The sequence below is a fragment of the Gossypium hirsutum genome, chromosome D02, assembly GCF_007990345.1.
Source record: "Gossypium hirsutum isolate 1008001.06 chromosome D02, Gossypium_hirsutum_v2.1, whole genome shotgun sequence".
In the NCBI taxonomy this organism is placed as follows: Eukaryota; Viridiplantae; Streptophyta; class Magnoliopsida; order Malvales; family Malvaceae; genus Gossypium; species Gossypium hirsutum.
Window position 1 is genome coordinate 65,761,630 of NC_053438.1, and position 72,089 is coordinate 65,833,718.

General features: G+C 32.5%; 2 protein-coding genes and 1 long non-coding RNA gene across 3 annotated transcripts; 2 read left to right on the plus strand and 1 right to left on the minus strand.

The window, feature by feature from the left end:
* Positions 1-8,496: 8,496 nt before the first annotated feature.
* LOC107909306 (xanthohumol 4-O-methyltransferase) lies at positions 8,497-11,533 on the plus strand. The gene is made up of 2 exons (XM_016836786.2): positions 8,497-9,329; positions 11,036-11,533. The coding sequence occupies exons 1-2, from the start codon at positions 8,565-8,567 to the stop codon at positions 11,336-11,338; spliced, it is 1,068 nt and encodes a 355-aa protein (XP_016692275.1). The 5' UTR covers positions 8,497-8,564; the 3' UTR covers positions 11,339-11,533.
* A 21,620-nt stretch (positions 11,534-33,153) lies between these two features.
* Positions 33,154-37,277, plus strand: LOC107909307 (xanthohumol 4-O-methyltransferase). Its single transcript, XM_016836787.2, has 2 exons — positions 33,154-33,986; positions 36,787-37,277. The coding sequence occupies exons 1-2, from the start codon at positions 33,222-33,224 to the stop codon at positions 37,087-37,089; spliced, it is 1,068 nt and encodes a 355-aa protein (XP_016692276.1). The 5' UTR covers positions 33,154-33,221; the 3' UTR covers positions 37,090-37,277.
* LOC107909308 (uncharacterized) lies at positions 37,240-38,005 on the minus strand. Its single transcript, XR_001687213.2, has 2 exons — positions 37,705-38,005; positions 37,240-37,455 (listed from the first exon to the last, which is right to left on the minus strand). It is a non-coding gene; the product is annotated as an uncharacterized lncRNA (long non-coding RNA).
* Positions 38,006-72,089: the final 34,084 nt, after the last annotated feature.

The following is a 72,089-nucleotide window of genomic DNA, read 5'->3' on the forward strand; positions in this document are numbered from 1 at the left end:
TGTGCCTTTGTAGCGCACTCGACCCTCGAAGCATGACGGACACCATCGGTTTTGCACCAAAATGGCCTGGGTTATCCTTCCAACACCCGTTGACCTTGCCCAAAATCTACAAACAAGACAAAACGATAGAAGAAAACATGGGCAAAAGAATAGTAGAATACAGTAGAAAAAAAAACATAATCGGCTATAAAGGCTGGACAAAATGTAATTCAAAAGGAGGATTTTTTTTTCTCTGGAATATTTTGAGAACAAGAAAGCAGAAATCAAAAAGGTTTACATTTACCCGTTTACACTCCATCTTTGATCTATTTTTGTTCTTTTTTGTGTTTATTATTTACATACAAAAGCAGAAACGAAAAGAAATGGGGGATTTTTGTATCAAAAAGAGTGTTTGAAACAAAGAAATAAAAAAAATCGAATCCTGAGAAGGTTTTTAGGTTCGAATCTGTTGTCTTTTTTTCGTTATTTGGTTTTTATTTTATTTTATATACATATTTTATAAATCAAAAATAAAAAGGGAAAAGACGAAGAGTTCTTACCTTGGCGCCGTCAGAGCTCTTTTTCACTCCGTCCAAATCGGAGTTGAGGAAGAGTGGCTCCTAGTTTCTGAAGCGACGGAGAGAAAAAGAGGGGGGCTATGGTTTCATATTTTTGCTTTGTTTTCTTAAAGAATGGCAGATTAAGGTAATTTGTAAGTTTTATTTTATTTTATTTTATTTCTTTTTTAAAATACAAAACTGTGCCGTTTGAGGTAAGGCCTTAAGGTGTTAAAACAACACCATTTAATGGCCAATACCCGCGCGGTGACCCGACCCAGGGAAGGATCCGCGCGTTTTGTGTTATTAGGTAATTTTCGAGTAAGGTCCCTTTGCTTTCGCACCGTCGTGCAATGGGGTCCTTTTTGATTTTTTAAATTCGACCGCGTAATTTTCTGCACTTTTCATTTTAGCCTGCGCCAAAACGCTGCGCATAAGGATGGGAACATTTGCTCAATCAGCCCTCCGTTCTTTGGGCGTATTATACTTTGATTCCTGGGGATCTTATTTTTTTTATTTACTTTTTGAACCCCGCATTTTGTTCCAAGATTCGATTTAGCGTGCTTGTTTTATTATATTAGTTATTTTGTAAGCAAATTAGATTTTATTATTATTATTATTATTATTTTGTTTATTCCCTTTTAATTCTTATTATATATATACATATAAACGCATAGTTTCTATAATATATATATGTGTATATATTTTAATCTTTATAAATACATTCATTTTTCTAAAATACATACACGTACATTCTTAAAGTTATTATAAATATCTTTTTATATTTCATTTTTCATACATACATATACCTATATCTATACCTACATATTTTAATACATATAGATATACATATACATACTTATAAATATTTTCCATGTTTTATAATTCTAATATATATATACATGCATTTATATATTTTTATTTCTTTTATGGTTTCGCGCGGTGTTCACTTTCTTTTTATTTATTAATGCCCATTTTTATTCGAATAGTTTACCTGCTTATTCTCTTGCATGATTAATTCATTTTTATTTATCTTTTATTTTTTGTTGCTTGTATTATTCATACTTACATTATCGAATTCATTATTGTTTTGTCACGAGCATTAACATCGTGTATTATTTTTACTATTTCGTGTTAGATTATTTTTATTCAACGCATAAATTATGATTTTTGAATAAGTAAAATCTTGTGTTTAGATTTGAGAAGGTTGTACCCTAACTTACTGGGTTTCGATTTTCATAATAAATCTAAATACACGTATCTTTTCAAACTTAAGCTTTAAACGATCTCGAAAATTAAGAAAAGATCAAGTCCTAACTTACTGGGCCTGACCTTTTTTTTAAAAAATCCGAAATAGCTAAATATCTTTTAAATAAGCAAACTTTTAGCATTCATTCGCGTATCGAGAATTCGAGACATTGTGTCCTAACTTGCTGGATATGATTCTCTTTCTCAATTAACGCGAGATATGCCTCTTTTTCCCTAAAATTTTCAATATTCCAATAAAGGATCGTATTTTAAAACTCTTTAAAGTTTTTAATCTTCGACACTAAGACATTAATTAATCAACTAGGTACCAATTTTGGGCGTGTCGAGGGTGCTAGCCCTTCCTCGTACGTAACCGACTCTCGAACCCATTTTTCTAAACTTCGTGGACCAAAATTGTTGTTTTAATAAAATTAAATTGTTTATTAAAAACAACCACATTTCAAGGTGGCCCGATCACACCTTATCAAAAAAAGATTGGTGGCGACTCCCATTTTCGTTTTCTTTTTCAAAATCCAAGTCGACCCCGTTTTATCAAAAAAATGGTGTCAACAAACCTATAATAGGTGAAAATCGAGGAATCTGTTGGTTCAGGTACCCTTAATTTAGAACAAAATCGCATATAATAAGCCCTAAGAGCCTACCCTATGTAGAACTATACCGAACCTCTAGTGGTCACCTGATTAGGTGCTCTATTTATTATTTCTTGCATTGAATTCTAGATTTGTATGAAATGTATTGACTTGTTTTGTTTTGTTTTGGCTATGATTGCATTACACTTTCATCTTTAAAAAAAGAGTGTAGATTCGTGTTCGGTTGCTAAATAGAGAGCTTGTCATGGAAAAAGGGTTTCTTGATAAAGTGAAAGACAACATGTCCGTGCGAATATGGTCCGAGAAAAGGCAACAAGAGAAAGGTTACATCCTGTGAAAGGGGTAGGTTAGAAATATGGACCACGTTATGTGTGAAGCTTTGTCTGAGTACGAGAGGTGGCTGACCACTTGTAGACCTCAACCGTTCAAAGCATGAAATATGAACCAGAGTCGGATTGGGGCCAAGAATTAGCTTTGTTTCTTGTGAAAGTTAAGGTTTTGAGTGTGAAGGTGATGCCGTATATGTATCCATTTTATGTAAAGAAACTTGTTTTCTAGTAAAGTTGTTCTAATGGAATTGAACTAGAATCAAAACCTTTTTGCATACATCTTTTCCATTCATTAACATTACATTTAATTGCATGTAATAAGTTTCATGAAATCCAAAAGTGCGTCGAGTTCAGAACTCTAGTACAGAGCCTGATGGATAACAAAGAGTTGGAATTCTTTGAAAATATCGAAGGTTTGGAAAGGGAACTAAAAAATACCTATCAAGAATTTTTTTTCTTACATCCTTGGGAGTGTTTTTGAACAACTGGACTATATAGGAGATCCCTATAGTTTTAAGGACTATTTCAGAGATTGCTCTAAGTCTGGGAGCATTAAGCATCCTTTTGTGAACAAGGCATATGTCCATTATTTTTATTTCAATAAAATGCATCTTTGTGTCTCTTTTTGGCAAAAATTCTTTTATTCTTTCAATTCATTCATACTCGTACCACACAGATAATTATTCTTAGATTCATTTGTTCTTTAGGTATTCCTTTATTCTTATAACAGGTCTCCATATATCAATGATATGAGCGACACTGATACTAACTCAGAATCTCCTTTTAAGCAAGATATGTGTCTAGAGGAACCTCAGCACTTTGAAGATGATTGAGATTGTAACCTATCTCCTAATTTGTTCAGAATGGTATAATAAAAGGAGAAACAGATTCTACCTCACAAATATCCAGTAGAAATTGTGAGCTTAGGAGACGAACAAGAAAAGAAAGAGGTGAAGATCAGAGCTTGCATGACCACAGAGACAAAGCAAGACCTCATTGAGTTACTCCAAGAATTCAAAGATGTCTTCGCATGGTCATATCAAGACATGCCTGGGCTAAGTACTGATATCGTGGTACACTGGCTCCCCATAAAAGAAAAATGTAAGCCTGTTTAACAGAAACTCCGAAAGATTAGGCCTGATGTCTTGTTAAAAATAAAAGAAGAGGTCAAGAAGAAATTTGACGCTTGTTTCCTACAAGTGGTTAAATACTCAGAGTGGGTAGCTAATATAGTCCCCATCACTAAGAAAGATGGGAAAGTCCTAATGTGTGTAGACTATAGGGATTTAAACAAAGCCAGCCTAAAGGACAATTTCACGTAGCCTCATATCGACACTTTAGTGGACAACAATGCAGGTTATTTACTGTTCTCCTTCATGGATGGCTTCTCTAGATACAACCAGATTAAGATGCATCCTGAAGATATGGAAAAGACCACATTCATAACCATGTGGGGAACATTTTGCTATAAAGTGATGTCATTCGGATTGAAAAATGTAGGAGTGACGTATCAAAGAGCCATGATAACTTTGTTTCATGATATGATGCCTAAAGAAGTCGAGGTTTATGTCGATGATATGATTGTGGAATCTAGAAAAATGTACCTTCGAGGCTAGTTCGGGAAAATTTCTTGGTTTTGCAGTCAGCAAAAAGAGGATCGAAATCGATCCAAACAAAGTCAAGGCTATACAAGAGTTGCCTCCACTGCGTACCCAAAAGGAGGTCTAGGGTTTCTTTGGGAGATTAAATTACATCGCCCAGTTTATTTCACAATTAACCGAGAAATGCGACTCCATATTACGTCTCCTTAAGAAACACAATCCAGGCGTATGGAATGAAGAATGCCAAAAGACTTTCGAAAATGCGAAACATTACTTTTCCAATGCCCCTGTGCTAATGCCACCAAGCCTAGATAAGCCGCTAATACTGTACTTGGCAGTATTTGGGAATTCTATGGGATGCGTGCTTGACCAACATAATGAATCAGGAAGGAAAGAAAGAACGATATACTAACGCAGTAAGAAATTCACTGAATGTGAGACAAGATACTTGCCAATTGAGAAGTTATGTTGCGCCTTAATCTAGACAACCGGAAGACTGAGACAGTACATGTTGTACAATACAACTTGACTAATCTAAAAAATGGATCCTCTAAAGTACATAATGGAGTTGACTGCTCTGAATGAAAGGATGGCCCGATGGCAAATTTTGCTTTCTGAATTTGATATAGTCTATGTGAATCAGAAGGTAATAAAAAGGAGTGCAATAGCATATTTTCTAGCCAATAGAGCTTTAGAAGATTATGAGCCTTTGAACTTTGATTTCCCAAATGAAGATCTAATGTATGTTACAACCATTGAAGAATATGCTTAGGAAGGACATCCTTGGAAACTAAATTTTGATAGAGCATCAAACGCTATGGGTAACGGAATTGGGGCAATCCTAGTATCCTTAAATGGAGATCATTATCCCTTTACTAGTAAATTAGATTTTGCTTGCACAAACAATATGACTGATTACGAAGCATGCATCATTGGTAATACTGGAGGTATATGGGGATTTTGCACTAGTGATTTATCAACTCAAAGTAGAATGGGAGATAAGAGATCCCAAGTTGATCGAGTATAGAACGCTGGTCTTGGAGTTAATTAAAGACTTTGATGACATCATCTTCTGCTACCTTCCACGAGATGAAAATCTGATGGCTGATGCCGTAGCCACTTTAGCTTCCATGGTCAAAATGAACAAACAAGAGGATGTAAAACTTATTTAGATGAGTATTTATGAACAAACAAGTAGAAAAATAAAATGATGGTCCTGAGCCTAAATTTATTGATGAATTTAAAAATAGAAAAGATTGGCCAAAATGGAAAGATGCAATTCAAGCATAATTGAATTCACTTTCTAAACGTGAGGTTTTTGGACCTGTAGTCCAAACACCTAAAAGTGTAAAGCCGATAGGATATAAATGGGTATTTGTGCAAAAACAAAATGAAAAAAATGAAGTCGTAAGATATAAAGCACGACTTGCAGTAGAAGGATTTTCGCAAAGGCCCGGTATTGATTATGAAGAGACATATTCTCCTGTGGTGGATGCAATCAAGTTTAGATATCTTATTAGTCTGGTCGTACGTGAAAAACTTGACATGCATCTAATAGATGTTGTTACAGCCTATTTGTATGGCACACTTGATAGTGAAATTTATATGAAAATCCCTGAAGGATTTAAAATCCCTGAAGGATATAGAGTTTTTCGAGAAAATTGTTCAATTAGATTAAAGAAAAGTTTATATGGATTAAAACAATCTGGACGTATGTGGTACAATCGTCTTAGTGATTACTTGTTAAAAGAAGCTTACAAAAACGATCAAATTTGTATGTGTCTTTATAAAAAGGTTTGGATCAAATTTTGTGATAATTGTTGTTTATGTTGATGATCTAAATATTATTGGAACTTCTAAAGAGCGCCAAAATACAGTAAATTGTTTAAAGAAAGAATTTGAGATGAAAGATCCTGGAAAAACAAAGTTTTGTCTTGGCTTACAAGTCGAGCATTTAAAAGATGGAATTCATGTTCATCAATCAACTTATACGGAAAAGATATTAAAGAAATTTTACATGGATAAAGCACACCCATTATGTACTCCGATGATTGTACGATTGTTAGATGTGAATAAAGATCAATATCGTCCGTACGATGATGGTGAAGAGTTTCTTGGTCCTGAAGTACCATATTTAAGTGCTACAGAGGGCATTGATGTATCTTACGAACAACACAAGACCTGATATAGCTTTCGCTGTAAACTTGTTAGCAAGATTCAGTTCTTCTCTAACACGTAGACATTGTAATAGAATTAAACATGTATTTAGATATCTTAGAGGGACTACTGATATGGGGTCATTTTATTTAAATGATTCAAAATCCCAATTAGTCGGCTATGTTGATGCTGAATGCTTATCGGATCTGCATAAAGGTCGATCTCAAACAGGATATTTATTAACATGTGGGGATACTGCAATATCATGTCGTTCAACAAAGCAAACATTAGCTGCTGCTTCTTCAAATCATGCAGAAATAATTGCAATGCATGAGGCAAGTCGAGAGTGTGTTTGGCTAAGGTTATTGACCCAACAAATCCAGAAGGTATGTAATTTGTCTTTACAAGAAAAGATGTCAACTATCTTATACGAAGATAATGCAGCATGTATAACTCAATTGAAGGGTGGCTATATCAAAGGTGACAGAACGAAACATATTTCAGCAAAATTATTCTTCACTGATGATCTTGTGAAAAGAGGTTATATAAATGTTCAACAAATTCGTTCTAGTGAGAATTGAGTAGATCTTTTTACTAAGGCATTGCCAACTTCAACATTTGAAAGACTACAACACAAGATTGGAATGCATCGACTCAAAGATGTAATGTAATGCTGCCATTAGGGGGAGTCTAAAAATAAGTTGTACTCTTTTCTTTTAATTAATGTTTTGTCCCATTGGGTTTTCCTGGTAAAGTTTTTTAACGAGGCAGCTTGTAAAAGAAGATTGTGTACTCTTTTTCCTTCATTAGGTTTTTTATCCCACAAGATTTTTCCTAATGAGGTTTTAACAAGGCACATTATATACCAATGGACATCCAGTGGGGAGTGTTATGAATAACTTATTAAGTAGGTGTCCATCATTATAAAGATAATGTTTTGATATACTTTAAATTCTAATAGTTATTAGAATTAGATCTCTATTTCTTTTATACTTCTTATACCTATAAATAGAGACCCTGATGAAGCATTGTAATCATCTCTTTTGATCAATAAAGTTTATTCTCTGTTGCTTTCATATTTTCTTTGTTCTTTATTCTCTCCATCTCTCTTTGTTTTATAACAATATGCATATTATTTCTATAATTATATAGATCTTTAATTCTAAAATTAAAAAAATCAATAAAAATATTTAAAAATTTATTCCTAAAATTGAAATTAAAAAAAATATTTTTTACAATTACGAAAAAGGAATGAGATTACTTAGAATTGAACCCAAGCTCTCATACATAAAACATAATACTCTTGCCATTAAGCTAAAAGATTATTGACAATTAAATTAAAATTATCTATATAATATATATTTTTAATTTTTTGAATCATCAATTATATATATTGTAATAATTTTATCTTTGAATTTTTCTATAATTAAATTATAAATCATATGCATAATATTACAAATATATTATCTTTTAAAAACTTAAATATATATTTTATGTTGTTTATATCTTTTAAAAATTATTTCATTAATAATTTTAATTAATATGTATTTATTTAAATAATAATAATTTTATAAAAAACATGGGATAGAAAATTAATTACTTAAAAATAAAACAATTCTAATAAAAAGGGTTTAAAAACAAAAATTGAATTCAACCATGAGATCATCCTTCATCTTTCTCGAACTCATTTGAATTCAATCATGAGATCATCTTTGATCTTTCTCCAACTTATCTTTCTTAGAAATAAGTAATATATAATAAAGTCAACAAAGAATTTTATATAAGTTTTATATATAAAATTGGGAGGTCACTCTCAAAATTTTCTTTTTCTCCCTAAACAAGTCTTCTTCTTATGTTTTATGTTTGGACTATCAATAATTTCTGTCAGACGACGTCATTGCTTTTTGATTCATGTTTGTTCTTATAGGGACTTTGATTAAAAAACTGAAATTTTTATCTTATTCTAGAAATATTTGTATAAAAAAATCCTCCAATTTTCTTCCTCTCCGCCTTATTATAAATTACTTATTGATTATTAGGAAAAATGAGATCTCCCGAAAACTAGGACAAAGGCCGAATGCAATGGAAAGAATAGAATTAGATGAAGCAATGCTACAAGGGCAAGCAGAGATATGGCGTTACCTGTACAGCTTCGCAGATTTCATGGCGCTTACGTCTGCCGTTGAGCTCCGCATAGCTGACATAATACACTCTAATGGTGGCGCTGCCACTTTGTCGCAAATAGCTTCATGCATTAGTGATGGCCTTACTTCACCAGATATCACCGCCCTTGCTCGCATAATGAGATTGCTTGTTCGCAGAAAGATTTTCACTATCCACCCTCCTTTAGACGGTGGAGATCCCTTGTACAACTTAACTCACTCATCAAGATGGCTTCTACATGACTCGGAGCAAACCCTAGCGCCCATGGTACTAATGGAGAACCATCCATGGCAAATGGCTCCTTGGCACTACTTCAGTCAGTGCGTGAAAGAAGGTGGCACAGCCTTCAAGAAAGCTCATGGGTGTGAGATATGGGATTTAACATCGAGGGATCCCAATTTCAACAAGCTTTTTAATGATGGCCTGGCTTGTACATCCAAGTTCATTACCAGTGCAATCCTGTCAGGTTACAAACAAGGGTTCAACTCCATTGGATCGTTGGTTGATGTCGGAGGTGGGACAGGAGGCTTAATATCAGAGATCGTCAAAGTATATCCACACATCAAAGGTGTTAACTTTGATTTGCCGCATGTCGTCTCAACGGCACCGGCATACAATGGGGTCTCCCATATTGGTGGTGACATGTTTAATGCCATTCCAAATACCGATGCAATCATTATAAAGGTACTTACATAAATAATGAATTTAAATTCATTTTTCATGGAGTATAGCATCAAGAAAATTTTTACAAATATTGTAACTGCAGAAACATGATTATTGTTTTTATCTCTTGTAATTGTGAGAGTGAAAATACACGATTCAAGGTATAAAAATCTAAGTAGTCCAATTCTAGTAAAAATACCATAGAGATTTTTGTATTATAGACTACATAATTTTTTATCTTTGTACCTTTAAAAAAGGCTTTACATGAATATTACCCTCAACACGAATAAAATTAAACTTAGACCATAAAACAGTAAAAGATTTTTATAATAATTGAAATGATTTGTTAATCTTATAAGGTGAAGATAATTAAAATCGTCTGCATTTTTTTGAATAATCTCATTATAGGTTCTGATTATATCTGCTCTTGTTGATATAATACTTAGAATTACCCATAACCCCTTCCCACCCATAAATAGGAAGATAATGCGCTTCAACGCACTTAAACCTACGTCCTCATGCATTGATAATAACCAGAATGTTCTATAATTAATTTAAAATATGACTAAGATGTCATATTCGCAGAAGTCATTGTATGTCATTTAGCTATGAAAAAAAGATTGAGATAGGGCCCGCTTTTTTAAAGAATTTTAAAAAATAAAATTTATAAAAATTGTTTAGGATCAAGCTTAAATTTTAAATAATTTTGTGAGTTAATATTTGAATTAATTTTTTAAATGGGAGAATATTTGATGTATTGTGAGTATATGAATTTTATTAATAATACAACATATCATTATTGAATAAAATAAAACTAATAAAAGGTCTATAAATAAATATTAATAACTTTATTTAAATATAATTAAAAATAAATAATTATAAATAAATGTTAAAATCCTAAGCTCGGAACTCAATTGTTATTAGCATTTATTTATAATAATTATAATTAATTAATATTAATTATATTTAAATAAAATTATTATTTATAGGTCTTTCTATTATTTTTATTTTATTTAATGATAAAATATCATATTATTTATTGATGATGCATGAGACTCATGCATTGACGGTATATTAAATATTATTTATTTTTTAAAATACAAATAAACATGCAAATCAAAAACTTTAAATAAATAATTTAAAATTGAAATAATTAATTAATAAAATATAATTATTTTATAGAAATATTAAAAAATATATAATTTATAATTAAATAATAAATTAATATTTTTAATATTTTTCCTAAGCAACTAAAAACTAAATACCAAAACTAGTAGCGAGTTACCATACACCGATGTCTTGATTTAAATACATTTTTTAAAATAAAAATTAATAAAAAAAAGTCGGATTAAGTCGGATTAATAAAGAAAGTCGGATTATTTAAATAAAGAAAATAATTTTGTTTAATAAAAAAATAACCAGACATGACAGGAGGCCAGAAGGTGAGGAATGTTCCATAAAAAAGGGGAAAATATAATGCTATATCCATAAGGGGTTTTTTTTTTGGGTGATTTTTAATTAAAAAAATTAAGTAACGGAGAAAATGTTAAGATAATTACTTTTAGGTTGCAAATCATATGTTTTTGTTGGTTACCAGAATTAACTTAATAGTGATAGAAGATTAATATTATGTAATGGAATTTTAATTAAGTTTCAGCATATTTTAAGTAATATTAATTATAAGAAAATAACTAGATATTAATTTTTTGTATGTTTTTTATTTGCAGTGGGTATTGCATAATTGGAATGATGAGGAATGCATAAAAATATTAAGGAATTGTAAGAAAGCAATACCAAGAGAGAATGGAAAAGTGATAATTGTTGAAATAATTTTGAAAGAAGATGGAAGTGGAGTGTTTGATGATATCGGATTTGTGATGGACCTCGTAATGTTTGCACATAACAGTGGTAAAGAGAGAACAGAGGCGGAATGGAAGAAAATCTTGGAAGGAGGAGGCTTTTCTCACTACAAAATCATTAACATCCCTGCAATGGTTTCCATCATAGAGGCGTATCCTGATGCTCAGTAGCTTTTTAGCATAATGCCAGTGGTGGGGATTTAATTTCCTATTTTATGAATCTTCCTTTGTTTCATTTAGGCGTCAATAACTGTATGTGATTGTGTTATTCTCTCTTTTCTTATTCTCTGTTGTAATGGGTCAAATTTATTCTGGCCAAAATAAAATAATAATAAATAAAATAAAATATTAAAGTCCAATAAAAAATAACAGTCCATTTACAATATGCCCCAAATAAAAAAACCTTAATCCAAAGGTGCAAGCCTAATAGTTTAAACATCTTTTCAGAAACAGACACTCTAACCCTAGCCTGCACGCGGCCGCCTCTACCTCACCAGTAGTCTCGTCGCCCATAGTGTAACACCTCTAACCCGTGTCCGTCACCGGATTGGAATTACGAGGCATTACCAGACTTAATGCATATATTTATTTCAATTAATTAATTATTTTTATAAAAAAATCAATTGATAAATATTCGTTATTACCAAAATTGATCAACAATTTACTTACAAAATTGAATCAGATCTTAAAACGTAATTAGACACAACAAATGCCACTTTTGGACAGTATTGCTACAGGTTTCAGTTAATTGATTCTTTATTACACCAAGTTTTTAATGTTAGTATGACTTAACCAAAGATATCCTATTTTGGACAGTATAATTACATGCTTTAGACAGCAATAATCCTCCTCCTAACAGCAACATTTAACAATTTAATACAATAAGTGTCTTAAATCGGACAACTAATGATACGCATCACAACATTAGCATATTAATTGTCTAAATACCATAATTATGCCTTAATTTAGATAGTCAATGCTTCATAATATAACAGCAACATATTAATTAGCTAATAACTTGTCTTAAATTCAACTCTAACTCCCCCAGCAGTATAAACCGAATAGCATACAAGTTAACTTCAAACTAATTAAAATTTTATAGTATGGAGTTCAGCAGATTAAACAACCCTTACTTATCTATCACAACTTATACTATAATTAAATATGCACAAATAAAATCTCCATTTTAATGATCTTTAAAACTATATGCATAGACACCAAAATAGGTCAAAACAAAGTAAGCCATTTTCGCATGGCTTTTGATTACAAAATATGTACTTGATCCAAATTCAACTTTCCTAACAAGCTATACATGCCATACACTCAAAAATCAACTTAGTGAAATACCGAAGGAAATTGTCGATAGTGTGATAGGCTTTGCTGACGATCCCCGAGTACGTAACGATCTCCAAAAATCTATAAAACAAAGACAAATAAAAGAAAGAAATACAGAGTAAGCTAACTTAGCTTAGTAAGTCTTTAGCAAAACATATAATTGTACTTATTAAATAATTCCTTAGAAAATTTTGTTAAAGCCGCAAATACCACATATAAACAATATCAAACATCCATTAACCTCAAGACATTTTAATCATGACTATTTAGCAATATATATTCATACTTTTAAACTTTTATCTACCATTAACATAAGGCCGAATATGCTTATCTAATACGAATACATATATAAGTACCTTTTATATAAATATAATCGACCAACATACTTAGCTAATCATTAAAAAATATATAACATAACACATACCTGATTATTAAAATTTTGTAATCCGTTCGTTATTACATTGACAAGGAACTTACTAAACGCATGTCTTGAGATGATTCACCGGCATGTAGCCTGCTAGGCTTGAAGCCTGCTAGGCTTGAAGCCTGATTCAGTACACCGGCATTAAGCCTGCTAGACGTAAAGTCTGAAAATTTTAACCGACATTAAGCCTACTAGACATAAAGTCTGAAATATTTCACTGGCATTAAGCTTGCTAGACATAGAGCCTGATTATCTCATATATAAAGCTGATTTTTTTCATATAATTCTTTATGATTTACATAAGTCTTTCTCAATAACCATATCTCAAAATAAAATCGAATGATATTCAATTCTTCATAGCAAACACACATTCGAACCACATATATATAATCCACAACATTAAATTCAGTTCATAGTAATTGAAAAAAATATATTCGAACCACATGTATGTATATATAATTCATAACATTAAGTTTAGCTAAAAAAAAACTATAACAGACATTCGAACCCCATATAAATATCTTTAATTCATAACATTAGATTCAGTTCACAGTAATTGAAACATACCTTCGAACCACTTGTATATATATATTACACTATTAGTTCAACTTATTGAACTCAAGGTATACTTTGGTTAACATACACCTAACTTATAAAATAAATTCAATCTACCAAAATCAATCAAGTTCATTACAAATTATATACTATAAATTTCAACTTATTGAATATATAACAGATATATAAATATATTCTGATTTAATAACATTTATTCGCTATTAGACTTACCTCGGACGACGAGAAATCGAAATCGGACGATTATTCGACGGCTTTAGTTTTTCCCCGATCTAACTCTGATTTCTTTGGTTCTTGATCTAAATACATTCAAAATGAGCTAGTTTATATATTATTTCATTCAATTTAGTCCAAAAACACATAATTGGGAAAATTACCATTTTGCCCCTGACATTTACACTTTTTGCAATTTAGTCCCTATTGCATAAAACACAAAATACACAAAATTTCAAGGTCCCATGCTTGAGCCGAATTTTACCCATGATTATACAAGTCCATATATTCCATCTATTTCACATGTTAGTCCCTTAATTTATTATAATTACAATTTAGCCCTAAATACTCAAAATCATCAAAATCAAAATACAAAATATATTAATCCAACACATAGCTTTCATTTTTCATCAACTATTATCACAAAAATTACAAAAGCATCAATAGCATAACTCAAAATTATCATCAAATTTCAAAATTGAGGCATGAGCTAGATAGAGTGCTAAGCAACAATCACAAAAACATAAAAATTATCTAAAATAAATCAAAAATACATACCTAACTAGCCAATGCAAGTGCCGAACCCTAGAACCCTTTTTCTCTTTTCTTTCTTCTTTGTCTTTTCTGCAAGAACAAAGATAATAATGATCATTTGCATGCTTGTGTTTTAATGAATTATCATGCAATTATCCATTTCCCTTTTTACCCTTTTTAATTTTATTTCATTTCTACTAACTCATGTCCAAAAGTGTCCATGCATGAATTAAATGGTGTAATTGCATCATAAATACCTCATCCTATAAAGACATCAACAATTCAACACTTTAACAAATGGCACACAACTTTTGCATTTTCTGCAATTAAATTCTTTTTCACAAATCGACACCCAAACGATAAAATTTAAACACAAAAATTTCACACAATCAAATTCACCCCTAATAAACACACAAAATAATATTTAAATATTTTTCTGACTCAAATTTGTGGTCCCGAAACTACTATGTCCGTTTAGGGTCGAAATCGGGCTATTACACGTGGTCTGCCACCGTCAACCACCACATGCAAGGACAGAAACCAAACACGCAACAGAGGGAAGAACAGTAGAAAAATAAAAAAAATAATAGTGTAATCTGGCTATAAAAAAGCCTGAAAACCAATTGTAAAAGGGGTCTTTTTTTTTAAAAAAAAAAGAGAAATCGAATACGAAAAAAAGGCAATCGAAATACAAAATCGAAAAGCTTTATAAGGTGATTTTTTATTTTTCTCTTTTGAATATATTATTACATGTATATAAAAAAAAGTAAAAAAAATCTTACCTGAGATACATCATTGCCGCCGCCGCCGCCGTCGGTCCTTTTCCACTGAGACGAAGGCCTCATCGGAGAAAGTTGAAACCTTTTGGTTTCTTTTCCCTTGGCCGAATGTTAGATAGATTTTTGGGGATTTAAACCCCCAGATCTGGGTTCTATTCAAAAAGGGGGCAGAAAAAAGGATCTTTTAGGTTTTTCAACCATAGGGAACGGTGGAGCCATCGTTAGTGACCGGTGGCCATTGCGGCGGAGGCTCGTCGGCGCCAGGGCCGGAGATGGGGAGGCTTGGAGAGAGAAAAAAAGAGGCTTTCAGAATTTTTTTTAAACTGGGGTTTGAAATGGAATTTTTTTTCTTTTACTTTTATAAGCCCCAAAAACGACATCGTTTTGGACCCGAACCGATCTGACCCAACCCAACAAGATCCGAGTATTTTTTTCTTAAAAGGGATATTTACAACTTTAGTCTTTCTGCCTTTTGAGTTGTTTTAATTTAATCCTAATTTCGCTATACTTTATTTTTATAAATTTCGCCATTCAATTTTATCTCATTTCCAATTAAGTCCTAAGTTCGCTGATCTTTTGGAGAAAGGACGAGTGTCCTGAGGGTTGGGATAATTTTGTATTTAGTCCCTGTGTGTTTTCGTGCTTTTCATTTTAGTCTTTATTTACTTATTTTATCATAATTTATACTTTTAACTTCATTTTCATTCTGATTCAGTCCTTGGTTTATTTAATTTCAATTTTTCATGAAAGTTTTTATTTATTTATTTATTTATTTATGTATTTATTTATTCATTGATTCCTTTATTCTTTTTGCATTTAAAGTTTATAGTGTTCTTTATATTTTTATTTTGCACATTTGTTGTTATTATTATTATTATTCTCATTATTATTATTGTTAATATTTATTTTTCATTATTATTTATTTTTTTATTTTTAAATTTTTTTAAATTATTCTTTAATTAGTATTAGAATTAGTAATTATAATATGATTATTGCCATTGTTAATTGGTGTTTTATTATTATAATTATATCATCGTCATTTACTAGTATGGTATTTTTATTTTTTTTCATACATTATCGTTTCATTTTTATACATTTCCCTTCTTATTTTATTTTGTTATAACAATGCCATGAGTTGTGTTTAAATGTACTTACCCGTTTTTTATACTATGCCCAAATAAGCTAAATACACATTATTTTAAATATTGCATTTGTCTTTGCACGAGGCACAAAAAAGGAAATTTTTTAAATCAAAGTAATGTTCATTATTTTGGAATTACAAAAGTCGTGTTCTTAACTTACGGAATATGGCTTCTTTCTAAAATCGAGATAGTAGAAAAGTTGTTCTCGATGATCTAAGGCATTGTGTCCTAACTTACGAGACATGATCCTTTCTTTTCAATTAACTTGAAATAAGCCCCTTTTCGTGAAAATTAATTTAGTTAAGTAATGCCTTAATAAAGGATCGTATTTTTAAATCTCTTCAAATTTTCAATTTTCGACACTAAAGACATCAAGTAATCAATTAGGTATCAATTTTGGGCATAACGAGGGTGCTAGTCCTTCTAGTTGCTTAACTGACTCCCAAACCCTTTTTTAGATTTTTGTAGACCGAAAAACATTATTTTAATAAATCAAACCTCTTATTAAAACAATCAAATTACGAGGTGACCCAATCACACCTCCTAAAACTGATTGGTGGCAACTCTTATTTTCATTTTAAAATTAAAAGTCGATTTCAAAAAAAAAGTTTCAACAGCTTGGCGACTCCATTGGGGATAAAAAAAAGAGTCAAGTCGCGAGTTGATATGTTTCCTCTATGGGTTCGAGTCTCTTCATTGATAATTTGATTTAAATTTACGATCCCTTCATTGCATTTCATCCTTCATTTTTGTGGTCTTCATCATGTTACTACACAATGATACGTTTGCTCTATGGGTTCGAGTCTCTTGATATATTTCCGTATATTGCATTGCATAATCGTTCGATTTTGCCCTTCTTAAGTGGAAGTGTGAAACTATTCCTTCGTGAGGCCTTTACCTTCGTATAGGATAGTGAATTGCTTTCGAGAGACATTCATACCTATGTCTTCGTGAGATTTTCATCTCCGTATAACCATAGGGAAATGTATTCCCCTGAACCGAACTTAGCCCATATGAACCTATAATGGGTGAAAATCGAAGAGTCTATTGGTTCAGGTACCCTTACTTTAGAACCGATCCGCATATAATGAGCCCTAAGAGCCTACCCTATGTAAAACCATACCGAACCTCTAGTGGTTACTTGATTAGGTGCTCGATTTATTATTTCTTACTTTGAATTCTAGATTTATATGAAATATATTGACTTGTTTCGTTTTGTTTTGCCTATGATGGCATTGCACTTTCATCTTTAAAAAAAAAGAGTGTTGATTTGTGTTCGGTTGCTAAATAGAGAGCTTGTCATGGAAAAGAGGTTTCTTGATTAAGTGGAAGACAACATGTCCGTGCGAATATGGTCCGAGAAAAGGCAACAAGAGAAAGGTGATAGCCTGTGAGAGGGGCAGGTTAGAAATATTAACCACGTTATGTGTGAAGCTTTGTCCGAGTACGAGAAGTGGTTAACCACTTGTAGACCCCAACCGTTCAAAGCCCGAAATATGAATCGGAGTCAGATCGGGGCTGAGAATTAGCTTTGTTTCTTGGGAAAGTTAAGGTTTTGAGTGTGAAGGCGATGCCATATATGTATCCGTTTTATGTAAAGAAACTTCTTTTCTAGTAAAATTGTTCTAATGGAATTGAACTAGAATCAACACCTTTTTGCATACATCTTTTCCATTCATTAACATTACATTTCATTACATGCAATAAGTTTCATGAAATCCAAAAGTGTTTCGAGTTCAGAACTCTAGTACAGGGCCTGATGGATAGCAAAGAGTTGAAATTCTTTGAAAACATCGAGAGTTTGGAAACGAAACTAAAAAATACCTATCAAGAATTTTTCCTTACATCCTCGGGAATGTTTTGAACAACTGGACTATATAGGAGATCCCTATAGTTTTAAGGACTATTTCAGAGTAATGTTCAAAACACACTTATTGCTCTAAGCCTGAGAGCAATAAGCATCCTTTTGTGAAAAAGGCATATGTCCATTATTTTTATTTCAATAAAATGCATCTTTGTGTCTCATTTTGGTAAAAATTCTTTTATTCTTTCAATTTCATTCATACTCATACCACACAGATAATTATTCTTAGATTCATTTATTCTTTGGGTCTTCTTTTATTCCTATAACAGGTCTCCACATATCAATTATACGAGTGACACTGATACTAACTCAGAATCTCCTTTTAAGCAAGATATGTGTCTAGAGGAACCTCAAGAGTTTGAAGATGATCGAGATTGTAACCTATCTCCTAATTTGTTAAGGATGGTAGAATAAAAGGAGAAACAGATTCTGCCTCACAAATATTCAGTAGAAATTATGAGCTTAGGAGACGGACAAGAAAAGAAAGAGGTGAAGATCAGAGCTTGCATCACCGTAGAGACAAAGTGAGACCTCATTGAGTTACTTCAAGAATTCAAAGATGTCTTCGCATGGTCATATCAAGACATGCCTGGGCTAGGTACTGATATTGTGATACACTGGCTCCCCAAAAAAGAAAAATGTAAGCCTGTTTAACAGAAACTCCAAAAGATGAGGCCTGATGTTTTGTTAAAAATAAAAGAAGAGGTTAAGAAACAATTTGACGCTAGTTTCCTACAAGTGGGTAAATACTCAGAGTGGGTAGCTAATATTGTCCCCGTCCCTAACAAAGATGGAAAAGTAAGAATGTGTGTAAACTACAAGGATTTAAACAAAGCCATCCCAAAGGACAATTTTCCGTTGCCTCACATCGACACATTAGTAGATAATAAGGCAGGTTATTCACTGTTCTCCTTTATGAATGTCTTCTCCGAATACAACTAGATTAAAATGCATCCTCAAGATATGGAAAAGATCACATTTGTAACCGTGTAGGGAGTAGTTTGCTATAAAGTGATGCCATTCGGATTGAAAAATGCGGGAGCGACGTCTCAAAGAGCCATGATAACTTTGTTTCATGATATAATGCATAAAGAAGTCAAGGATTACATTGACGATATGATTGCGGAATCCAGTAAAATGTACCTTCGGGGCTAAGTCCGAAAAATTACTAGGTTTTGTAGTCAGCGAAATGAGGATTGAAATCGACCTTGACAAAGTCAAGGCTATACAGGAGTTGTCTGTGCTGCAACTCAAAAAGAGGTTTGGGGTTTCTTAGGGAGATTAAATTACATCGCCCGGTTTATTTCACAATTAATCGAGAAATACGACCCCATATTCTGTCTCTTTAAGAAACATAATCCATGTGTATGGAATGAAGAATGCCAAAAGACTTTCGACAGGGCCCAACATTACTTGTCCAATGCCCCTATGCTAATGCCACCTAGCCTAGATAAGCCGCTGATACTATACTTGGCAGTATTTGGGAATTCCATGGGATGCTTGCTTGGCCAACATAATAAGTTAAGAAGGAAAGAAAGAATGATATACTACCTCAGTAAGAAATTCACTGAATGTGAGACAAGATACTTGTCAATTGAGAAATTATGTTGCGCTTTAATCTGGACAACCCGAAGACTGAAACAGTACATGTACCATACAACTTGGCTAATCTCAAAAATAGACCCTCTAAAGTACATGATGGAGTCGACTGCTTTGAATGGAAGGATGACCCGATGGAAAATTCTGCTTTTTGAATTTGATATAGTCTATGTGAATCAGAAGGCAATAAAAAAGAGTGCAACAACAGATTTTCTAGCCAATAGAGCACTAGAAGATTATGAGCCTTTGAACTTTGATTTCCCAGATAAAGATCTAATGTATGTTGCAACCAATGAAGAATATGCTTAGGAAGGACATCCTTGGAAACTGAGTTTTGATGGAGCATCAAACACTATAGGTAACAAAATTGGGGCAGTCCTAGTATCCTTAAATGGAGATCATTATCCATTTACTAGTAAATTAGATTTTGATTGTACAAACAGTATGACAGAATACGAAGCTTGCATCATGGGTAATACTGGAGGTATATGGGGATTCTGCACTAGTGATTTATCAACTCAAAGGAGACTGGGAGACAAGATATCCCAAGTTGATCGAGTATAGAAGGCTGGTCCTAGAGTTAATTAAAGAGTTTGACGACATCACCTTCTGCTACCTTTTGCAAGATGAAAATCAGATGGTTGATGCCCTAGCTACTTTAGCTTCCATGGTCAAAATGAACAAACAAGAGGATGTAAAACATATCCAGATGAGTATTTATGAACAAACAAGTAGAAAAATAAAATGATGATTCTGAGCCTAAATTTATTGTTGAATGTAGAAATAGAAAAGATTGGCCAAAATGGAAAGATTCAATTCAAGCATAATTGAATTCACTTTCTAAATGTGAGGTTATTGGACCTGTAGTCCAAAAACCTAAAGGTGTAAAGCCGATAGATATCTTATTAGTCTGGCTGTACGTGAAAAACTTTACATGTATCTAATGGATGTTGTTACAGCCTATTTGTATGGCACACTTGATAGTGAAATTTATTTGAAAATCCCTGAAGGATTTAAAATCCCTGAAGGATATAGAGTTTCTCGGGAGAATTGTTCAATTAGAATAAACAAAAGTTCATATGGATTAAAACTATAACACCCTAACCCATATCCGTCGCCGGATTAGGGTTACAAGGTATTACTGGACATAACACAGATCAAAATAGGCATTTACTAATTTTTTTTTTGTAATTCAATCTTATCAAAACACATACAATTTAAATTTGTAAGAATATAACGCAATTTATAAATCATAACACATGTAAATAATTATAAAACACATAATTCATTTAATCAACTAAAACTCAAATAAACTTTACAACTTAAAATTCATACATAAATCATGCTTTAAAATTTTATGCATGTCAATGTCTATTATTTACTCACATATTCAATATAACTAATGAGCAATGAGAACCATGTTATAAGCACTCAATGCATATAATATTCGTACATTATAATATGACTTCATCAATATTGGCATTTGCTTCTTAAATACATGTTCAAACATATATCCTTATTTAACATATATCGAATAAATATCAATGCAATTACTTATAGATAATCTGTAAGCCTTATCATTTTTATAAATTGATGATCATGTACATATTAAAAGAAACATAACAACCATATTACATGACCTAGTTTTTATTTTGTTATTATACATATATGTTGCATTAATTAATGATATACTAAGACCGAACAACTTAACATATTATATACCATTATTTATATTACCAAATAACACACCATTTTACACCACAAATGATAGTTTAATAATACACATAATCTTCTAAGATAATCGAATAATAAATATAATTACTTTGAACAATTTATGATTAATAATGTACAACCCAATATTTGCCCAGCCCAAGACCAAAAAACAAGCCCAAATGACCCAATTCTAAACCCACCTAACCCAATACAAACCCGAAGCCCATTAACCCAATAGGCCCAACTTCCCTAAAAACAGCCAAAATAGGGTTTCAGAAACTGAAACCCTAGGCGCCGCACCTAGTCCCTGGCCGTCGCACACCAGTCTCATCCGCGCCTGCCCACGGTCACGTCGGCCACCCCACTTACGCCGTCACCTACAAAACACGCAAGAAACAGTAGCAACCAAGAAAAAATTAAAAAAATGTAAACAGGCTATAACAGCCGAGGATCCCCACTATTAAGGGGTTCGGTTTTTGATTCTCTTTTTCTTTTCTTTTGTACCACTTACACAGAAACAAGAAATATATAAAATTTAAAGGTGATTTCTGGTTCTTCTTGTTTTCGTTTTAACTTTTTTTTCTTTTGTTTGTTTATTTATTTATACATATAATAAAAAAATGAGGGGGAAAAGGGAAAACTCACCGGGTAGAGGGCTTCGAACGCCTCTCTAGCGCTTCCTCGGTCGTCGGAGGCGGTAGCGGTGTGGTGAGCCGAGCGGTAGCGCAATAAGGGCCTTAGAACCCTAAAAGGCCAGACCTCTTGAGAGGAAAAGAGGGGTTTTTTGAAATTTTTTTAAGAGAGGTGTCCGAAATGTTTTTTTGGGAAAAAATGGGTTTAAATACCCAAACGAAACGGTGCCGTTTTGAGACCCTTTAACCCGCGTAGTGACCCGACCCGAGGGCAGGATCCGCGTGTTTTTGCTAAGGGGGATATTTGCGCGAGCGGTTCCCCTGACTTTGTAGTGCATTGCAATTTGCCCCCTTTTCATTATTTTCTTTTTTAATTTAGCCCCATAATTTTATTTTTGCTCCAATTTGGTCCACTGCAGCGCTGCGTTTTGGGAGCTTTGGTTTATTTTTAGTTTTGGTCCCCCTTTTTTGGCGCGTGTTTCATTTTAGTCCTTTTCGTCTTTTTTTATTTCGAATTTGCCCAGTATATTTGTTTTTATTTTGATTTAGTCCCTTTTTAGCAATCTTATTATTATTTTAATTATTTTAATGTATTATCATTTATCATTTTTGTTATTATTATTATTATTATTATAATTATTATTACTAATATTATTAATTATTATTAGTTTTATTTTCCTTTTATTTATTTGTTACTATTATATTAATATGTTAATTAGTTTTATATTGTTTTCAACTTTATTTTTATTCTATATATATATGCATTATGCTTATCCATATTTTATAATAGCTTATTTTTATATACACATAAATGTATATATGTAAATATATATTTTTTATATTCTATAACTTATATACATATGTATTTGTACATCTATATATATCTATACACATTTTTTATAAATACATGTATATAAAATATATTTTCATACACCTTTATTATATATATACACATTTATATACTTACATACACTTCATACTTTCAAATATATATATACATTTTGTTTATATTCTTTATACTTCATAATTTTACATACCTACACCTATATGTACTTTTTTTATATATACATACAAATATATTCTTTATATTTTAAAATATATTCTATACATAGGTATTTTCTATATATTTTATAATTCACATATGCATACATATTTTTAATTTATATTTCTATACATATATATATATATCTTTACATTTTAAATTGTATTCACTATTTATTTATTTCATTTTCATTATTATTTCGAATGAATGCTTTAATTTTATTCGTTTATATGCGATTGTTATTTTGTATGTTGTAGATTTGATCTTTTATTTGTTTTATATTGTGCCATTGCTTGTATCGTTTTCATACATTCATATTCATTATGGTTCTGCTATGCATAACAACAATGTAATTAGTTTTCACATTCTTTACTACGACTTCGTGTTTTATTTTACTCGATATAATGAAATTTGTTTTTAATAAATAGCATTTCGTGTTTAGATTCGAGAAAGTCGTGCCCTAACTTACTGGTTTTCGATTTTCACAATAAATCTAAATACGTGAATCTTTTCAAACTCAAGTTTTAAATGATCTCGGGAATAAAAAAGATCGTGTCCTAACTTACTGGTCGCGATCCTTTTTTTTAAACCCGAGATAGCTAAATACCTTTTAAATTTCTGGCATTCATTCACGCATCGGGAATTCGAGACATTGTGTCCTAACTTACTGGATATGATTCTCTTCCTCAATTAACGTGAAATATGCCCCCTTTTCCCGAAAAATTTTCAACATTTTAATACGAGGATCGTATTTTTAAAATTCTTCAAAATTTTCAATTTTCGACATTAAGACATTAACTAGTAAACTGGGTACCAATTTTGAGCGTTATGAGGGTGCTAATCCTTCCTTGTACGTAACCGACCCCCGAACTCATTTTTCTGAATTTCGTGGACCAAACTCGTTGTTTTAATAAAATTAAATTGTTTATTAAAAACAACCACTTTTACGAGGTGACCCTATCACACCTCATCAAAAAAAGATTGGTGGCGACTCTCACTTTCATTTTCATTTTTCAAAACCCAAGTCGACCCCGTTTTTCATCCAAAAAATGGTGTCAACAAATAATACACCTACTTTTATTATATTTAATAAAACCTAATATAAGGCTTAATAATTAAAAGCATAAGTAACATTTCACAAATTATACTATGAAACTTTCAAGAACCAAATCATGCATATTTTCCAAAGTCCGCATTTCATTATCATACAAAACTAGACATTACATATTTGATTTTGTATATGAATCAACCAATCCATATTATATATATATATAAACAAATATCATGCTCATCATCATAAGCCATCCCATTAACCTATTACATTTTTATATACATTTAAACTTTCAAGTCTAAATCAACCTAATTCGTTTGAAAATGCCATTTCAAATTGATGACAAAACTACAAATCTTAGTTTAATATATATCCTAACATACAAATACTCATTTACCCTATTATTATATCGAATGCAAGAAATTACCACCCTTTCCAAGCATATTTCAATGCATGAATCACAACCTATATTATTTAAATATTAAAATCAAACATACTATACATGTCATTTATATATAGAATACTTAACCTACTTACCTTAATCACTTATTTGCCGAATAATATGAATGAATACCACCATGTATATATATATATGCTCTACCATATAAATACTAATCATATAAAATTAAACCATGAACAAAGTATACTTAAGCCATAATTCAATCACAACCAAACATCAACAACAAAATTAAGCCATTTTCGCATGGCTTTCATACATACACTTTTGAATTTAAGCCAACTCCAAAACTAGTCTATACATGCCATAGTTTCTAATAAAATTTCAGCTTATAATAATATACTGTAGTTAGTCGATAGTGTGATAGGCTTTACTGGCAAATCCCCGAGCTCGTAACAACTTCAAATCTATAAAATAAAGGTAAACAAATACAAACACACACAATAAGCTATTTAAAGCTTAGTAAGTCATAATCATAAACATGTATTTTAATTATAGAAAATAACATTTAACTAGTAACATTTAAGTCACACAATTAACAATATAAGATTATCATATACTACAAAATCATAATTTGATTACTTATGCAATTCATATAATCGAATGTGTTCTTTTGCAATTGTATATGAAACTCTCATCTCAAACAATATAATTAACACCAACAAAGCCAAATCATATGTACATATATCCAAACATAATAATTCAAACTTATATGTTCACATACCTTATATAGCTCCAAGTAAATTTACTTACCTTATTTTCACATATATTTTAACTAACACATACCTGAACATATAATTCAATTTCACATTTGATCTTCGTTTAACATTGCCCGTGGAACCATTCGGAATTAAAATGGATATGCGAATAGTCGAAAAGCTTGTACAATGCCAACGTCCCAGACGTGGTCTTACACGAAAACACATATCGGAAATCCTATGTCATGACATAAGTATCCTATCTGTTCCTAGGGTTCGTATGGGACTTCCAGACATTAATTATCGATCAAATCAAATTCAAAACAAATCCCCATTCCAAGATCACATTCGACCAAGTCATTTAATAAACCAAAGAATTCAATTTATCACATTTATTTACACATTCATTAATTTAATGACATTTAAAAGCTTATCGAGTTGCCTCCGATATCGAGGGATGAAATTGACTAATCGACTACTTTCGACTTCCCTCGATCTAATTCTATAGGGGCGAGCAAAACTCGATTCGACTCGAAAAAATCGAAAAAAATTTGAATTTCGAGTTAAACGAATCGAGTTATTCAAGTTAATCGAGTTATTCGAATCAACTCGAATTTTTTTTCGAATTTCGAGTTCGAATCGAGTTGAGTTTTCGAATTCGAATAACTCGAATAATTCGAATATCAAAGTATAATATTTTACATTTTTACCCCAAACTCCCAAACATTTTTACTTTTCCCTCAAAACTTTTACCCCTTCCCACTTCCCCCCAAAACTTTTACTCCCCTCCCCTCCCCTCCCAACCCCCCAATCTACCCAAAATCCATTTCCCACCAAAATTTTACTCCCATTTATTTTTTCTCAAAATTTTACTCCCAAAAACCCTCAAAACCTTTTATTTTCCCCCAAAATTTTTACTCCCTCCCACTTTTCCCCTAAAACTTTTATTCCCTTCCCATCCCACCTCCCATCTATCCCAAACCCTCCCTCCTCCAATTTTTTTTTTAATATTTTCCCTCCAAAATTTTACTCCCCCTATTTACTTTCCCTCAAACTTTTATTCTCCAAAACTTTTTTATTTTTCCCCTAAACTTTTACTTCCCACCCTTTACTCCCAAATAAAAAATCAAAATATCCAAAAAAAAATTCACTAAACATAAATAGTAATAATTTTATTTATATCTACTATTTATATTATTAAATTAAATTTCACATTTTATATTATTTATATTATTGAATTGTTTAGTTATATTGAATATTTATATTAAAATTGAATTATTAATTATGCCATAAAATATTCGTGTTAAAATTTTATATTGGTATCAATTTCACATTTTATTTTTAAAATAACTTTTATTAAAAAATCATATTTTTACATTTAATATATTTTTTAATTCTAAAATACATAGTGACAAGAATCTGAAGATAATTGAAACAACTAAGCAAGCAAAGAAGCTAATCGGTATATAAAAAATTAATAAATAAATTATGAAGTGATGAAAGTTAATAAAAAATTTGATTAAGGTGGACAAATTTTATTACGATGGGTGACAATGGTTATAAGGACCCAAAATTATTTTTTAAAATTTAACTCGAACAAATATATTCGATTCGATTCGATTCGAATTCCATCTCACTCGACTCGATTCGAGAAAACTTCAAATAAAGTTAGGATGATAAAATGAGATTCGAAAACTCGATTAACTCAAAAAATTTCGATTCGATTCGATTCGATCGAATGCTCACCCCTATAATTCTATATTCTTCGGTTCTTGATCTAAACATATTCAAATTTAACCCTTTTATTCACAAAATCATTCAATGTAATCCAAAAACACATAAATAGGAAAATTACCATTTTACCCCTAATATTTTACACTTTTTACAATTTAGTCCCTATTACATAAAACACAAAATACACAAAATCTCACAACAACATAGTTAGGCCGAATCTTCCTTGTACTCATACAAGTCCATACATTTCATTTATTTTTCATTTTAGTCCCTCAAATATTTATTTTCACAATTTAGCCCTAATTACTCAAATTCACCCAAAATTTAAAAACAAAACATGTTAATTTAACAAATATATTTCATATTTCACCTACTAACATCATAATTCATCAATGGCACATTTCAAAATCATCCATAATTCACAAAATTAAGACATGGGTTTTGAAGTATTCAAAGCGACGATCTCAAAAACATAAAAATTATCAAAAAAATCGAGCTAAAACTCACCTTGAATTAGACTCAACAATGGCCGAATATCCTTGCTTGGTTTCTTTGTTTTTCTTTAGCTTAGCTTCGGTCAAGAAAGGATGGAGAAAATGAAATTTTATTTAATATAATATAACATATATTATTATAATTATTAGTTTACTTAATTAACCTTTGTTTCTAAATATTTAAACCTTATAATACAATGTTATTCTTGACCAATACCACCCACTAACTATATTTTGGCCTTATTACATCATAAATTCCCCATTTTATAAAGACAACAACAATTAGGTACTTGCAGATTTAACCCCTAAATTTTCATTTTATGCGATTAAGCATTTTCTTTAATCGGTCACTCAAACGACAAAATTAAAACACGAAAATTTCAAACAATCAAATTCACACATAATAAACTCACAAATTAATATTAAAATATTTTTTAGACTTAGAATTGTGGTTTCAAAACTACTATTCTGATTAGGGTCAAAATCGAGCTATTACAAAAATAATCTAGGCGTATGTGGTACAATCGTCTTAGTGAATACTTGTTAAAAGAATGTTACAAAAACGATCCAATTTGTATATGTGTCTTTACAAAAAAGTTTGGATCAAATTTTGTGATAATTGTTGTCTATATTGATAATCTAAATGTTACTGGAACTTCTAAAGAGCTCCAAAATATAGTAAATTGTTTAAAGAAAGAATTTGAGATGAAAGATCTTGGAAAAACAAAGTTTTGTCTTGGCTTACAGATCGAGCATTTAAAAGATGGAATTCATGTTCATCAATCAACTTATACGGAAAAGATATTAAAGAAATTTTACATGGATAAAGCACGCCTCTTAAGTACTCTGATGATTGTACGATCGTTATATGTTTATAAAGATGAATTACGTCCTTACGAGGATGGTGAAGAGTTTCTTTGTAACACCATAGACACAGCCTAAACGTTATGGCCGAATCTGACGATGTCACAAGGTAGTGCTTTTCAAAAAATATGTCGTCGCTAAATCCCCTTTTCTAATTAACCATTTTTTCATTATCTTATGTTAATTTCAAATCGTGTCGTTCGTTTCCAAAACATTGTTCATTTACAAATTGTTATTCAATTTCAAAATGTTTTCTTATTGCGGAAGCTTTTAAAAATTTTACGAATTCGTGGTATTTTTTGTAAAACATTAATTTCATTTGAAAACCTGAGTTTTACCTAACACTAGCATATTTAAATCATAAACTGTATAAAAACCAAATTTAAACCAAAATTCGTAAAGGCCATAATTACAGTAAAATACTCCCAAATAAAATTAAAATCATAAATAGGTAATAAACAGTGTAAAAGAAGTCGTGTGGCCACCACTGAGTCCTCTGTCGTACTGATCTGCTTATATCTGGGGATTACCTGTATAGATTAAACAGAAAGGGTTGAGTTTACGTAAACTCAGTGTGTAATCCCCATACAAATGAACAGACAGTAATCAGATAATCACAGTCTGGGCTTAAGCCCTTTTCAGTATCAATATCAGTCCAGTTTGGGCCTTAGCCCATCTCAGTACAAAAACAGTCATGCAGTAGGACCTTAGCCCATCACAGTATCAGTAGTAGTAACAGATATGCAGTCACAAAAATCTTACCCATCTAGCCTCTACACACCATCTCCGTCCAACCCTACACTCTATGTAGGGATATAATCAACCCACCCATTCTTACACTCCAAGTAGTACCGAATACGGCACTAGACAGTAGTTTGCAGCTAAGCTACCAGCAAATTAGGCTCGAGGCCTTTCAGTACACTTCCTCCGAACATTATAATCCCCTAACCCAATGCAATGCAATATACAGATATGACATGCTATAACATAATATCATGTAAGTAAACAGGGCATACAGTATAAGATCAATGGGACATCATCAGGCTTAATCATATCAGCCATACAGTCATTTCAGTCTATTAGTGGTTTAGGTAAACTTCTGGACCCTACAATAGGTTCACAGTCGACTTGGGTGACCCGTGCAACCTTATCAGTCAAACAGTCAAAACGGGCCTACAAGCCCATGATGTTCACCCGTGTGGGCCCACACGCCCGTGTGGCCTACATGACCCAAATTGGCTTTGGCTTGTTGATCCATTTTAATGTAACTTGTGCTAGTTAATTATTCATATGTGTTTCCACTATTAACTTATATGATCCTCCAAAGTTGTCTACTTGAGTCACTATTACTAAATTATTTGTATCTTAAGCTACAGAATTTCGAATTAAGATCCGTAAATTTTTCCTAAAACTAGACTCACATATCTTATTACCATAAAATTTTTAGAATTATTAGTTTAGCCAATAAGTACATTTTATTCTTTAAAGTTTCCCCTATTCTGCTATTTGACAGTTTCGACCTTTTTTTACTAAAAATGAATTATCTTCTCTTACAGAATTTGGATGATGTTCCCGTTTATTTCTCTTGAAAGTAGACTTATTCAAGATTTTAAAGATATAAATTCTATCTCATAATTATTTTTATACAATTTTTATAAATTTTTCAAAGTTAGGATAGGGGATTCCAAAATCATTCTAACCCTGTCTTACTAAAATTCAAATATCTCATAATATGAAATTCTTTTGCTTACTTTGTTTATTTTATGAGAAACTAAACTCAAATATCTTTAATCCCATATTTTTTTCATCCTCTAATTCAATTTCCACAATTTCTGTTGATTTTTCAAATTTAGACTACTGTTATCCAAATAGCAAGCAATTTCAGCTTTTTGTCAAATCCCTTATTTTTGTGTTTCGGGTACACACCTGGTTTTGTTTGATGCTAAAATAGTCCTCGAGCACTCCAAAGCCTATAATTGAACAAATAACACCATAATCAGTGTTACCTCGTGATTAATCAAAACCCTGAAACCAAAATACTTACTCATAAAACGATGAACACTTACCGCAAAAACTTCAAACCGGTACGTTTATGAAAATCATGAGGAGAGCCTTAATCCTCGTGAAATGCTACTGCCAACACCCCTGAATTAGATTATTGAACACAAAATAATATCTTAAAATGATACCCAACAACTTACTAAATTTGCACAAGTGCTGCATAACGCTACGAAATCAAGAGGAAAGAATGGTTTAGGGGAAACAAGGGAATTTAGGCAGTAGTAGAGGAAAGAAAAGAAAAGATAATCGAGTAAGAAGTAAAACAGAAAAAATTTAGTAGAGATGGGGGAGAGAAAACGTCAGAAAGATGGAGAGAAAAACGACTCTCTTTTTTTCTAAAAAGGAAAAAGTGATAAGATTTTGGATATTCTCCCCCATAATTCTCTAATTCACTCCTAAAATTGATCCCTTACTTCCCACTACACATCTACCATTCAGAAACCTAGTTCAGCATAACTCTTGCCGAAATTAGGAGCAAAAATACAACCCTTGTCATCCCAAAGATTCGAACCCATAACCTTCCTCACACCAACATTTCACTTATCCACCAAACCAACAAGCCCATTATGTTAATTATTTTCCAAATTTTACTTAAAAGCCTATTGACCAAAGATAGGGCTTATTCATAAAAATACCAAAATTTTCCCAAGTCTTGGCTAGAACTTAGGACCTCCCAAACACTTCCAGAACATATAACCACTAAAGCTGACAAATGTTTGTATCACACATTCACAATACCTAAAATTAAAATTTTAGGGCGTTACATTCTTGGTCCTGAAGTACCATATTTAAGTGTCATAGGGGCATTGATGTATCTTGTGAACAACACAAGACCTGATATAGCTTTCCCTATAAACTTGTTAGCAAGATTCAGTTATTCTCCAACACATAGACATTGGAATGGAATTAAACATGTATTTAGATATCTCAGAGGGACTATTGATATGGGGTTATTTAATTCAAATAATTCAAAATCCCTATTAGTCGGCTACGCTGATGTTGGATACTTATCGGATCCACATAAAGGTTGATCTCAAACAGGATATTTATTTACATGTGGGGATACTGCCATATCATGGCGTTCAACAAAGCAAACATTAGCTGTTGCTTCTTCAAATCATGCAGAAATAATTGCAATGCATGAGGCAAGTCAAGAGTGTGTTTGGCTAAGGTTATTAACCCAACATATCCAGAAGGTATGTAATTTGCCTTTACAGGAAAAGATGCCAACTATCTTATACGAAGATAATGCAGCGTGTATAGCTCAATTGAAGGGTGGCTATGTCAAAGGTGACAGAACGAAACATATTTCAGCAAAATTATTCTTCACCCATGATCTTGAGAAAAGAGGTGATATAAATGTTCAACAAATTCGTTCTAGTGAGAATTGAGCAGATCTTTTTACTAAGGCATTGCCAACTTCAACATTTGAAAGACTGTTACACAAGATTGGAATGCGTCGACTCAAAGATGTAATGTAATGCTACCATCAGGGGGAGTCTAAAAACAAGTTGTACTCTTTTCTTTTAATTAAGGTTTTGTTCCATTAAGTTTTCCTGGTAAAGGTTTTTAACGAGGCAGCTTGTAATAGAAGATTGTGTACTTTTTTTTCCCTCATTAGGTTTTTTATCCCACAAGGTTTTTCCTAATAAGGTTTTAAAAAGGCAATTTATCTACCAATGGACATCCAATGAGGAGTGCTATGAATACCTTATTAAGTGGATGTCCATCATTATAAAGATAAATTTTTGATATACTTTAAATTCTAATAGTTTTTAGCATTAGATCTCTATTTCTTTTATACTTCTTATACCTATAAATAGAGACTCTGATGAAGCATTGTAGTCATCCATTTTGATCAATAAAGTTCATTCTCTGTTGCTTTCATATTTTCTTTGTTCTTTATTCTCTCCATCTTTCTTTATTTTATAACAAGATACATATTATTTCTATAATTATATAGATATTTATTTCTAAAATTAAAAAAATCAATAAAAATATTTAAAAAATTTATTCCTAAAATTGAAATTAAAAAAATATTTTTTATAATTACGAAAAAGGAATGAGATTACTTAGAATTGAACCCAAGCTCTCATACTAAAAACATAATACTCTTGTCATTAAGCTAAAAGATTATTGACAATTAAATTAAAATTATCTATATAATATATATTTTTACTTTTTGGAATCATCAATTATATATATTATAATAATTTTATCTTTGAATTTTTCTATAATTAAATTAGAAATCATATGCATAATATTACAAATATATTATCTTTTAAAAACTTAAATATATATTTTAAGTTGTTTATATCTTTTAAAAATTATTTCATTAATAATTTTAATTAATATGTAGTTATTTAAATAATAATTTTATAAAACACATGGGATAGAAAATTAATTACTTAAAAATAAAACAATTCTAATAAAATGAGTTTAAAAACAAAAATTGAATTCAACCATGAGATCATCTTTGATCCTTCTCCAACTCATCTTTCTTAGAAATAAGTGATATATAATAAAGTCGACAAAGAATTTTATATAAGTTTTATATATAAAATTGGGAGGTCACTCTCAAAATTTTCTTTTTCTCCCTAAACAAGTCGTCTTCTTATGTTTTATGTTTGGACTATCAATAATTTCTGTCAGACGACGTCATTGATATTGATTCATGTTTGTTCTTATAGGGACTTTGATTAAAAAACTGAAATTTTTATCTTATTCTAGAAATATTTGTATAAAAAAATCCTCCAATTTTCTTCCTCTCCGCCTTATTATAAATTACTTACTGATTATTAGGAAAAATGAGATCTGCCGAAAACTAGGACAAAGGCCGAATGCAATGGAAAGAATAGAATTAGATGAAGCAATGCTACAAGGGCAAGCAGAGATATGGCGTTACCTGTACAGCTTCGCAGATTCCATGGCGCTTAAGTCTGCCGTGGAGCTCCGCATAGCTGACATAATACACTCTAATGGTGGCGCCGCCACTTTGTCGCAAATAGCCTCATGCATTAATGACAGCCTTACTTCACCAAATATCACCACCCTTGCTCGCATAATGAGATTGCTTGTTCGCAGAAAGATTTTCACTATCCACCCTCCTTCAGATGGTGGAGATCCCTTGTACGACTTAACTCACTCATCGAGATGGCTTCTATATGACTCGGAGCAAACCCTGGTGCCCATGGTACTAATGGAGAACCATCCATGGCAAATGGCTCCTTGGCACTACTTCAGTCAGTGCGTGAAAGAAGGTGGCGTTGCCTTCAAGAAAGCTCATGGGTGTGAGACATGGGATTTAGCATCGAGGAATCCTGATTTCAACAAGCTTTTTAACGATGGCTTGGCATGTACATCCAAGTTCATTACTAGTGCAATCCTGTCAGGTTACAAACAAGGGTTCAACTCCATTGGATCGTTGGTTGATGTCGGAGGTGGGACAGGAGGCTTAATATCAGAGATCGTCAAAGTATATCCACACATCAAAGGTGTTAACTTTGATTTGCCGCATGTTGTCTCTACGGCACCGGCATACAATGGGGTCTCCCATATTGGTGGTGACATGTTTCATGCCATTCCAAATACCGATGCAATCATTATGAAGGTACTTACTTAAATAATGAATTTAAATTCGTTTTTCATGGAGAATAACATCAAGAAAATTTTTACAAATATTGTAACTGCGGAAACACGGTTATTGTTTTTATCTCTTGTAATTGTGAGAGTGAAAATACACAACTCAAGGTATAAAAATCAAAGTAGTCCAATTCTAGTAAAAATGCCATAGAGATTTTTTTTATAATAGACTACATAATTTTTTATCTTTGTACCTTTAAAAAAGGCTTTACATGAATATTACCCTCAACGCAAATAAAATTAAACTTAGACCATAAAACAGTAAAAGATTTTTATAATAATTGAAATGATTTGTTAATCTTATAAGGTGAAGATAATTAAAATCGACTACATTTATTTTTGAACAATCTCATTATAGGTTCTGATTATATCTGCTCTTATTGATATAATGCTTAGAATTACCCATAACCCCTCCCCACCCATAAATAGGAGGATAATGCGCTTCAACGTACTTAAACCTACGTCCTAATGCATTGATAATAACGAGAATGTTCTATAATTAATTTAAAATATGACTAAGATGTCATATTCGCAGAAGTTATTGTATGTCATTTAGCTATGAAAAAAAGCTTGAGATAGGGCCCGCTTTTTTAAAGCATTTTGAAAAATAAAATTTATAAAAATTATTTAGGATCAAGCTTAAATTTTAAATAAATTTGTGAGTCAATATTTGAATTAATTTTTTTTAAATGGGAGAATATTTGATGTATTGTGAGTGAGTATATGAATTTTATTAATAATACAACATATTATTATTAAATAAAATAAAAATAATCAAAGGTCTATAAATAAATATTAATAACTTTATTTAAATATAATTAAACTTAAATAATTATAAATAAATGTTAAAATCCTAAGTAATCCTAAGCTCAGAACTCAATTGTTATTAGCATTTATTTATAATAATTATAATTAATTAATATTAATTATATTTAAATAAAATTATTATTTATGGGTCTTTCTATTATTTTTATTTTATTTAATGATAAAATATCATATTATTTATTGATGATGCATGAGACTCATGCATTGACAGTATATTAAATATTATTTATTTTTTAAAATACAAATAAACATGCAAATCAACAACTTTAAATAAATAATTTAAAATTGAAATAATTAATTAATAAAATATAATTATTTTACAGGAATATTACAAAATATAATTTATAATTAAATAATAAAATAACATTTTTAATATTTTTCCTAAGCAACTAAAAATAAATTCCAAAACTAGTAGTGAGTTACCATACACCGATGTCTTGATTTAAATATATTTTTTAAATAAAAAATTAATAAAAAAGTCGGATTAAATATGAATTTTAAATTACATGACATTTCATCTCTCTAAAATACAAAATTTTAAAATAAAATAATGTCTAAAATAGTATATAAATTGAAAGAAAAAAAAACGTTATAGGTGGAATGAAGTTGACCGCTATAACAACATTTTACTATAATGTTCAAGTTTCCATCAAAATCGATAATTTTTATAACAACAACAATCACAGCTAGAAGAGCATTTTCTATTAAATTAGTTTTTTATAACAACATATTACTTCAAATTTTAAGTAAAATTATAACTATTTGATATAAATAAGCTTATTGATTATAATTCATTAAATAAAAAAGATCTTAACTAAATTATTATTTTAATAAAATGTTTAAATTTTAGATGAAAAATTTATTAATCATATTTTATTAAATAAAAATTTATTATTTTATTAATAAAATGTTTTAAATTATTATTTTATTAATAAAATTTATTAAATTATTATTTTAATAAAATGTTTAAATTTCAGATGAAAAATTTATTAATCATATTTTATTAAATAAAAATAATATTTAATGAGTGGAATTAAATATATAAATTCAATAAACTATTAAGTTTCCTAATTAATTAAATATTCTAATATTAATTTGGAACGTCATAAACTTATAAATCAATTAGGTGAATTTAATAACTCATGATAAATGAATTAATTTAAATTGGTAGCTGATATTAATTAACTGAACTTGTTGATTGATGAACTTCATAATTAATCATGTGGAAGAATCTAAAATAAAAGGTGCATAGAAATAATAATGCATGCATTTGCTATACATCTTTTAATTTTTTTTTATTTGATCCTCACTTTCCTTTTTTAATAAAATTCTCACTTTCTTTTTTTGATATAAATTCATTATATGAATTCTATTGTAGGTTTACAACAATTATCTTTTCATAACAACATATTATAAGTATATAACAACCACCTCTTTATAACAAACAAAATTTTGACGGAAAAACAGGGTTGTTATAGAGAAGGTTGACTGTAGTATAGATATAGATATCTTTGGTTCAAACTGATGTTTAAACCAATGAATTTTGTTTAAACAATGAGACATTATAAATATATAGGGGCAAATTTCGATTACTTGAAAGATTTAAATAAAGAAAATAATTTTGTTTAATAAAAAAAAAGTAACCAGACATGAAAGGAGGCCACAAGGTGAGGAAAGTTCCATAAAAAAGGGAAAAATATAATGCTATATCCATAAGGGTTTTTTTTTTCTGGGTGATTTTTAAGATAATTACTTTTAGGTTGCAAATCATATATTTTTGTTAGTTACCAGAATCAACTTAATAGTAGTAGAAGATTAATATCATGCCATGGAATTTTAATTAAGCTTCAGCACTATTTAGAATGGTTAACAACATATTTTAAGTAATATTAATTATAAGAAAATAACTAGATATTAATTTTTTGTATGTTTTTTATTTGCAGTGGATATTGCATGATTGGACTGATGAGGAATGCATAAAAATATTAAGGAATTGTAAGAAAGCAATACCAAGAGAGAATGGAAAAGTGATAATTGTTGAAATAATTTTGAAAGAAGATGGAAGTGGAGTGTTTGATGATATTGGATTTGTGATGGACCTCGTAATGTTTGCACATACCAATGGTAAGGAGAGAACAGAGGCGGAATGGAAGAAAATCTTGGAAGGAGGAGGCTTTTCTCACTACAAAATCATTAACATCCCTGCATTGGTTTCCATCATAGAGGCGTATCCTGATGCTCAGTAGCTTTTTAGCATAATGCCAGTGGCGGGGATTTAATTTCCTATTTTATGAATCTTCCTTTGTTTCATTTAGGCGTCAATAAATGTATGTGATTGTGTTATTCTCTCTTTTCTTATTCTCTCTTGTAATGGGTCAATTTTGTTCTGCCCAAAATAAAATAATAATAAATAAAATAAGATATTAAAGTCCAATAAAAAATAACAGTCCATTTACAATGTGCTCCAAATAAGAAAAACTCTAACCCAAAGTTACAAGCCTAATAGCCTAAACATGTTTTCAAAAACAGAAACCCTAACCCTAGCCTGCGCGCGGCCGCCTCTACCTCGCCAGTGGTCTCATCGCCCGTAGTCTGCCATCGTCAACCACCACCTGCAAGGACAGAAACCAAACACGCAACAGAGGTAAGAACAGTAGAAAATAGATAAAAATAATAGTGTAATCTGGCTATAAAAAAACCTGAAAACCAATTGTAAAAGGGGTCTTTTTTTTTTAAAGAGAAATCGAATACGAAAAAAAGGCAATCGAAATACAAAATCGAAAAACTTTATAAGGTCATTTTTTAATTTTCTTTTTTGAATCTATTATTACATATATATATAATAAAGTAAAAAATCTTACCTAAGATGCATCATCGCCCCCGTCATCTCCGGTCCTTTTCCACCGAGATGAAGTCCTCATCGGAGAAAGCCGAAACCTTTAGGTTTCTTTTCCCTCGGCCGAGTGTCAGTTAGATTTTTGAGAATTTAAACCCCAAATCTGGGTTCTATTCAAAAAGGGGGCCGAAAAAAAGGGTCTTTTAGGTTTTTAGACAATAGGGAACAACAAAGCCATCGCCGGCGACCAGTGGCCGTTGTGGTGGAGGCTAGCCGGCGCCAGGGCCTGAGATGGGGAGGCTTGGAGAGAAAAAAAAAGAAGAGGTTTTCAGAAAAAAAATTTAAACTGGGGTTTGAAATGAATTTTTTTCTTTTCTTTTGCTTATATAAGCCCCTAAAATGGAGTCGTTTTACACCCAAACCGATCTGACCCGACCCAATAGGATTCGTGTGTTTTTGCTTAAAGGGGATATTTACAACTTTAGTCCTTTCGCCTTTTGAGTTGTTTTAATTTTAATCCTAATTTCGCTATTCTTTATTTTTAGAAATTTCCCCATTCAATTTTATCCCGCTTTCAATTAAGTCCTCAGTTCGCTGATCTCCTGGAGGAAGGACGCGTGTCCTGGGGGTTGGGATAATTTCACATTTAGTCCCTGTGTGTTTTCGTGCTTTTCATTTTAGTCTTTATTTACTTCTTTTATCATAATTTATACTTTTAACTCCATTTTCATTCTGATTCAGTCCTTGGTTTATTTAGTTTCAATTTTTCATGAAAGTCTTTATTTATTTATTTATTTATGTATTTATTTATTCATTGATTCCTTTATTCGTTTTGTATTTAAAGTTAATAGTGTTCTTTATATTTTTATTTTGCACATTTTGTTCTTCTTCTTATTATTATTCTCATTATTATTATTGTTATTATTTATTTTTCATTATTATTTATTTTTTTAATTTTAAAATTTTTAAAATTATTTTTTAATTAGTATTAGAATTAGTAATTTTAATATGATTATTGTCATTGTTAATTGGTGTTTTATTATTATAATTATATCATTGTCATTAACTAGTATGGTATTTTTAATTTTTTCGTACATCATCGTTTCATTTTTATGTGTTTCCCTTTTATTTTATTTTGTTATAAAAATGCCACGAGTTATGTTTAAATGTACTTACACGTTTTTATACTATGCCCGAATAAGTCAAATACACATTATTTTAAATATTGCATTTGTCTTTGCATGAGGCACAAAAAAGGAAATTTTTTAAATCAAAGTAATGTTCATTATTTTGGAATTAGAAAAGCCGTGTTCTTAACTTACGAAATATGGCTTCTTTCTAAAACCGAGATAGTTGAATATTTACTTTAAAATAAAATAAAAACAGGATTTAAGTGATGATTAAATGACGTTCATTTTTGTTCTCGATGATCTAAGGCATTGTGTCCTAACTTACGAGACATGATCCTTTCTTCTCAATTAACTTGAAATAAGCCCTTTTCGTGAAAATTAATTTAGTTATGTAATGTGATCTTAATAAAGGATCGTATTTTAAAATCTTTTCAAATTTTCAATTTTCGACACTAAAGACATCAAGTAATCAATTAGGTATCAATTTTGGGCGTAACAAGGGTGCTAATCATTCCAGTCGCGTAACCGACTCCCAAACCTGTTTTCTAGATTTTTGTAGACAGACAAATATTATTTTAATAAATCAAACCTCTTATTAAAACGATCAAATTACGAGGTGACCCGATCACACCTCCTAAAAGTGATTGGTGGCGACTCCCATTTTCATTTTAAAATTAAAAGTCGATTTCAAAAAAAAGGTTTCGACAGCTTGGTGACTCCACTGGGGATAAAAAAAAGTCAAGCCGTGAGATGATATGTTTGCTCTATGGGTTCAAGTCTCTTCATTGATAATTTGATTTAAATTTGCAATCCCTTCATTACATTTCATCCTTCATTTTTATGGTCTTCATCATGTTGTTACACAATGATACGTTTGCTCTATAGGTTTGAGTCTCTTGGTATATTTCCGCATATTGCATTGCATAATCGTTCGATTTTGCCCTTCTTAAGTGGGAGTGTGAAACTATTCCTTTATGAAGTCTTCACCTTTGTATAGGATAGTGGATTGCTTTCGAGATACATCCGTACCTATGTCTTCGTGAGATTTTCATCTCCATATAGCCATAGGGAAATGTATTCCCCTGAACTGAACTCGGCCCATATGAACCTATAATGGGTAAAAATAGAGGAATTTGTTGGTTCAAGTACCCTTACTTTAGAACCGAACCACATATGATGAGCCTTAAGAGCCTACCCTAGGTAGAACCATATCGAACCTCTAGTGATCACTTGATTAGGTGCTCTACTTATTATTTCTTGCTTTGAATTCTAGATATGTATGAAATGTATTGACTTGGTTCGTTTTTTTTTTTTTGCTATGATTGCATTGCATTTTCATCTTTAAAAAAAGTGTTGATTTTTGTTCGGTTGCTAAATAGAGAGTTTGTCATAGAAAAAGGGTTTCTTGGTAAAGTGGAAGACAACATGTCAGTGCGAATATGGCCCAAGAAAAGGCAACAAGAGAAAGGTGACAGCCTGTGAGAGGGGTAGGTCAGAAATATGGACCACGTTATGAGTGAAGCTTTGTCCGAGTACAAGAAGTAGCTGACCACTTATAGACCCTAGCCGTTCAAAGCTTGAAATATGAATCGGAGTCGAATCGGGGCTGAGAATTAGCTTTGTTTCTTGGGAAAGTTAAGGTTTTGAGTGTGAAGGCGATGTCATATATGTATCCGTTTTATGTAAAGAAACTTGTTTTCTAGTAAAGTTGTTCTAATGGAATTGAACTAGGATTAACATCGTTTTGCATGCATATTTTCCTTTCATTAACATTACATTTCATTGTATGCAATTAGTTTCATGAAATCCAAAAGTGCGTCAAGTTCAGAACTCTAGTACAGAGCCTAATGGATAACAAAAAGTTGGACTTCTTTGAAAATATCGAGGGTTTGGAAAGGGAACTAAAAAATACCTATCAAGAATTTTTCCTTACGTCCTTGGGAGTGTTCTGAACAACTGGACTATAGAGGAGATCCCCGTAGTTTTTAGGACTATTTCAGAGTAATGTTCAAAATACACTTATTGCTCTAAGCTTGGGAGCAATAAGCATCATTTTCTGAAAAAGGCATATGTCCAGTATTTTTATTTCAATAAAATACATCTTTGTGTCTCATTTTGGCAAAATTTCTTCTTTCAATTTCATTCATACTCATACAACACAGATAATTATTCTTAGTTTCATTTGCTCTTTGGGTCTTCCTTTATTCCTATAACAGGTCTGCATATATCAATGATATGAGCGACATTGATACTAACTCAGAATCTTCTTTTAAGCAAGATATGTGTCTAGAGGAACCTTAAGAGTTTGAAGATGATCGAGATTGTAACCTATCTCCTGATTTTTTAAGGATGGTAGAAAAAAAGGAGAAACAGATTCTACCTCACAAATATTTAGTAGAAATTGTGAGCTTAAGAGCCGAATAAGAAAAGAAAGAGGTGAAGATCAGAGCTTGCATCATCGCATAGACAAAGCGATACCTCATTGAGTTACTCCAAGAATTCAAAGATGTCTTCGCATGGTCATACATGTCTGGGCTAAGTACTGATATCGTTGTACACTAACTCCCCATAAAAGAAAAATGTAAGCCTGTTTAACAAAAACTCCAAAAGATGAGGCCTGATGTCTTGTTAAAAATAAAAATAAAAAGAGGTCAAGAAGCAATTTGACGTTGGTTTCCTACAGGTGGTTAAATAGTCAGAGTGGGTAGCTAATATAGTCCCCGTCCCTAAGAAAGATGGGAAAGTACGAACGTGTGTAGACTATAGGGATTTAAACAAAGCCAGCCCAAAGGACAATTTCTCGTTGCTTCAAATCGACACCTTAGTGGACAAAAAGGCAGGTTATTCACTATTCTCCTTCATGGATGGCTTCTCCAGATACAACCAGATTAAGATGCATCCTGAAGATATGGAAAATACCACATTCATAACCGTCTGAGGAACATTTTGCTATAAAGTGATATCATTCGGATTGAAAAATGCGGGAGCGACGTATCAAAGAGCCATGATAACTTTGTTTCATGATATGATGCACAAAGAAGTCAAGGTTTATGTCGACGATATGATTGCGGAATCCAGCAAAATGTACCTTCGGGGCTAGTTCAGGAAAATTGCTAGGTTTTGTAGTCACCGAAAAGAGGATCGAATTCGACCCAGACAAAGTCAATGCTATATAGGAGTTGCCTCCGCTGCGCACTCAAAAGGAGGTTTGGGGTTTCTTAGGGAGATTAAATTACATCATCCGGTTCATTTCACAATTAACCAAGAAATGCAACCCCATATTCCATCTCTTTAAGAAACAAAATCCAGGTGTATAGAATGAAGAATGTCAAAAGACTTTCGACAAGGCCAAATATTACTTGTCCAATGCCCCTGTGCTAATGCCACCTAGCCTAGATAAGCCGTTGATACTGTACTTGGCAGTATTTTGGAATTCCACGGGATGCGTGCTTGGCCAACCCGACCCAGCAGGATCCGCGTGTTTTTGCTTAAAGGGGATATATACAACTTTAGTCCTTCCGCCTTTTGAGTTATTTTAATTTAATCCTAATTTCGCTATTCTTTCTTTTTAGAAATTTCTCCATTCAATTTTATCTCGTTTTCAATTAAGTCCTTGGTTCGCTGATATCCTGGAGAAAGGACGCGTGTCTTGCGGGTTGAGATAATTTTGCATTTAGTCCCTGTGTATTTTTGCTCTTTTCATTTTAACCTTTATTTACTTATTTTATCATAATTTATAATTTTAACTTCATTTTTATTCTGATTTAGTCCTTGGTTTATTTAATTTCAATTTTTCAAGAAAGTTTTTATTTATTTATGTATTTATTTATTCATTGATTCCTTTATTCTTTTTGTATTTAAATTTTATAGTGTTCTTTAAATTTTTATTTTGCACATTTTGTTTTTCTTCTTATTATTATTCTCATTATTATTATTGTTATTATTTATTTTTCACTATTATTATTTTTAAAAAATTTTTATACTATTATTTAATTAGTATTAGAATTAGTAATTATAATATGATTATTGCCATTGTTAATTGGTGTTTTATTATTATAATCATATCATCGTCATTTATTAGTATGGTATTTTTATGTTTTTCATACATCATCGTTTCATTTGTATACGTTTCCCTTTTTATTTTATTTTGTTATAACAATGCCATGAGTTGTGTTTAAATGTACTTACCCATTTTTATATTATGTCCGAATAAGCTAAATGCACATTATTTTAAATATTGCATTCGTCTTTGCATGAGGCACAAAAAATAAAATTTTTTAAATCAAAGTAATGTTCATTATTTTGGAATTAGAAAAGTCGTGTTCTTAACTTACGGAATATGACTTCTTTCTAAAACTGAGATAGTCGAATATTTACTTTAAAATAAATTAAAAACGGGATTTAAGTGATGATTAAATGGAGTTCATTTTTGTTCTCGATGATCTAAGGCATTGTGTCCTAACTTACAGGACATGATCCTTTCTTCTTGATTAACTTGAAATAAGCCCATTTTTTTAAAAATTAATTTAGTTATGTAATGTCTTAATAAAGGATCGTATTTTAAAATCTCTTTGAAATTATAATTTTCGACACTAAAGACATCAAGTAATCAATTAGGTGCCAATTTCGGGCGAAACGATGGTGCTAATCCATCCTCGTGCATAATTGACTCCCGAACCCGTTTTTTGGATTCTTGTAGACCAAAAAACATTGTTTTAATAAATCAAACCTCTTATTAAAACAATCAAATTACGAGGTGACCCAATCACACCTCTTAAAAGTGATTGGTGGCGACTCCCATTTTCTTTTTAAAATAAAAAGTCGATTTCAAAAAAAAAAAGTTTCGACAGCTGTATCTTGAATTTAACTAAAATATGAACCCATGTGTTGGCTTGATGGCTAAGATGATCACCGCCCTAGGTGTGGCCTGAGTACGAGTTGCGTTAGTCGTGTTGCTGTTAGGGCTTTGCTCTCTTCTTGTAATTCACTAAAAGAAATTAACTAAAATATAAAAGCTTCATGAATCACATGAATGTGTAAAAATAGAAATTAAAGATTGTGTTTGTTTGATTGAAAATAAAAAATTTATTATTGAAAAAGAAATTATTTTTCTTAAAAAGCTTATAATTTTTAGTGTTTAAATGATTTCACATAAAACGTTTTCTATTTTCTAACAAAATTTTCAACATTTCTCACTTGCATATAATGGGCAAAATACTCTTATAATCAGTTTTAAGATATTGATATATCTTCTCTTTACATAGGTTATAGAAGAAAGTAGGTTGTCAACCATCATATTTCATAATCTCCGAGAGTTGGCTACTAATTTTGTACAAACTTGCTATTCCGACTTGGGTTTTAAAATTATCGAAGGGTGATAAAATTTTTTTGAGCATGTTTATTTCGATTCTAAAACTATTTTTTTTATCAATTTAATTTTAAATATAGAATTAAAATAGGGGCTAAAATGAATTCTTCTGCCTTAAATTTTAAAGTTTTAAAATTGAATTAAGGGTCTGTTTGATTGACGTAATTGATTTTCCGGAAAATCATTTCTAATTTTTCCAGCGTTTGATTGGCGGAAAACATTTTCCATTTGGAAAATGAACTCCAAAACAAAAGAAAATGGGTTACATTTTAGGGAAAATATCTTACCCTTTCAATTTCCGTAAGACATTTTTATTGCTCTCCTCTCTATCGCCTCCTTCATTCCTTCCTTCATTTCCGGTAGAAAATTGGTTCTGTTTATCGATTTTCCAATAACTTGTTTTTTTTAATTATTCAATACTTGTTTTTTTAACACAATTACAAATAATTTATTTGATATTAGTTTTTTTCAATTTATAACGATTAATATTGTAGCATAATAATTGAGTATTATTATAAATAAATCATTGCAATATATGTAAAACAATTTAAAATATAAAAATTTATTAATACATATTAATATATGCAAAAACAACTTTTCCGGAAAATATTTTCAGAAAATCTGCCAAATAGCAAAAAATATTTTACACAGATTCAATCAAACACCAGAAAATATTTTTCAGTAAACCATTTTATAGAAAAGTAAAACATTTTTCAGAAATCATTTTACGGAAAATATTTTACTGGCAATCAAACAGACCCTAAGTTAGATTTAGTTAAATTTTTAAAAGCCTGGATGAATGTTTAAGGCCCAAATTAGTTTTATTTTGTATTTTCAATGCCCGAACTGTTCTTGAAGTGATAAAAGCGGTTGAGGTCAAAATCAATTTTGTAATTCGTTTGCTTTTAAAAGTCTAATTCAAATGTTTAGGTCATCTTTTGTTCAGTTTGCAGCTATGGTTTCTGAACCCTAATTTCTGTATGGCCGCTAGTGTGAGCACACGAGGAAAATTCAAATTTCTGAACCAATCTTGTTTTAGCAGTACAATTAGTACAAATATACACTATAGTAGATTGATCATGGATCGAGTCACTCGGTTTTATCTGAAAGTCCGCTTGAAAAATAGGAGGATTTGGTACAAGATACTTTAGAAGTTTTTTGTCTTCAAAGATTTTATGGATAAATCCAACACTCATTACAAAAAATATTGAAATGTCATACATTATTATTCTAATGTCAATTTAATAATATAACTAACAATAAAGTGTGTTTTTGTAAAAAAAATTGTTTTTTATTGGTGTCAAAAATGATGATTTCGAAATCCTATTTTTGATGCTCGAGCCTGTAAATATTAAAAGGTCAGTATAAAGGTTAATTAAAGTTTGGTCCTTTAATTTTACTGAATTGATGGTTAATTAAGATATAAGGATTAAATTGTAAAAATTATAAAAGTTTATTACTATAAATTTTTACATAAATAGACCAATTGAGCAATTGGACCCTCTTTACAGTGCCAAACGGTGGTGGATGCTATTTCTCATCCACTAACTTTGTTAACTAAGCTTAACATTAGATTAATTAAGATTTAATTAATTAATTATGTTTAATTAAAAGTTAAACAAGGTATATAAGCTAAAAGAAAAAGAAAACAAAACATTTTTCTTGTCATCTTGAAATTCCAACCCTCCCTTCGAAAGTATGTTCAATTAAATCATTTTCTTATCATTTTTATATTTTTTATGTTATAAGAATTTAATTTAACTCATCTATGTATCAATAATGTTGAGTTCCATTATTGGAAACAAATTTATCTATTTTCATTTTAAAAATAAAATAAAAATGAAAAAGGTGACCTATTATCTATTTTAAAGAATCTATCAACAAATGTTGAGTTCCATTATTGGAAAGAAATAGGAAGCCATACTGTAAGGCCCAATATTTGCCCGGCCGTAATAAAAAAATCAAATAAAAATAAAAATAAAAATAAAAACCAAATAAAATCACAGTCCAAATACATGGGCCCAACGTGGCCCAACCCGTTTTAACCTAAACTACCCAAACACTAGCCTAGCCCAAAACTTAATGGCCCAATACCTAGCCTAACTGAGACTAAAACCCTAGCAGCTTGCAGCAAGCCATCGTGCCGCAATCAGGCTCTGCCCTCGCATGTGCGCCACTGTCACACACCATGCCTCCACGCCACGCGCCTCCATACACTGTACCTGCAAATGAAACAAGGACAACGCAGCAGACAAAGAAACAAAAGAAGAAGAAGAGAAAATAGCAAAGGAGATTTTGTATTTTTTTCTATATTTTTTTCGATATATAGACCGATTGCAATAGAACAAAAGGGGGGGATACTGTATCAAAAAACGAAACCAATACAAAAAAAGGATTGAAGGTAGATTTTCGTTTATTTTCCTTTCTCTTTGTTTCGATCCATTTTTTTTAAAAAAAAAGTAATACAGTTTGTAAATAAAAAGAAAAGAAGGAGAAGGTTTACCTGCCAACGCCTTCGGATTCGCGTGAGGAGCTAAAAAGCCCCTAGGGGTGCAGCTCCGACCACCGTTGACGGTGTAATCGCGGCGGAGATGTGGTGGACTGATGGCGGCGAAGGCTAGGGTCGAAACCCTAGCAGAGAAAACAAGAAGCAACAATTTTTTTAAATTAAAATAGGCTGCTAATGTTTTTTTTTAGAAAATTTTGTTTAAATAACAATACAATACGGTGCCATTTTGAGCTAGGGTTCCTAGCGCCCAAACGACGCCGTTTAGCGACCATACCCGATGACTCGATCCAACCGTGGCTAGATCCGTGCATTTTGGTAGGGTAGGGATAATTGCGCTCCCAGTCCTTCTTACTTTACGCTGTGTTCCAATTCGATCCTTTAAGTTTCTTTAATTTTGGGCAGCATAATTTGTTGCAGATTTCATCTAGGTCTACATGCAACGCTGCGTTTTGAGAGGGGTTGGGAATATTCCCCTTTCAGTCCCCCATGTTATTCGCGCTTTGTAATTTGGACCTTTCCTTTTATTTATTTCAGATTTCTCCCTTGAATTACCGCTTTAATGCCAACTTAGTCCTCTGTTTCGTTGTTATTGCTAAAATTGTTTAGTTTATTATCTTTACTATTGTTATTATTGGTATTATTATCATATTAGTTTATATATTTACTTATTTTCATATATATATATACACATTATTTTATTTTATTACATATTGTTATTTTAATTCTTTTTTATTCTAATGCATTAGTATATATTTTATGATAATTCAATATTATTTATACATTTTAATGAGTTTATTTTTATAATACATTTTTCTTCAAATGTTTATTCATATATACTTTTGTGCTTTAAAAATCAGTAACATTTTTATATAACACTATTTTATATATATAATTTGCATTAATATTTTATTATTATACATATATACGTAATATATTATCGATTACATGTTATTATATTTTTTCCACTTATTTCATATATAATTTATTTCAAATCTATATATATATATTACTTATTTTAAATTTTTTTTAATATATAATTTCCTTTCTTGCATGTTATTTTTTTAATTTTTTTCAAAACTTGTTGCATTTTTTTTGTATTAAGTTGCTTGAAGCTTTGTTTAAGATGAGTTTAGTTCATTAACTTTTGAATATTAAAGCTACTATTTGTATATGATGTGAGATAATTGCTCTTATGTGTATTGTATTGTTTGCACGTATCTATTGCTTCTTTGTCGTTCATTCACATACATTTTAATTTACGAATCACCATTTTGCATTGTACGTTAGTATTCCATTGTTTTATTTGTTTAAAAGATTACGTTTAATATCATTCAAGTATCAAAAACATTTTTATTCAAAAAGTTTTTCAAAAATAATACGACACTCGGAATTTGGGATCTTCGAAAAGATTGTGTCCTAACTTACTGGATTCCAATCTTCCTCGTTGAATCTAAGAAACCGAGCATCCTTTTTAATTAAAAAATAAATAAAAAGCTCATTCTCGGGAATTTGATACGTTGTGTCCTAACGCATTGGATATGACACGTTGTTTTCTCGAGATGAGGATTTTTTCTAAAAAAAAACAACAAAGGCAATATTCGGCATTTAGGAATTTCGAGAAATTGAACCCTAACTTACTGGGTTACGATTTTTCGTTCGACCCAAATAACCAAATATCCTTCTCAAAATGCATAGGTTTAAAAGTCAAAAGATAAACTCAATTTTGAAGATTAAAATTTTGCGCCTTAACTCACTGAGTGTGACAATTTATTTCTTTAGAATAAGCGAGTCTCATCATCCAATTCATTTTATTCAAGATAAAAGGATCATATTTTAAATATTTTCAAAATTTTGACATTAAGACATTAAACAATCAATTCGGTACCAATTTTCGATGTTACGAGGGTGCTAACCCTTCCTCGTACGTAACCGACTCCCGAGCCTATTTTCTCAAAGTTCGTAGACCTAAAATCACTTTTCAAGGTGATCCGATCACACCTCATTAAAAGATCGGTGGCGACTCTAATTTTTCATTTTAATAAGTCGACAACTAAATTTTTTTTCCAAAAAATGGTTTCGACAGCTTCGTGACTCCGCTGGGGATGTACGAGCCTTATGAAGATGGGCAGATGATGGATCGGGACCAGGATCAAGAAAAGGAGCTAGCGGTGGCATTCATTGGAAATTTACGAGATTTATTTTAAACATACGAATGAAGGAAGGGATCGATGTTGTCTCTTGGAATATAAGGGCGAGGCCGTATATATATCTGCTTTATGTAAAGAAATTTGATTTCTAGTAATTTTTTCTAAATGTAATTGAATCAGAATCAATATCTCTTTAGGCATTCATTTCATGCATCTGCATTACATGATATCATATGTATTAAAATTCATTGAAAGAGTCCACTTGAATAAATTTATTTCAGTTAATTTGGAACACCAACACCCTTACGGTATCCAAGCAAAGATTAGAGAAATGGAACAAAGGTTGGAGAAATTAGAGCAAATGCAAATATAGATGCAAGAGCGATTGACCAAATTTCAACAGGAAATGAGAGATCAGATGCTAGAATTACAGAGAACTATGATAAGCCAGTTCAACCGATTGCTAGCTGGAAAGTTAGAAGAAGTGAAAGAGTCGGTGGTTCACTTTGGGGTTGATAATGAGGATCTTGCCTATTCCCCAGATTGTACTCTGATAAGTGTCCAGGTCCAGCTAGATGGGTTTCCGCAAGGGGCACTCTTTACTATCAGATCCCAACAATATCAGACTAGTACATCGACACCAGTGAATTGCCTGACAAGCCTAAGATCTAATTTGAGGAATAATTTTCCTGTTGCTCTTGATAACCCAGCAGAAATAAAGCAGTCGAGGGTGGAGTACCTAGATACTACAAAGGCCCCAAGAAAGAAGGGGAATAATGGGGATAATGCAGGCAGATATAATAAGGGCCACTCAAAACCAATCACTGTGGGCAGGCCAAAGACAGAAACCACCAGACATCAGAGTTCTTTAAAGCGATAATCTTACACAAAGACAAATACAGAAAGGCTTCAGTTCACACCTATACTGATGTCATATAGTGAACTATACCAAAGCTTATTTAACGCACATGTGGTGTCCCCCTTCTACTTGAAACCCATGCAGCCCCTATTTCCTAAAGGATACGACGTAAATGCCCAGTGTGAATATCATGCAGGAACTACGGGGCATTCAATAGAGAATTGCACTGCCTTCAAAAAGTTAGTTGAAAAATTCATCAACATGGGTATTGTCAAGTTGGGTGACTCATCTAGTGCAGAAAACCCTCTACCCAATCATGTTGACAATGGGTTGAATGCGATGTATGAAGAAATATTGGGAAGCGTTCACATCAATGCCGTATATGAAGACTCAAAAGAAAAGGGACCTTGTTAGATGTCCGCCCTTATAAATTTGGGAGTGTTCTAAAAAATTGGATTGCGGAAGAAATCCTTGTTAGTCTTTAGAGCTTATTTAGAGTAATGTTCAAAATATTTTTGTTGTTTTTAGCCTAAAAATGATAGAAATTCCTCTGTGAAATAAGCTCATGTCTGAAAGTCATTATTCTAATAAAATACATCTTTGCATTCCTTTTTGAGCCAATATTCTTTCATTCTTTTTGAAAAATTATTCTTTCATTCTTTTGGGATTTTCTCCCACATCATTCTTTCATTCATAATTATATTGTACAAATAATTATTCATAAATTCACACATTCTTTGGTACTTACTATGGGACCGAAGATATCAATGACAAGAATGACGCTGCTACAGACTCCAAACCTTCTTTTAAGCGAGACATGTGTTCAGAGGGATCTCATGACTTTAAAAATGACATGGATTGTAGCCTATCTCTGTAACAACTCGATCTTGACCCTAATCAGACAAAGTGGTTTCGGGACCACAAATCCAAGTCAAAAAAATATTTTAAAATTATTTTTGATATTTGCAGTATGTGAATTAATATGTGTAAAAATTTTGTATAAAAAATTGATCGTTTGAGTGCACAATTTGATAAAAAGGGCTCGCGTAAAATAAAAATTTAAGGGTTAAATTTAAAAGCACCCAATTATTGTTGTCTTTTAAAAATAAGGGTTATAAATGGAAATTAGGCCATTTAATAGTTAGTGGGCTACAATTGTCTAAATTACCCTTAAGTTATATGTTTTATAATTAATTAAACTAAGGTTAAAGTAGTCATTAAGTAATTAAAATATATATTAGTTAAAATAACTTAAGTGTTGACACCATTTTTTTTGGATGAAAACGGGGTCGACTTGGATTTAAAAAAAAGAATGAAAACGGGAGTCGCCACCAATCCTTTTTTGACGAGGTGTGATCGGGTCACCTCAAAAAGTGGTTGTTTTTAATAAATGATTTAATTTTATTAAAACAACGATTTTGGTCTACGAAATTCAGAAAAATGAGTTCGGGAGCCGGTTACGCACGAGGAAGGATTAGCACCCTCGATACGCCCAAAATTGGTACCTAGTTGATTAATTAGTGTCTTAGTGTCGAAAATTGAAAATTTGAAGAGTTTTAAAAAATACGATCCTTAAAAGAAAATCTGATATCGTGAATTGAAACATAAGATTCTCTTGTTCCGAAGGAATATCACATCCAGCACGTTAGGACACGATACTCTAAACCATCGAAACCAAGATCACCTTATAGTTTAATGAAACCATACTTTGAAGCTTTAAGAGGATATTTGGCTATTTAGTCAAACGAGAAATCGAAACCCAGCACGTTAGGGCACGTTTTCTCGAGTTTCCAAACGCGAAATATTACCTTATTTAGAAAAATTTTCCTTTTGGTGTTTAGTGTCAATGCTTGACAAAACAATAACGAATACGACAAGGTGAGCAAAGTAAAGTCAGTAACAACAATGCAATAGGCAAAATGAAATGACGAGGCGATTACATAAACAAAGCATACAAATAAATAAATAGAACTAACATTTAAAAAAAAGCACAAGTGTACACGAATAAATAAACAAACACCAAATAACAATGATGACAATAAATACAATTATGTAAAAATGTATATGCATGTATAATTTAAAGCCACAAAATAAGAAATGCATATAAATTATAGAATATGAAACATAGATAAATATATACATATATATAAAATCGGTAAATATTATAAAAATAAAAATGTAAATGTGTTTATATATATTTACAAATTGTGATAATATAAAATATATGTATGTGAATTATAAAATATGTGAAATATACAAAAAGCATTTTTAAGAATATAAAGAATATATATAAGTATGTATATGATGTAAAATATGCATAACATATGTAAGTATATAAGAATTATGAAATATGAAAAATATATTTAAGTATGTATAAGTACGTATATATACATATATATGAATTAAGATGTATGTATTTATGCTTATACCTATGTATACATAAAAATATGAGATATAAAAATATAAACAAGTATATTTATAATAAATGAAAAGTATGTACGTAAATATATTATAAAATGTATCAACAATTTGAAATTATGAATATTAAAATATTTTAATATAAATAATATATAAGATGATGACATATATATTTAGCGATATTAAAAATCCATATAACATACATAAAACATATATAGTATATGCATACCTTAGAAATGATAAGAATGATAATAAAACTATTTTCTACACTACATAAATACATACACATATATATATAAACGACAGTATATACAATATAATATTAGAAAAATATATATAATAGTGTAAAATATAACTAATAATATTAAAATATATACAATGATAATATATATAAAAGATATATGTATATATAATTATATAATATAATATTAAAATATAATAATACGACATAAAAAACATGACACAAATAAAGTATAGTATTAAGAACACATACATAATACATGAAGAATATACATAATACTAAATATTTAGGTAATATATGCGTATATTAAAAACTAGTAATAATATTACCGAGGTATATACAAATATGTCAAGTATATATACGTATTATAAATATATAAATATATAACAAAGCATAAACTAATAAAAATAATAATAATAATAATAATAATAATAATGATAACATTGGAATATAAAAGAAACAAACATAAGATTAATAAAATATTAGAATAAAAATGAAATAAAAATATTAAATATGAAAATATACATATATGTATACACGTACATAATAAAAATATATACTAATACATAATAGTAATACTAATACTAATAATACTAATAATATAAAAATAACAAGGATATTTAATAAAGATATAAAAATAAACGAAAAAAAGGACTAAAATTGAATTAAAAACAAAGTTGTGGGGCCAATTTGAAATGAAAACAAAGAAAAGGGACTTAATTGTACGCGCGTGAAACGTTGGGGGACCGAAACAACAATTATTCCTTTCCATTAAAACGCAGCACATTGGCGGGGACTAAATCGAAAAGCGCGAGAAATTATAGGGCCAAATTAAAAACCATAAGAAACTTAATTGTGAAGCATCAGAAAAGCGGAAGGACTGCGCGCATAAATATCCCATTCAAACGAAAACACGCGGATCCTCTAGCGGGCCGGGTCGGATGGGTCGGGCATGGCCAAAACGACGTCGTTTTGGGGCTTAAGTGTAGCCCCCAAAACGACGTCGTTTTGGAGGGCTATATAAGGCCTAAACTAACCAAAAAAATCATTTGGGGAGAGGGAAAGAAAAAAAAAAGAAGAGAGAGGGAAGAGAGAAGGAAGAGAGAAGGGAGGGGGGGAAGGAAAATCCGGCCAGGGGGGCCGGTCACCGGACGGCCACCGGAGGCTCGCCGGCGCCGGCGCCGGCCATCGCACGCGGTGGCCGGAAAAGGTAAAAAATTTATTGCGATGGCCGGAAAAGGTAAAAAATTTATTTTTTGTTTTTTTTATTTGTTGTATATTTTTATGTTAAATAGATAGAAAATAAAGAAATATATGTATATGTATGTAAAAATCGAAAGGAACAAAGAAAAAAATACAACCTTTTGTTTTTTCTTTTTGTTTTTAACAATCACTGCTATCTGTTTATTGAAGACTGTAAATTTCTCTTTAGTGTTTACAAAGTAGAAAAGAAGAAGAAAGAAAAAAAAAGCCCCCCGTACAATTTTTGATTCGGGTTTTTATAACCCATTTTCATCTAATTTCCTATTGTTTCTGTTTTGTCTCTTTGCATGGGATGGGCACGATGGAGGTGACAGAGGCATGGGGTGCAGACGGTGATGGGCATGCGTGGAGGCTGGCGCGGAGCAGAGGCGTGCGAGGTTGAGTGGTTGCGCACATGGGGCAACGGCGCAAGTGGGCAAGTGGGGGGGTTTGCTGGTATGGGCCCGGGCAGATTTTGGGCTTTACAGCTGCCCCTCTTTGCTCGTTGTCGTGTAACGAAAACAGAGCAAAGACCAAGGAAGACCAAATTTGCCCGGGCTTGCCGAGCCTTGGCTTTTTTTGGTGCTTTTCTTCTTCAAGTAGCCTCGTTCTGTTCTGCTGTGTCTCGTTGCTTCAATCCACTTCACTGCGCTCCAGAGAAACATGACTTAAATCTATTTTGCTGCAACTCCATGGGGATGAGATTTGTTGTTTTCTTCGTCTGCTCCACTACTGCTTAGGGAGATAAGACTGAATGTGATCTGCTCCACTACTGCTTAGGGAGATAAGATCTGTAATCTTCAATCTACTTCATGCCAATACATGAGACAAGATCTACTTTCTTCGATCTACTTTACCACCAATATGGGAAGACAAAATCTGCGTCGTCGATCCACTTCCAATCATTATAGGAAGATAGGACCTGTTATCTTTGATCTACTTCACGCCAATACATGAAGACAATATCTGCTTTCTGCGATCTACTTCGCCACCAACATGGGAAGACAAGATCTGCGTCGTCGATCCACTTCCAATCATTATAGGAAGATAGGACCTGTTATCTTTGATCTACTTCACGCCAATACATGAAGACAAGATCTGCTTTCTGTGATCTACTTCGCCACCAATATGGGAAGACAAGATCTGCATCTTGGATCCACTTCCTATCAATATAGGAAGATAGGACCTGCTATCTTCGATCTACTTCACGCCAATACATGAAGACAAGATCTGCTTTCTTCGATCTACTTCGCCACCAATATGGGAAGACAAGATCTGTATCTTGGATCCACTTCCTATCAATATAGGAAGATAGGACCTGCTATCTTCGATCTACTTCACGCCAATACATGAAGACAAGATCTACTTTCTGCGATCTACTTCGCCACCAATATGGGAAGACAAGATCTGCGTCGTCGATCCACTTCCTACCAATATAGGAAGATAGGATCAGCTATCTTCGATCTACTTCTTGCCCCGGGAGATAGAACTATCAGCTTCAATGTACTCCACTGTAATCAGGGAGGTAAAATCTGCCATCTTCGATCTGCTTTGCTGCCAAATACAGGAAGGCAAGATCTACAATCTTCAATCTATTCCACTGCCAAATACAGGGAGATAGAGTTATCGGCTTCAATGTACTCCCATGTAGTCAGGGAAGTAAAATCTGCCATCTTTGATCTTCAATCTATTCCACTGCCAAATGCAGAGAGATAGAGTTATCGGCTTTAATGTACTCCACTGTAGTCAGGGAGGTAAAATCTGCCATCTTTGATCTGCTTCGCTGCCAAATACAGGAAGGCAAGATCTGCAATCTTCAATCTACTCCACTGCCAAATACAGGGAGATAGAATTATCGGCTTCAATGTACTCCACTGTAGTCACATGGAGGTAAAATCTGCCATCCTTGATCTTCAATCTATTCCACTGCCAAATACAGGGAGATAGAGTTATCGGCTTCAATGTACTCCACTGTAGTCAGGGAGGTAAAATCTGCCATCTTTGATCAGCTTCGCTGCCAAATACAGGAAGGCAAGATCTGTAATCTTCAATCTATTCCACTGCCAAATACAGGGAGATAGAATTATCGGCTTCAATGTACTCCACTGTGGTCAGGGAGGTAAAATCTGCCATCTTTGATCTACTTCGCTGCCAAATACAGGAAGGTAAGATCTGCAATCTTCAATCTATTCCACTGCCAAATACAGGGAGATAGAATTATCGGCTTCAATGTACTCCACTGTTGTCAGGGAGGTAAAATCTGCCATCTTCGATCTGCTTCGCTGCCAAATACAGAAAAGCAAGATCTGATATCTTCAACCAGCTCTGCTACAAACGAGAGAGGCAAGGTTTGTCTTCGATCTGCTTCGCTGTCAGTGCAGGAAGGCAAGATCTGCTATCTTCAACCAGCTCTACTACAAACGAGAGTGGCAAGGTTTGTCTTCGATCTGCTTCGCTGTCAATGCAGGAAGGCAAGATCTGCTATCTTCAACCAGCTCTACTACAAACGAGAGTGGCAAGGTTTGTCTTTGATCTGCTTCGCTGTCAATGCAGGAAGGCAAGATCTGATAACTTCAACCAGCTCTGCTACGACCGAGAGAGGCAAGGTTTATCTTCAATTTTTACTGATCTGTTCTCTAGGGAACATGACATGTATAATGAACCTAATTATGCCTAATGATTAGGATGGCATGATCAAAATGAATCAAATGCTCCTAACTAGACATGTGTGAATGGTATTTGAATGAATGCAGAATGTCATGAAAATAATTCCTTAATGCTTAGGTTATCATCGCTCAAAAGCTTATTGAGGCTTTATCACTAACGTGTCGCAATGCCTTCTTGACCAGCCGGCATTTCCAAAGAAACACGTAATCTGATTGCCCCCACTGTGAACATCGTAGTTCAATCCATTGTGACATAAAATTTGTACCATCAATCTCCTACTGTAACCCAAGGGTAGAAAGATATGGCTTTTTTCAATCTTCTCCTATCGTAATTCAAGGGTATAAGATTTAAATCCTTCTGGTCCCTTACATCGTTCCCAAGGTGTCGTACCAAAGACTCATGCGCAAACAAGGGCTCTCCTTCCCGAGGTAACCTCTTCCTATTGCCTGAAGATCATCACTTTCTTGTTTATTCAAGCTTTGTCACCAACATGGCATCTTGTCAATCAACGCATTTGACAACAAAAATCCAAAGAGAAAGTCTAAATTTAGACTATTCCTTCCCAAATTTCCAACCTTTAAATTTGGAGTGTTCTAAACAATTGTCCTGCTTCAGGCTCCTATATTATTTAGAAACTTTTCAGAGTAATATGCAAAACTTCCTTCGTGAAAATTTTATTAGTCCATTAATCATTATTCCAATGCAACATGCTTGCAAAAGATCATAACGATAGATAAAATAGAATTGATTTGAGAGCATAGCTCAAAATGGATAAACTATCAAGGATAGCAAGAATAAAAAGGGAATTAATTGGGAACATGTATCTTGAAAAAGAATGAAGTATTCCAAGAAAAAAAATAGTATGAGGACAAGATGCCCCAAATATCGTAGCTTGAACTTCTCTGTACCAACTCTTTGAAAGACCATCTTGTGTTTGACATGTGTTTAGGAGATCTACAAGACTTTGTCGATGCCCCAAGATGCTACCTACCTTTCCGGTTGAATCAGGTATAGCAAGATCATTACATGCCCCGATTTGATCAAAATTTGAGCTGCTATGATCGCCTCATGCCCCAATTTGATCCAAAATTTGAGTCGCCCTTTTTTTGTTTTCAACTCAAGCCCCTTTGGTCTCAAGGCGCCCTTTGCGGGTTTTCACCTTGGCCTCTCCTTTTTTTACTCATTTTTCTTTTCTTCTTTTTCATTAATTTTCTCTTCTTTTTTTTTTAAGTGAAGTATTTGTTCCTTGAATCAAAATTCTCAAGATTAGGCAAGTTCTTGCCATCTATCTTGGTCATACCGACACTCTTCCAGATAAAGCCTTCCACATAAGGTCCTTCTGGCTTGGCATCCACTTTCTTCTGAAGTCCCTTTTGTATGGGAAGGATCTTCTTTGATATCGGGTCCCCCTTGTGGAATTCTCTGGAGCAAACCTTGTTTTGGTGAACTCATACCATTTGTTTTTGGTACATTTGACCATGATAGATATTTTGAACATTCCTCTCCAACCAGGATTGGATCCAAAAACTCAAAGAGAAGGAAATCTCAACCTCAATAGGTAAAACCGCGATAAGCCCAAAAAGAGGGCGTTGCCCTGAGAGAGTTTTTTTGGCGATATGGTGTTAATCTTGAACAGACTGCAAACTTCTTATATTTTGCTCTTGTTCAAATTTAGTGCATTGTCAAATATGATTCTTTTCGACTTTTCGTGATTTTTCAAAAAATTTGCTGTCGACTTCGTGACATTGGCATATGAAGCAGCTTCTTCCCGTGAAGATAAACTGATGACCGCCAGACCTTTTTTTGGCGAGATCGACCTAATAACCTTCATGCCTCACATGGACTCCATTGATTTTTCGTAAGGTGGAATCTGTTTTCACCTTGTTCTACCCTCCTCAATAAGTACGGAGATAGGCCACAATCTATGTCATCTTCGAAGTCATGAGATTCCTCTAAACACATGTCTCGCTCAAAAGGAGATTCTGAGTCTGTAGCAGTGTCATTCATGTCGTTGATATTCAGGGACCTGTTGTTGGTGCAAAAGAATATACAAAGAATGTATGAATTTAAGAATAATTATCTGTACAGTATAATTATGAATGAATGAATGATTTTGGAGAAAGAATGAAAGATTAAAAATAATTATTCATAAAGAATGAAAGAATATTAGCTCAAAAATGATCGCAAAGATGCATTTCATTAAAATAACGACGTTCAGACATGAGCCTATTTCACAAAAAAAAATTCATATTGCTTCAGGCTAAAAGAAACAAGTTTGTTCTGAATATTACTCTAAGTAGGCTCTAAATACTACAGAGACTTCTTTTACAGTCTGATTTATTTAGAACACTTCCAAGTTTATGAGGGCAGACATCTGACAAAGTTCCCTCTTCAGTTGTGTCTTCATGCATGTCATTGATGTGAACACTTCCCAATATCTCTTCATACATCGTATTCACCTTATTGTCAATCATGATTGGGTAGCAGATTTTCTGCAGTAGATGAGTCACCCAACTTGACAATACCCATGTTGATGAGTTTTTCAACTAGTTTTTTGAAGGTGATGCAATTCTCTATTGAGTGCCCTGTAATTCCTGCATGGTAGTCACATTGTGTGTTCGCATCATACCACTTTGGATATGGAGGTTGTGGGGGTTTTGAATAGGAAGGGGAAACAACATGCGCATTGAATAAATTTTGATATAGCTCTTCATATGACATCGGAATTGGCGTGAACTGGAGCTTCTCAGTACCTGGTTTCACTCTAGGTTCTTGTCTCAATGAGCCTTGTTGGTTAGCGACCATTTTTCTTGGCTGATTCACCGTAATTGGTTTTGAATAACCCTTGCTATATGTACTCGTGTTGTTCACCTCATTGTCTTTGTTCTTTGGGGTTGATCTCTTGATGCCTTCTTCCGCATCTATCTTCCCACTTCTTACTGCATTTTCAATCATTTCACCAGACATCACTACATCTGAGAAGCTCATGGTAGCACTTCCTAACATGTGGTTAATGAACGGTGCTTTCAGAGTGTTGATAAAAAGCATCGTGGTTTCTTTCTCTAAAAGAGGTGGCTGGACCTGTGTCGCGACCTCTCTCCATCTTTGGGCATATTGCCTAAAGCTCTCACTTTGCTTCTTTTCCATGTTCTGCAATGTGATTCTATTGGGTGTCATATCTGTCACATGGTTGTACTGCTTTATGAAAGCCTGTGCTAAGTCCTTCCATGAATGGATGTTGACGCGACTGAACTGGTTGTACCACTTAGCTGCAGACCCGATCAGACTGTCCTGGAAGCAGTGGATCAACAGTTGATCATTGTTGATGTATCCTGTCATTCTTCGACAGAACATAGTTATATGAGCTTCAGGACAACTAGTCCCGTTGTACTTTTCAAACTCCGGCATTTTGAATTTGGGAGGGAGTACTAGATCAGGTACCAAACTCAAGTCCTTGGCGTCGACTCTACAATGGTAGTCGGTGTTCTCCATGGCTCTAAATTTCTCCTCTAGCCATCTACATCGGTCCTCAAGTTGTTTTGACAAGTCCATTTTCGCTTTCTCCATCTCTGCCATGTTATCGAGATCAGGAAACACGGGGTTGGTAGGATTATCACCGGGATTAGAACCCGAGCCTATTGGAAAGTTCATCGATGCCGGGGCACCGACCTGGTATTGGGATCTAATGGTAACAGGTGCCCTCTGCGGGTACACCTCTGGTTGCGCTTGGATGTTAGTTGGGGTGAAACCTGGAGGATAGGCAGGGTCATCGTGACCATCCCCAGCATCAACTAAAGGGCATTTTCCTTTGTCATTCCTTCCAGTCAATAACTACTTTAATTGGTTCATCACAGTGTTCTGGGATTCTAACATGTCTTGCTGGATTTTTTCCAGTCGTTCGTGCATCTGATCTTGCATCTCTCGTTGCAACTGTTCCAATCCTTCCAACCTTTAATCCATTGCTTTCGTTTGGCGACGAGTACCGTAGTGATATTTGATTAGATTTTTGTTGGTTTCCAGGGTAACTGAAATAATTTTACCTAGTTAGGGTCACTTCGTGAAAGTCTAATGCATATGATGCAATGTAATGCAAATGCATGAAATGAATGCCAAAAGAAATGTTGATTCTTGGTTCAATTCTATTAGAACAACTGGAATAGAAAATAAATCTATTTACATAAAGCAGATATATATACGGCTTTGCCGTCATAGGCGGGGACATTCGATCCTCTTCTTCATTCGAGCGTTAAGATAAATCTCCCGAACTCTTCAAAAGGGACATCCCTTCTATCTCTTTTTTCTTCATCTGGGCCGCGACTTGTTACTCATTCATCCTTGTGATGCTCGTTGGCTTCTCTTTAAAAAGTTTAGCGGTTCTCGAATAATCTTTATCATCTCGAGTCTTCAGGCAACGAGGCAAAGTCGTATAGTCCTCTACTGAACTATCATCCTTCTTTTGTTATATCTTCTCGGACCGTATTAGGACAACCGTATCGTCACCCACTTTATCAAGAAACCCATTTTCTTATGACAAGCTCTCTATTTAGCAATTGAACGTGAATCAACACCTCTTTTATGATGAAAATGCAATGCAATCATAACAAAAAGAAAACATGTTAGTACAAAGCAAAAGCAAACAAGAATAAATAGAACACCTATTTGGGTGAATACTAGGGGTTCGAAGTGGTTCTACCTAGGGTGGGCTCCTAAGGTTCACTACATGGGGTTTGGTTCTAAAGTAAGGGTACCTGAACCAGTAGATTCCTCGATCCTCACCCATTATAGGCTCATATGAACTGAGTTCAGTTCAGGGGAATACATTTCCCTATGGCCATGCGGAGATAAAAATCTCACGAAGACATAGGTACGGATGTATCCCGGAAGCGATTCACTATCCCATGCGGAGGTGAAAACCTCACGAAGGCGTAGTTTCTCACTCCCACTTAAAAGGGTATGACCAGCGGTCATGCAATGCAATGTGCAGAGGTATAAAACAAAATACAGAACACGATAAAAAAAATATAACTCAAAATAAAAGAGATGCAATGAGAGGATCGTAAATTTAAATCGAATTTTCCACTTTCAACAAAAAGACAAGAAATAATCAACACGTGGCTTGACTCTCTTACTATCCCCAGTGGAGTCGCCAAGCTGTTGACACCATTTTTTTTGGATGAAAACGGGGTCGACTTGGATTTAAAAAAAAGAATGAAAACGGGAGTCGCCACCAATCCTTTTTTGACGAGGTGTGATCGGGTCACCTCAAAAAGTGGTTGTTTTTAATAAATGATTTAATTTTATTAAAACAACGATTTTGGTCTACGAAATTCAGAAAAATGAGTTCGGGAGCCGGTTACGCACGAGGAAGGATTAGCACCCTCGATACGCCCAAAATTGGTACCTAGTTGACTAATTAGTGTCTTAGTGTCGAAAATTGAAAATTTGAAGAGTTTTAAAAAATACGATCCTTAAAAGAAAATCTGATATCGTGAATTGAAACATAAGATTCTCTTGTTCCGAAGGAATATCACATCCAGCACGTTAGGACACGATACTCTAAACCATCGAAACCAAGATCACCTTATAGTTTAATGAAACCATACTTTGAAGCTTTAAAAGGATATTTGGCTATTTAGTCAAACGAGAAATCGAAACCCAGCACGTTAGGGCACGTTTTCTCGAGTTTCCAAACGCGAAATATTGCCTTATTTAGAAAAATTTTCCTTTTGGTGTTTAGTGTCAATGCTTGACAAAACAATAACGAATACGACAAGGTGAGCAAAGTAAAGTGAGTAACAACAATGCAATAGGCAAAATGAAATGACGAGGCGATTACATAAACAAAGCATACAAATAAATAAATAGAACTAACATTTAAAAAAAAGCACAAGTGTACACGAATAAATAAACAAACACCAAATAACAATGATGACAATAAATACAATTATGTAAAAATGTATATGCATGTATAATTTAAAGCCATAAAATAAGAAATGCATATAAATTATAGAATATGAAACATAGATAAATATATACATATATATAAAATCGGTAAGTATTATAAAAATAAAAATGTAAATGTGTTTATATATATTTACAAATTGTGATAATATAAAATATATGTATGTGAATTATAAAATATGTGAAATATACAAAAAGCATTTTTAAGAATATAAAGAATATATATAAGTATGTATATGATGTAAAATATGCATAAATATATGTAAGTATATAAGAATTATGAAATATGAAAAATATATTTAAGTATGTATAAGTACGTATATATACATATATATGAATTAAGATGTATGTATTTATGCTTATACCTATGCATACATAAAAATATGAGATATAAAAATATAAAAAAGTATATTTATAATAAATGAAAAGTATGTACGTAAATATATTATAAAAATGTATCAACAATTTGAAATTATGAATATTAAAATATTTTAATATAAATAATATATAAGATGATGACATATATATTTAGCGATATTAAAAATCCATATAACATACATAAAACATATATAGTATATGCATACCTTAGAAATGATAAGAATGATAATAAAACTATTTTCTACACTACATAAATACATACACATATATATATAAACGACAGTATATACAATATAATATTAGAAAAATATATATAATAGTGTAAAATATAACTAATAATATTAAAATATATACAATGATAATATATATAAAAGATATATGTATATATAATTATATAATATAATATTAAAATATAATAATACGACATAAAAAACATGACACAAATAAAGTATAGTATTAAGAACACATATATAATACATGAAGAATATACATAATACTAAAATATTTAGGTAATATATGCGTATATTAAAAACTAGTAATAATATTACCGAGGTATATACAAATATGTCAAGTATATATACGTATTATAAATATATAAATATATAACAAAGCATAAACTAATAATAATAATAATAATAATAATAATAATGATAACATTGGAATATAAAAGAAACAAACATAAGATTAATAAAATATTAGAATAAAAATGAAATAAAAATATTAAATATGAAAATATATATATATGTATACACGTACATAATAAAAATATATACTAATACATAATAGTAATACTAATACTAATAATACTAATAATATAAAAATAACAAGGATATTTAATAAAGATATAAAAATAAACGAAAAAAAGGACTAAAATTGAATTAAAAACAAAGTTGTGGGGCCAATTTGAAATGAAAACAAAGAAAAGGGACTTAATTGTACGCGCGTGAAACGTTGGGGGACCGAAACAACAATTATTCCTTTCCATTAAAACGCAGCACATTGGCGGGGACTAAATCGAAAAGCGCGAGAAATTATAGGGCCAAATTAAAAACCATAAGAAACTTAATTGTGAAGCATCAGAAAAGCGGAAGGACTGCGCGCATAAATATCCCATTCAAACGAAAACACGCGGATCCTCTAGCGGGTCGGGTCGGATGGGTCGGGCATGGCCAAAACGACGTCGTTTTGGGGCTTAAGTGTAGCCCCCAAAACGACGTCGTTTTGGAGGGCTATATAAGGCCTAAACTAACCAAAAAAATCATTTGGGGAGAGGGAAAGAAAAAAAAGAAGAGAGAGGGAAGAGAGAAGGAAGAGAGAAGGGAGGGGGGAAGGAAAATCCGGCCAGGGGGGCCGGTCACCGGACGGCCACCGGAGGCTCGCCGGTGCCGACGCCGGCCACCGCACGCGGTGGTCGGAAAAGGTAAAAAATTTATTTTTTGTTTTTTTTATTTGTTGTATATTTTTATGTTAAATAGATAGAAAATAAAGAAATATATGTATATGTATGTAAAAATCGAAAGGAACAAAGAAAAAAATACAACCTTTTGTTTTTTCTTTTTGTTTTTAACAATCACTGCTATCTGTTTATTGAAGACTGTAAATTTCTCTTTAGTGTTTACAAAGTAGAAAAGAAGAAGAAAGAAAAAAAAAAGCCCCCCGTACAATTTTTGATTCGTGTTTTTATAACCCATTTTCATCTAATTTCCTATTGTTTCTGTTTTGTCTCTTTGCATGGGATGGGCACGATGGAGGTGACAGAGGCATGGGGTGCAGACGGTGATGGGCATGCGTGAAGGCTGGCGCGGAGCAGAGGCGTGCGAGGTTGAGTGGTTGCGCACATGGGGCAACGGCGCAAGTGGGCAAGTGGGGGGGTTTGCTGGTATGGGCCCGGGCAGATTTTGGGCTTTACATTAAGAAAAGATGATTTTATCATCTTCTCCAAGCCAAATGTTAAGCAAAAAGAAGCTCAACTATGGCTTTCTAAAGTTCGGCCATATCCTTGCTTAATTAAAGGTTCGTTTTTGTTCGGTTTTTGAAAATTTTTACGTTTCTGAGATCGTTGCTTTGTGTACTACAAGACCCATGCTTTAATTTTAGAATTTGGTGTTGATTTTGTGATATGTCATTGATGAATGCTTGAGCTTTGCGATAGTTGATGATGAAATATGAAAGATATGTGAAAGATTAACGTGTTTTGTCTTTGAATTTTTGGTGAAATTGAGTAATTAGGGCCAAATTGTGAAATTAAAATTTTGAGGGACTAAAATGTGAAATAAATGAAATTTGTGGACTTGTATAACCACTAGGGACATTCGGCCCTTGTATAGTATGGGCAAATTTTGTGTATTTTGTGTTTTATGTAATGCTGACTAAATTGCAAAAAAATGTAAATATTAGGGGTAAAATGGTAATTTTCCCATTTATGTGTTTTTCGACTAAATTGAATGTAATAATATTTAATTTATCTCATTTTGAATATATTTAGATCAAGAACCAAAGAAATCGGAGTTAGATCGAGGAAAAGTTAAAGTCGTCGACTAATCGTCCGGTTTCGATTTTACATTGTCCGAGGTAAGTCTATTAGCTATTTAATGTCATATAAATCAGTATGTAGGTATGTATATGTGATGTATTTTGATGAATTATAATTTAAAATATGTTGGTTGAAATAATTAAAAGCATGAGTGAATTATATGCATTATTGTTACATGTTCGAATCATAGGTATATACTTACATGGTCATTTGAATTTAGTTAAAGTATGAAGGTATATAAGGATATACAATTATAAATGTTATCAAATTTAGTTGGAGTATAAAAGTTTTATATTTTTATATGTACAAGTTTTGAATTTATACATGTATATACAAGTATAAAGTATTGGTTTAATAAAAAGTATATATATGTGTGTGTGTGTGTGTACTTAAGATTCGAAAATAAAAATAGGTTTATGTTGGTATAAAACTTTGTATTGGATCTATAATATTCAAATATACATGTATATGTCCTTGTATTGAATTCAGGTATGCCATTTATACAAGTTTATATGAGGTTCAATTATGCAAATATGCATATATATATATATATGTTTTGTAATGAGTTTAAGTATGGAATTTATATATGTATAAGGGAGGTTCGATTACGTATGTATATTCATGTAAAAATTCTTGAATGGAATTGAAGATATGAAATTATTAGTTTGGAATATCATAAGGTGTTCGAATGCATGATATTAAGTAGTAGGCTTTAATGTATTAAGTTATATATATATATATATATGTTTGGATGTATAATTAAGTTATTGAGCTGAATTTGATGTCTGAACTTTATATACCTATGTGGATTAAAGATATAGTTTATAAATTATTGAGTTGAATTTTTATGTGGATAATATATACAAATATGAGATATAACTTCTGTGAATTGAGATTTTAGGTGAAACAATATCAGACTTTACGTCTAGCAGGCTTAATGCCGGTGAAATAATTTCAAACTTTACGTCTAGCAGGTTTAATGCCGGTGAAACAATATCAGACTTTACGTCTAGCAGGCTTAATGCCGGTGAAACATTTCAGACTATATGTCTAGCAGGCTAAGTGCCGGTGTACTGAATCAGGCTTTAAGTCTAGCAGGCTAAGTGCCAGTGAATCTGTTTAAAGAATGTGATTAAGTGTACAGTTATATGATTTTGGTTATCTTTAATTGATGAGCATATATACCTTCGGCTAAGTGTGTTTAATGAATATGCACATATACGGTCTATGCATTTGTAAAACTATACATACATGCTTTCGATTTATGCAGTCGATAAATGTATACGTATAAATATTCGGTATATGTATTTGATAAGTATCTAGATATGCATTTGAAATGTATACAGCTCTATTTATAATTATTTGATGAAGATGAATGCATTTGGTCACATGTATTAGATTTGTATTTGGTTATAAGTTTATTATGAGTATACATATACAGTTGGATATGATATGTGTATAACATACATATATGCTCGGTTATATTCATTTGGTTGTAATGTTGTTTGGTATCAATATATATATTCAATTGAACGCATTTCGACAGGTACATATATTTGACTATAAATAAAATGGTCTGAGTACAGTAAATGTATAAATATTAATTATATGTGTTAATTGCAATCTTAGTAAATTAAATTAAAAAGTTATATTATTTCTATATATATATATTTCATTATGCAATAGACTTACTAAGCTATAAAAGCTTACTTTGTTTGTTTATGTCTTTCTGTTTTATATACTTAAAGATCAAGCTTCAAGCTCGGGGATCGTCAACAAGATCATCACTCTATCTACTGTCTCGGTATTAAACTGTTTAAATTTTAATTATGGCATGTACAGGCTAGATAAATGTTTTGGAAAGTCGTACTTTGATATATTGTATATGAAATTAATAGTCATACGAAAATTACTTATATTCTTATGCTTTAACTGGATTGTAATTTTAAAGAGAAGTTTAAAATTTTACATGTTTAATATTAGACCTAACAATTTATATGTAACCGTTAAAATTATTGAACTATACTGATTGTCTGTTCTAAGTTCTGTTTTGATTAGTAATGCCTCTTAACCCTAATTCGATGACGGATACGGGTTAGGAGTGTTACAATCTCCGGACTTGTTGAGGATGGTAGAACGAGAAGATAGAAAAATCTTATTTCACAAGGAGTCATGGAAATTGTGAGCTTGGTAAAGATTGGAATTGACATGATCGCAAAGATGAAGTGAGACCTCATTGAGTTACTCTGAGAATTCAAAGACGCCTTCGCATGGTCATACCAGGTTATGCCCAAGTTAAGCACTAACATTGTGGTATGCCGTCTTCCTGAATATTGTAAGCCAGTGCAGCAGAAACTCAGGAGAATGAGGCCCAATATTGTGCTAAGGATAAAAGAAAAAGTCAAAAAGCAGTTTGATACTGGATTTTTACAAGCGATCAAATATTCAGGATGGATAGCCAACATCGTACTAGTCCTTCAAAAAGGATGGAAAATACGAATGTATGTGGATTATAGGGATTTATACAAAGCCAGTCCCAAAACTCATTGTTTTTCACACTTTAGTGGATAATATGATAGGCTGCTCACTGTTTTCCTTCGAAAGCGGCTTCTCTGGATACAATAAGATAAAATATGCATCTCCAAGATATGGGAAAGAAGGCCATTCGGGTTAATACAGGGAATAACTTTCTATTGGACTTATCATAGCTTTGCCCATTGAAGTCGATCGCTCTGCACTTCTGTTGGATTTCATCATTTCGCCCCAAAAGGCTCTATGAAAGAAATCTGGTACCAGAGAAGATTTTTCGCATACAATATGAAAGTGGAAGATCATACGTGGGAGACTTTATTGAAAAAAGCATTCGTTCTGATTAAAAGGGATAATAAGGACTTGCCTAATCCCATGAGTTCAGATCCAATTCAAAAAAATGAAAAAACAAAAAAAAATCAAAATAAAAAACAAAAAAGAAAAAATCAAAGTCAAAATAAAAAATATGAAAATGATAAAAAGAAAAAAGAAAAAGAAAAGGAGAGGCCAAGGCGAAAACCCGCAAAAGACGGTTTGTGACCAAAGGTGGTTTTGAGTTGAAAACCCGAAAAAGACGACTCAAATTTTGAGCAAAATGAGGCCTAGACGTCATTATTATCGAAGGCTTTTAATGGGCATTGCTTCACTGTTGAGATCATTAATTACTTAATCAAATGGATAGAGGCTGCTTCATACGCCAATGTTATCATATGCTTATATTGAATTCCAGAGAATATGGTATTAGAAAATGCATTGAATTTGAATGATAGCATGATAGCTGAGGTCTGTAATCAATTCAAAATCAGATACTGCGGTTCGTCATTGTATCGCCCAAAAATGAATTGCGAAAAAAATTGAGACTTACAAGGGTTGGCATGAGAAATTACCATTTGCCCTCCTTGCTTATTGAACATCTATCAAGACTTTTACCTGGGCAACATCTTTCTCTTTGGTTTACGGGATGGAAGTAGTTTTACCCATTGAAGCAGAAATCTGAGTATTGGGTTGAGCAAAAGTTGGATGAAGCAGAATGAATCCAATCATAATGTGATCAGTTGAACTTGATAGACGAAAAAGCTAAAAGCTATTCAACACGGTTAGATGTATCAAAGACGAATGATGCGAGCCTACGACCAAAAGGTTCATCTCAGAGAATTCAATAAGGGGAACCTAATCCTTCCTATACAAAAGGATTTTAGAGGAAATGGATGCCAAAGGCCTTTTCCGGAGAAGCTCTAATCTTGAGTAGGATAGATGGTAAAAACTTGCCAAATCCTACAAACTCAAATTTAGTCAAGTATTACTTCACCTGAAGAATGAGAAGGGACCAAAGTGAAAACCCGCAAATGGGCGCCTTGATTCCTAAAAAAAAAAAGACCAAAGTGAAAACCTGCAAAGGGCACTTTGAGTCCAAAAGATAAAGAATAAACCAAAAATAAAATAAAATGAAGAGGCCAAGGTGAAAACCCGCAAAGGGCACCTAGAGACTAAAGGGGATTTGAGTTGAAAACTCAAAAAGGGCGGCTCAAATATTGATCAGAATGGGGCATGAGGTGATCAGAGAAACTTAAATTTTGATCAGATTGGGGCATGTGGTGATCTTGCTATACTTGAATTAACAGAAAAGGGTAAGCGACATCTTGGGGCATCGACAAAGCACTATAGATCTCCTAAACACATGTCAAACTCAGAATGGTCTTCAGAAAGTGTGTACAGAGAAGTTCAAGCTGCGATATCTGGGGCACCCAATTTTTATACTATTTATATTGAATTTGTTGTTCTTGGAATACTTCATTATTTTTCAAGATACACATTCCCAATCAATTTCTTTGTTATCCTTCTTTACTATTTTTGATAATTTATTCCTTTCGAGCTATGCTTAGAGCCAACTTTATTCTTATCCATTGTTATGACCTTTTTTGCAAGCATGTTGCATTGGAATAATGATTAATGGACTAATAAAACTTTCACAAGGGAAGTTTTGCATATTAATCTAGAAGCTTCTAAATAATATGGGAACCTGAAACAAGACTATTGTTTAGAACGCACCAAGTTTAAAGGTTGGAAATTTGAGAAGGAGGAGTCTAAATTTGGACTTTCTCTTTGTATTTTGTTGTCAAATGCATTGATTGAAAAAAATGACAAGATGTCATGTTGGTGATAAAGCTTAAATAAACAAGCAAGCAATGATTATTAGACAATATGAAGAGGTTTCCTCGAAGAAGAGAGCCTTCATTTGTGCATGAGCCTTTGGTACGACACCCTGGGAATGGTGTAAGGGACCAGAAAAATTTAAATTTGGTATCCTTGAATTGTGATAGGAAAGGATTAAGGAAAAGCCATATATTTCTACCCCTGGATTATAGTGGGAAAATGATGGTACAAATTTTACGTCCCAGTGGATTGGACTTTGAGGTTTACAGTGGGGGCAGTCTGACTAAGTGTTTCTTTGGAGACGTCAGTTGAGAAGGAAGGTGTTGTAGCACGTCAGTTACAAAACCTTAATAAAATTTGAGCAATGATAACCTAAGGGATAAAGAAGGATCATTCTCGGGAAAATTTCTGCATTCATGCAAACACCATTCACACATGTCTAGTTAGGAGCATTTGATTAATTTTGATCATGTCATCCTAATCATTAGGCATAATTAGGTTCACTATCCAGGTCATGTTCCCCAGAGAACAGATCAGTGAAGAAAGCAGATCTTGCCTTCCTGCACTGACAGCGAAGTAGATTGAGGACACCAGCCTTGCCTCCCTCGGTTACAGTGGAGGAGGTTGAAGATAGAAGATCTTGCCTTCTTGCATGGACAGCGAAGTAAATCGAAGATACCAATTCTATCTCCCTAGGCAGCAGTAGAATAGATTGAAGATTGTGAGTCATATTTCCCTGGTCAGTAGCGGAATAGGTTGAAGATGGTGAATTCTATCTCCCTGGGAAGCAGTGGAATAGATTGAAAATCACAGATCTTATCTCCCTAAGCAGTAGTGGAGCAGATCAAAGACGGCGAATCTTATCTTCCCCAAGAGTAGGGAAGCAGATTTAAGCCACAAGTCCTATTTAAGCCACAAGTCCTATCTCCTTGGTCAGCAGTGGAATAGGTTGGAAATTATAGATCTTATCTCCCTAAGCAATAGTGAAGCAGATCGAAGACGACGAATCTTATCTTCCCTAGGAGTAGGGAAGTAAAATTAAGCCACAAATCCTATCTCCCTGGTCAGTAGTGGAATAGGTTGAAAATTACAGCCTGGTCAGTAGTGGAATAGGTTGGAAATTACAGATCTTATCTCCCTAAGAAATAGTGGAGCAGATCGAAGACGGCGAATCTTATCTTCCCCAGGAGTAGGGAAGCAGATTTAAGCCACAAGTCCTATCTCCCTGGTCAGTAGTGGAATAGGTTGGAAATTACAGATCTTATCTCCCTAAGCAGTAGTGGAGCAGATCGAAGACGGCGAATCTTATCTTCCCCAGGAGTAGGGAAGCAGATTTAAGCCACAAGTCTTATCTCCCTGGTCAGCAGTGGAATAGGTTGAAAATTACAGATCTTATCTCCCTAAGCAGTAGTGGAGTAGATCGACAATAGCGAATCTTACTTCCCAGGCGGTGTAGTGGAACAGATTAAAGCCACAACGGCAAATCTCGCTTCCTCGATATTGCAGTTAAAAATATTAAAGCTACAACAGCGAATCTTATTTCCTGGTAGTGCAGTGGAACAGATTAAAGCCACAACGGCCAATATTGCTTCCTCGACATTATAGTTAAAGATTAAAGTTACAACAGCGAATCTTATTTCCTGGAAGTGCAGTGGAACAGATTAAAGCTACAACGGCGAATCTTGTTTCCCCAACATTGCAATTAAATAGATTGAAGACAGTAATCCTATCTCTCTGAAGTTGCAGTAGAGTGGATTAAAATAATAGATCTTATCTCTCTAAAGTTGCAGTAGAGTAGATCACATCAAGTCTTATCTCCCTAAGGTTGCAGCGGAGCAGACTGAGAAAGCAAGTTTATCCCCCTGAAGTTACAGTGGGACAGACTGAAGATGGTGAATCTTTTCTCCCTGAGTTTGTAGTGGAGCAGATTGAAGCCAGTAATCCTACTTTTCTCCCTGAGTTTGTAGTGGAGCAGATTGAAGCCAGTAATCTTATCTCCCTGAAGTTGCAGTAGAGCAAATTCAAATAATAGATCTTCTCTCTCTGAATTTGCAGTACAGTGGATCGCATAAGGTCTTATCTCCCTGAGGTTGCAGCGGAGCAGACCAATAAAGCAAGTCTTATCCCCCTGAAGTTGCAGTGGGGTAGACTGAAGATGGTGAATCTTATCTCCTTGAGTTTGCAGTGGAGCAAATTGAAGCCAGTAATCCTATCTCCCTGAAGTTACAGTGGAGCAGATTCAAATAATAGATCTTATCTCTCTGAAGTTGCAGC

Excerpts from the sequence above, each read along its gene's own strand:
- LOC107909306 (XM_016836786.2), top strand. The coding sequence starts at position 8,565 with ATGGAAAGAATAGAATTAGATGAAGCAATGCTACAAGGGCAAGCAGAG. Across the intron at positions 9,330-11,035 it reads CCGATGCAATCATTATAAAG|TGGGTATTGCATAATTGGAA; the intron begins GTACTTACATAA and ends TTTTATTTGCAG.
- LOC107909307 (XM_016836787.2), top strand. The coding sequence starts at position 33,222 with ATGGAAAGAATAGAATTAGATGAAGCAATGCTACAAGGGCAAGCAGAG. Across the intron at positions 33,987-36,786 it reads CCGATGCAATCATTATGAAG|TGGATATTGCATGATTGGAC; the intron begins GTACTTACTTAA and ends TTTTATTTGCAG.